The 60,948-nt window shown below is 39.4% G+C and overlaps 2 protein-coding genes across 4 annotated transcripts in view; one reads left to right on the forward strand and one right to left on the reverse strand.

Moving 5' to 3' along the window:
* Positions 1-18,534, reverse strand: part of LOC149029970 (ascorbate transporter, chloroplastic-like) — a 64,910-nt gene extending 46,376 nt beyond the window's left edge. The window contains exons 1-6 of one of the 2 annotated variants that reach the window (XM_089142285.1): positions 18,098-18,533; positions 16,238-16,857; positions 15,913-16,020; positions 14,689-14,844; positions 11,699-11,914; positions 10,888-11,097 (exon numbers count right to left, since the gene is read on the reverse strand). In XM_089142285.1, coding sequence (XP_088998411.1) covers positions 10,888-11,097; positions 11,699-11,914; positions 14,689-14,844; positions 15,913-16,020; positions 16,238-16,857; positions 18,098-18,152 — 1,365 coding nt within the window. In that variant the 5' untranslated portion in view covers positions 18,153-18,533. Of the gene's footprint in view, positions 1-10,887; positions 11,098-11,698; positions 11,915-14,688; positions 14,845-15,912; positions 16,021-16,237; positions 16,858-18,097 lie in introns of both variants that reach the window. The other variant, XM_089142286.1, reaches the window with a different exon arrangement.
* A 6,806-nt stretch (positions 18,535-25,340) lies between these two features.
* On the forward strand, positions 25,341-60,066 carry LOC149029972 (mitogen-activated protein kinase kinase kinase YODA-like). 2 transcript variants are annotated; one of them, XM_089142287.1, is made up of 13 exons: positions 25,341-25,797; positions 40,512-41,313; positions 41,403-42,134; positions 42,209-42,296; positions 42,486-42,548; positions 49,778-49,938; positions 50,056-50,131; positions 50,376-50,435; positions 50,520-50,627; positions 50,755-50,991; positions 52,150-52,238; positions 58,547-59,058; positions 59,146-60,066. In XM_089142287.1, the coding sequence occupies exons 2-13, from the start codon at positions 40,763-40,765 to the stop codon at positions 59,154-59,156; spliced, it is 2,688 nt and encodes an 895-aa protein (XP_088998413.1). In that variant the 5' UTR covers positions 25,341-25,797; positions 40,512-40,762; the 3' UTR covers positions 59,157-60,066. The 2 variants fall into 2 exon arrangements, with proteins under 2 accessions (XP_088998413.1, XP_088998414.1); XM_089142288.1 differs by having other exon boundaries at positions 58,547-60,065.
* The last annotated feature ends 882 nt before the right edge of the window (positions 60,067-60,948 follow it).

A 60,948-nucleotide genomic window follows, 5' to 3' on the forward strand; every position in this document is an offset into this window, starting at 1 on the left:
ATGAGCCAAGCCCCGATCTTGAAGGATGGAGTTATACTCCACTTCATATCCATGTATCTCTTGATACCACGGAATGGATTTGATCTTCACGATGGCCGCCTCGTCTTCTCTGGATAAGGGAAGGCCCCGGTTACTTTCGGACGAAGAAGTAAACCTCCTCCGGGTGGTTGGGAAGTTAAGATCTGATGGAGGCGCTCGATAGAAAAAGTATCGTTCGCGCCATCTTTTGTGGTTAGAAGGGCAAGTTCCTTTGACAAGGATGCTGCCCCTCCAATCAAGTTCAGCCTTATTGCGTTTGGAAAGAAAGACCCATCCGGGAGGATGGGAGATAGAAAGAACATGAAAATGTACAAAAAGAGAAAGAGATGGCGTAATGCCAAGCTCAAAACACAAACCCAAGAAGCCGACGATGAGACGCCAGCTATTGGGGAGGAGCATTCCGGGACAAATGTTCCAGTGATTCAAAGCTGCGGAGAATAAAGGATTAAAAAAGGAAAGCGAACCCCGCTTTCCGGTGCATCTATGTACAGAGAAAATTCACCCGAAAGGGATGAATCAACCCTCTCATCGGGGTGGGGAGCCCTAACTTGATAGGAGGAAGGAAGGTCAAAATCTTGGACAATTTGAAAGAAGGGTTTCTCCATTGTAAATGGAAGGAACAGAGCCAGGTCCACCATTGGACCCGGAGGTTTGAGGCTGCCTAGAAGACTCGACAATCTTGGAAGATCCGGACTCGAGAAGGACGGGGAGAAGTTTCGGTTTTTCTTTCAAAACCTTTTTGAGAAACTTCAGCGAACTCTGCGAGGAGGGACGGTTAGGGTTTTGTTATCACTATCCGATTGTTCGGGAGCGGGGAGAAGCAAAAGCATCATTGCTATCACCAACATGGGGTACTAAAGAAGCCCTATCGTCCGCCATTACTCGTTTGAGTAAACTACAAAAAGAAAAGACCGGTAAACTTACCGATTCGGTGAGACGGAAGCTTGAGAGCGGGAAGGCGCGAAGCGGACAACAAAGGTTCAAATTCCAGACGGGAAGAATGAAACCTACGAAGACAACGAACCGCTTTTAAAACTCCCGCACGAGTGTTCGGGAATTTGAACGATCGAGATTGATTCAAAATCAACGATCAAGATTGAAAGACGTTTTGAAAGTTTGAACTCACGAATCCGAAATAGGCGTTCGGAAACCGTCGCTTGGATGACGTGAGCCACGACAGATCAACTGCAACGAAGATACGTGGCCTTACACTCACAACGCTCGAGGAAAAGTGACCACCGCATTAAATGTGATATGACATTTAATGAAGCACGCAGAGATCATCACACGACGACGAACCCAGTTAAAAACCAAGCCCTCGGGATCGACCGAACGCTTGGTCTCGGGGGCTCGTGATATGGAGAGTTTATGATCAGACCGGGTTCATACCTGGTCCGACCCTCGACCCCGGTCGAGACGGAGAAAACCGAATCGCTCCCGAGTGAACCGGTCCGGAAGATGGCTTCTGTGAAGAAGAAAGCTTATTCGGCTGCAAGCGTGCCCTAATCTTACTTATGGATTAGGGTAATCACCCTGATGATGACAGAGACTCAAACCGACGGCTGCGGATAATCATCATCAAAGGGATAACTATCGCATAACCTAACGGTTATCTCAGGAGTCCTCTACTAGCCCAAACTAGTAGAAGTCTATCGCTCAACGGATCTCACTGATGAAATCCAACGACTACCCGAAGAAGGCTCGAGTGCATCCAACGAAGGAGATTCGAAGGTACACTCTATATAAACCTCACTACCATACAAGGTGAGGGACGGATCAATCGATCAAAAAGAATACTATACGAGACTCGGGTTCGGATACATGCGATAGATCTAAACTATCGGCGTTCGCTATCTAGATCACCTTTCCCGTTTCTTCATTCATTAGCTCGTGCTTCTAGCGAGCCGTTTGTGATTAAGTTCATCAATCGACTTAGCCTTCGGAGGTGGACTCCCGACCCCAGCGGTCGGGCCACATCTGACGCTTTCGTTTTGCAGGACATCACGTGGAGATCCAAGGGCTGAGCAGATTTTGGACGCATCAAGTTCAAACTAATATAAAACTCTAATTACTTTCTACACATCATCTATGTGCAGAATAATAGATAGAAAGGGCTGGCAAAGTTTTATGTATGTAGCAGAAATAATGATCATGAATAAGCCATGCCTGACTTCAAGATATGTCAGAACACAACAACAGCAAAAATTGACCAAGAAGGAACACAGAAGCAAAAGACTTTCACATATTTTGGCCATTTGCCTATACATTCCTACACAAAATGATCAAGAAAATATGCAACCAAGTGGGAGATTACAAGGACATCATATGAAGCCAATAACAAGCACACACTAAAGACAGCGTACCCAGAGCACAAAGCTCTGGTCACTGCAGGGCCTGGCAGTCTTAGCCCTGCTTTCACAAAGAAGTTGTTTCCAGAGTTGAACCCATGACCACTAGTTCACGATGTAGCAACCTTATCATTGGAGCAACAGACTCTACCAAGAAAAGAACATTCTTTCCAAAAGCTTCAGTTATTATGGTTGATATACCAAATATTGGAAAACCAATAGGAGATCCGACATATTGGAGACTAAAGTCAACAACTCAAAAAACCAACATAGCAGACTAGCAGGTTCAGATCCACAAACCATGCTGACAGCCTAACCACTAGCCATAAAGATACCAATCCAGTAACGCTGGTGGTTCCAGGCAATCTTTCAGTTTGAGTAACCTTAACAGAAGCCTTTTGAGGGTACAGATTCCCGTCAGAGTCAGAGAAGATGATCATGGGGAAGTTTAACAATGAAACCTGTTGACCACTCTTAGTCCAACCTGAGATGGATAACCATGCTCCTGCACAGAGATTAACCCAGATACGATTAAGGGTTCATACATGTTATGGGAAAACCATAAGCAATCCACAGGTCCCTGAATGCACGTGTCCCCAATTTGACTGGATGAATGGTCTACTGTTTCATACAGCCATCCATCAACTAAAGCTTATAAATACCAGGTAACCCCACTCCACAAAGGGTCCTAAAATTTAATAACTTTGTCAAGTTACTTCTGCACTTAAGAGAATGAAACTTGTTGTCCCTTTTCTGCCTTCACATCAGAGGCTTTGCCCCCAGCGACATCTGGGACCTCTGACGTGTTTATCCTTTCACACTCCCAGTGAGCGCAATGATCCAAATTGAGGTCTACCGGCAACCAGTTCATGTTGAACTAAGTGGACAGGTCAACCAGCCCAGGCTTGAGCTACGGGCGTACCAGGTTGGAATCTTGCAACAACAATGGTGTACCAAACAAGACCAGCGCTAGTCTTATTCACAAATTATCAGCCCTAATAGCAATTAATTTCCAAAGAGAACATAACTGGTGGTCTTGAAGCCAAAAAAAACCTCAACGTATAACCGGTTACAGCTATCAGTATGTCTCTGCTGGAGCTCAATGGCTATACATATGCTGCATCAAGTCTCCAAATGTAGAAAGATTAGAATTTAGCCTAAACATAATATATGAAATCTCTGGGCACCTTGCTTTGAAGTATGTAAATGCAACACCTGAATATTAAGTCAAGGTGACTAATAATATGCATAAGAAAGTCAAAACTTATTTCCATTTTACTATGCCTTCTGAAGTAGTTCACATTTCTCATAAGTTTAAGACATAAAAGTATCATTAAAGTACATAATATGTTGGTTGGTTCGGTTTATTTGTGGGTTGGTTTAATTATATGTTGTGGTTCAAGTTATTATTATTCAGTTGGTTAGTGAGGGTAATTATGTAACTTTGTATATTTCACATTATTATAAATAGGATGCTTAGGGGTCACATTGATAACCTAAGGATTCAATTATTTCCACATGGCATCAGAGCCAAGTTAAATTAGAATCAAAAAACCAAGGTTTTTTTTTCTTTCTTTTTCCTTCTTTCTTTCTTCCGCCGTTCTCATCCTCGATTTTCTTTTCTTTTCTCTTCTTTCTTCCACCTCGGCTTTCTATTTCTTTCTATTTCCGCCATAGCCAGCCTTTTCTCCTCTCCTTCTCCTTTGTTTCGTCTTCCTCTTGTGTTCTACAACACCAAGAAAAAACTCTATTTTTTTCTGCTTCTCTTTCTTCTTTTTTTTCTTTTTTTTCTTCCACCTATCTCTTTCTCGATTTTTTTTTCCCTTCTTTCTTCTTCCGCCTCTGCTCTCTTTCTGGCTGTGTCTCTGCCATTAACAGCTTCTTCCTCCTCTCCTTTCTCCTTTGTTTCTCCTTTATTTCTGCTATTTTCTTCTCTACTGCAATGCAGAAATTTTTTTTGGAGTTTTACACCTCCTGTGATGTTTCAGATTCTTCTAACAGCAGGTTTTATGCAGTATTGATCAGAAACTTACTGCAACATTGAATCCAAAAAATACCACTGCTCAGAGAAATCTCTTTTGACCTCTTACACCTTCCTGGGATATTTCAGAACCAGTTTGCAGCCTGCAGAACAGCAAGTTTTATCAGATTTTTTCTCCAACAGATTTGATCAGCCCTTCCATCAGGTTTGCTCAGAATTTTCAGAAGGTTTGATCAGAATTTTTCAAAAGGTTTGATCAGATTTTCAGCAGGTTTGATCAAAATTGTTTTTGGTGGTGTTCTTGGTGAGTGGACTGAAGATATGAATACACTGGATGTTTTGATGGTGTTCCAACAAGTCATGAAAATTATTCCATCACTCTCTGTTAGGTTTGATGGACCCAATTACTTGATCTGGTCTCGTTCTGCCTATTTGACAATTACTAGAAGAGGTCTAGTTTGGGGTGTAAGTTCGGCCCTGGCGGCCCGACCCGCCCTAAGCCCCGCCCGAGCCCGAATAGGGCTTGGGCTAAAGATTTTGGCCCTAAGGGCGGGTTAGGGCCAAAATATTCCGGCCCTAGACTAGGGCCAAGGGCGGGCCTGGAATTACTCTCTGGCCCGCCCAGCCCATCCCGGCCCGGCCCTGATTTTGGCCCTAATCTTGGCCCTGATTTTGGCCCTGATTCTGGCCCTGATTTTGACCTTGATCATGGCCCTGATTTTGGCTCTGATTTTGGCCTTGATTCTAACCCTGATCTTGGCCCTGATTCTAACCCTAATTCTGGCCCTAATCTTGGCCTCGATCTAGGCCTTGATCTAAGCTCATGATTTTGGCGCTGATTTGAGTCTGGACCCTCCACCCATATGGATAGGAAATAATCATAATCCACATGAGTGAATATTTGACACGTGTCAAATTTTAAAAATATGATCATGTTTTGCAAAAATTAATAAAAATAAATTATATCTTCATTACCAATGTAGTAAGCATCCACCTGATTTTGGCCCGATCTTGACTCTAATTTTGGCTCTAGTCTTAATGTTAATTTGACCCTGATCATGTATTAGATTTTTACCCTAATCTTCACATTAACATTGATATAACTGTAAGTCTCGACTTTAACCTTCAATCATTTTGATCATATTAGACTATGAGTTCACTTTTTATATTATTTTTAAGATAATTTTTATTTTTCGAACTAAATCATTTTTAGTTCCAAAAAATCATTGATTTTTTTTTGGGCTAAGGCGAGATTAATATAAGTATATAGAGAATTAATATATAACAAATCTACACCCCAACTTATCATCATGAATATTGACATCTTTCTTTTGCCTCCAATGTGATATTTTAGGGGGGAAGGAAGAAAAAAATATATATATATATATGAGAGAATTTTAGAGATCAATATAGAATTATGGAGTATGAATTTATTTATGTTTAAAGCAACACTATCAACTTATTGACTATTTTATCATTTTGTATGAGCTTGAATCATCTTATATTTCTATAAATTTTATTTTTAATTTACTTATGATACTTTTATTATTATTATTATTTTTTTATATATATATATATATATATATATATATTTTATTTTATTTTATTTTATTTTTTTTAGAATTTACATTTGATATTTTAGGTCCAACGATTGGACCAATTAAGGCGAGGGCCAAGATAGGGTCAATCAGGGCCAAACACAAGGCTAATCAGGGTCAAGGCAATTAGGGCCAGGGACAGGGCCAATCAAGGCTAATCAGGGCTAGGGACAAAGCCAATCAGGACTAATCAGGGTCAGGGCCAATCAGGGCTAATCAGGGTCAGGGCCAAGGCTAATTAGGGCCAATTAGGGCCAATCAGGGGCAATTAGGGCCAACCCATCCCGACCCGGCCCAATTAAAGCCAATTAGGGCCAATTAGGGCGGGAATGGGCTTGGCTTGGCCCTGTAAGGCTTAGGGCTAAGGACAATAATCCTTGGCCCTGAACTAGGGTCAGGGCGGGAATGGGCTTGGATTAGAACATATAGGGCTGGGCTTGGGATTGCAAAAGCCCGGCCCAGCCCGGCCCAATTGCAGCCCTAGGTCTAGTCAATCATATTATGGGCACTACAACCAAACCTTTGACTGTTAGCATTCTTCCGAATAAGTGGATTTCACACGACTCTCTTATCATGTCATTCCTCTTGAATTTCATGCATCCAAATCTAGCCATGGGATATTTATTGTTGGCTACAGTAGCCCAAATTTGGAAGGTTACTAAAGAGTATGGCCAACTAGGGAATGATGCGCAGATCTATGAGCTACGAAAGAAACTTCATGAGACCACACAGAAAAAGCTGACAGTTGCCCAGTACTATGCTGCATTACGCTCTCTCTAGCAAGAGTTAGACCATTACGGTGATGACCAACCGACTAATCCTGATGATGTGGTTGCCTACAAGAAATATGTTGACAAAATTCGGGTGTATGACTTTTTGGCTGGCTTAAATGTGGATTATGATCAGATTCGAGTACAAGTTTTGAGTCGCTTTCCCTTTCCTACATTGGAACAATCCTATGCACTTGTTCACTGTGAGGAGAGTCGTCGTCTAGGTATGTTACATAATCTGATAGTGGAAAAATCTGCTCTTCAGAGTGTGAGTATGGTATCCCAAACAGAATCAGTCAAAGATGAGGTTAAGTGTGAGCATTGCCACAAGCCTTATCATACCAAAGCCACATGCTAGAAATTACATGGGAAACCTATAGATTTTGAACAAAAAAGGGCTCAAAAGAAGGGTAAACCCAAGGCTCATTATTCATAAACTGTTTCTACCACACCTACTTCAAATATCGGTTTTTCCCAAGAAGAGTTGCTTGCTCTAAGGAGCATTCTACAGTCACCTACCACTGCCATTGCCTCTTCTGATGCCTCGTCAACTGCACATTCGAATTCCTACCTTGCTACTTCAAGTACCGTATTTAACCGGCTTCTATGCTTCTTTAGTTTCTGCTCCATGGATTATTGATATTGGAGCGACAGACCATATGACAGGTTCTGCTTCTCTTTTCTTGAATTATTTACCTACCTAAGAGAAAGATAAGGTTCGTATAACTGATGGTTTTTACTCTTCCATTGCTGGAAAGGGAACCATACAACATTCACCGTCCCTTTCTTTGTCCTCAATTTTGCATGTTCCATCTTTTTCTACTAACCTTCTTTCCATTAGTAGTCTTACCAATAACTTGAATTGTACAGTAACATTTTTTCCCTCCTATTGTGTCTTTCAGGATCTGGTAACGGGGAAGGAAATTGGACGTGGTAAACTAGACAATGGCCTCTACTTGTTGGAATTGAATGGAGCCTCTTCTTCTGCTATGCTTGTTACTCCTCATCAGGTCAATTTGTCAATTCTCCACCAGTGGCATCGTAGGCTAGGCCATCCCCCTATAGGAACTCTGAGAAAACTTTTCCCCGATTTAGTCTCATCTTGTCATAGGGAATCTTTTTGTGAAGCTTGTGTTTTTGCTAAACAGATTTGTTCAAGTTATTTGCCTTCTAATAATAATATAAGTTTTATTCCTTTTATGTTAATTCATAGTGATGTGGGGGGGCCTTGTCGCCGTATATCTATTACTGCCATCGGTTTTTTTGTTACTTTTATTGATTGTCATTCTCGCTCCACATGGATTTATCTTCTAAAACAAAAAAAAATGACATTTTTTTTATGTTTTCAAGATTTTCATAAAATGGTTAAAACTCAATTCAATGCCACTGTGAAGGTCCTTCACAGTGACAACGGAACTGAGTATAATGAAAAAGAATTTTAGAGATACCTCTCTGATTCTGGCGTAATACATCAGACTAGTTGTGTTGCTACTGCGGCCCAAAATGGAGTGGCCGAACAGAAGAATAGGCATCTTTTAGAGATTGCTCATTCTCTTCTAATTGCCATGAATGTCCCCGACCAGTATTGGAGTGACGCAGTTCTCACTGCATCATACCTTATAAATAGGATGCCTAGTAGAATCCTTGACTTCAAATGCCCCAGTGAGATCCTTAAAGGGACATCTTCCTTTATAGTTCCTCCAAGTATATTTGGTTATGTGTGTTATGCCAGAAATTCAACCCACAAGAATAAGTTGGAACCTCGTGGCCTCTGCTGCATTTTTTTGGGGTATTCTGCTACTCGAAAGGGTTACAAATGTTACCATCCTCCTTTGAGGAAGACAATAATGTCCATTGATGTCATCTTTAATGAATTTACTCCTTATTATACACCTCTCCAAGGGGAGACTCCAAGAGCAGAGGTGTTTTTTCCCACTTTGGATGTTCCTATCACATATAAAGACCTACCAACCCTAATTCAACCCCAGTTAGAGGTTCCTAAATAGGGGGAGCATTCAGACAACATACATGTAGACACCCAGTCCTCCCTTTCCCCATCTGAACCTTATGAGTATCCTATCCAGGGGGAGACCACTCCTGTAAGGCACATTATTGAGGTTTTTCAAAGGCATATTGACCAAAGCAAGGATGTGCAAACTTGTTAGAGGAAGAAAACCAGTCGGCAACAATAGGTAGAGAAGGTTGACATGTTACCACTCCAATCTCCTAATCCAGATTCAGGTCCTGTAAGTATCCCTCAGGTATCTTCTTCAAACCTCCCTATTGCTGTTAGAAAAGGAATCAGATCGTGTACTCAGCATCCTATAGCTAAATATGTTTCCTATGATTCTTTGTCTAACTCCTACCAAGCTTTCATATCTTCTTTATCTACTGCATCTGTTCCAAAGACTTGGCAGGAAGCCTATGCTAATAAAAATTGGAAGGCAGCAATAGTAGAGGAAATGCAGGCTATGAAGAAGAATGGTACTTGGGAGTTGGTCACTATTCCTCCAGGGAAACAACCGGTAGGTTGTAAGTGGGTGTTCGTGGTAAAATAGAACATGGATGGTTCAATCAACCGATTGAAGGCTAGATTGGTTGCAAAAGGGTTCACTCAGACTTATGGGATTGATTATTAAGAGACCTTTGCTCCTGTTGCAAAATTGAATATAGTTAGGGTCTTGTTATCAGTAGCTGTGAATCAAGATTGGGATTTACATCAATTAGATGTAAAGAATGCATTTTTGCATGGAGAATTGAAAGAAGAGGTCTACATGGAAATCCCACATGGATTCTCTGACAACAAAACAAAAAGGAAGGTTTTTCGATTGAAGCGGTCAATTTATAGGTTGAAGCAATCTCCCCGGTGTTGGTTTGGACGCCTCCAAAAAGCTATGACATCAATAGGTTACAAGCAAAGTAATGCTGACCATACTCTCTTTGTGAAAAGGTCAGGAACTCACATCACGCTTCTTATAGTCTATGTAGATGACATTGTCATCACTAGGAATGATGGGGCAGAAATACAAAAGCTGAAGAGCTTCCTCAACAAGGAATTTGAGGTTAAAGATCTAGGGAAACTCAAGTATTTCCTGGGAATTGAGGTCGCTAGATCAGAAAAAGGCATCTATTTGTCCCAACGCAAATATATCCTTGACTTACTTTCGGAAGTGGGAATGTTGGGATGTAAAGCCATGGATACCCCAATTGAAGCAGGCATTAAGCTTAAAGAGAAAGTGGGAGTACCAGCAGATAAAGGGAGATATCAAAGGTTGGTTGGAAAACTAATTTATTTGTCTCACACCAGACCTAACATTGCTTTCTCAGTAAGCCTGGTGAGCCAATCTATGCATGTCCCATACTCGACTAATATGAATGCTATTATTAAAATACTTCAGTATTTAAAATCCACACCAGGATAATTTGAAAGGGAATACTTTTGTCACCCTCAAATAATTTGAAAGTGGAAGCTTATACAGATGTTGATTGGGCTAGTTCCCTTGACAGAAAATCAATATCAGGATACTATACATTTGTTGGGGACAATCTAGGAACCTGGAGAAGCAAAAAGCAAAATATGGTGTCATTGTCTAATACAGAGGCCGAGTATAGATCCATGGTTCGAGGAGTATGTGAACTTTTATGGCTGAAGGATCTATTAGAAGATATTGGGTTTCCTGTTACAAGTTTCATGATGTTATATTGTGACAACAAGGTTGCCATAAGTACAGCCAATAATCCAATGCAACATGATCATACAAAACATATAGAGATAGATAGATTTTTTGTCAAAGGAAAATTGGAACAAGGGCTGATATGCATGCCTTTTGTGAGATCTGGAGATCAAGTAGCTGACATCTTTACTAAAGGACTTAAGGAATGAGATTTCTACCCTATTTTGAGCAAGTTGGGCATGATTAACATATATGCGTCAACTTGAGGGGGAGTGTTGGTTGGTTTGGTTTATTTGTGGGTTGGTTTAATTATAAGTTGTGGTTCAAGTTATTATTATTCAGTTGGTTAGTGAGGGTAATTATGTAACTTTGTATATTCTACATTATTATAAATAGGATGCTTAGGGGTCACAATGATAACCTAAGGATTCAATTATTTCCATATAATATCTCCAAAATATAGACAAGTTCAAATACCTGATTATAATATGTTGGCATCCACGTAAGAAGAATAAAAGTTCCCCAATTATGACAAAAATGGGATATTATAAGAGCCCAAACAGGTCCTTTTGACAAAATTAATTTCCATGGAATAACAGAAACAGGCTTCTTCAAGGCACTTCCTCCCAAGATAAGCCTCTTTTCATCGGCAGAAAGCTGTGGATCATCTTTTGGTGAGCTGTGTGCCTACGAACAAAGAAAAAGGAAGATAAATTTCAGAGCAAAATTCCATGATATTAAGGTTCTATGTTTCATTCTAAAGGCTGTTTTGACCCTTGATGAAACTGAGAGTTTCCAGGTTTCAACCAAACCCTGGTATTTTCTGGTAAAGACATGTCATGGTCTGGTCAAAACTTGGTAATTCTTCTGAAACTACCAAAATTTGAGAAATATAGTTGAAACCAGGTCGTAACTGGCTACCAGTACCGGTTCAATATCAACTCAAGTTTCCATCTCAGTTATGTAAAAATCGGTATCAAGAACGATGCATGAAATAACATTTGGAGCATCAGTGTGAAAGGAAATGCATACTCTTTTGTTTTTTAATTAAAAAAAGTCTAGCTGCATACTGTATTATTAACAAAAAAATGCATGGGCATGTTAAAGAGATTAAGATTTTCTAAGATAAAAAGATGAGAAGTGGCTAGATATTTCTGTCTGCTGAAGAATGGGAATGCATGGTATATAACAGATTAACTTTAGGGCAAAACCAAGCATTTCTTATCCCAATTCACGATCAGGTTTAGGAAAACAAAATCTAAATTGACAAAAATGATAACAGACTCACCTTATTCAGCCATAATGCAAACCATATACTCCCTAGTGAACCAAATGAGAAAAACACAGACGGCCAACCAAATTTGTGGATAAGAATAGGAGAGAAGGCCAGGCCCGTGACAGAACCAAGGTACATGCCACTGTATACAAGTGCAAGAGATCTGCTTCTCTCAGAGACTGGAACCCATTTTGAGATTATATTATTCATAGCTGGCATAGCAACACCCTGGAGAAATATTATTTGATTAATAAACCCACTTCTTAGCAAAGAAATTAAGGTCCAGTATTTAACACAGAAAAAGCAGAACATTTGAGCACTCAACCTGGAAGCATCATACATAATTAGACGGAAACGATGTATCATGACAATAATTGAAAGGAATAAGAAACCTAGTGCTAGAGAGATATCAGCTTTAAGCATGTATGTATCTGTATAATGATGAATGAATTAACTACAGAGGTCTTTAGATGCCCCTCTATGGAGAATTGATTTAATATGGATCAAAGGAACTAGAAGAGCTACAAGCAGACCTAAAATAACTTTGGAAGTGGTGAAAAAGCATATACATGGCTTAGGCCTCGTATCTAGTATGGCCTCAAATGGAACTGATTGGAAAGCAAGGATCCATGTAGCCAACCCAATTTAGTTGGGATAAGGGTTGTTCTTGTTGTTTGTTGAATTAACTATGCATACACTAGGGAAGTCTTATGGTGTTTGTTTGTTTTTTAGTAATATAGTTTACTGATAAAATAGGAGAGGACATAATCAGATTTTTTAACATGTTCGAATTAGGTTATTAGGCTATTAAGCTAAGCTGGATGCCAAAAAGAAAAAAATATGATGTATAGTTGGAACAAATGAAAGAAGCAGCGGTGCAGAACTTGTTCCCACGAAGTGCCATGTGTTTTGCATCTAGTCAACACATTCCATTTGCCAACACAATCATTAGTAGATGGGTGGATTACAAACATGGAAGACGAAGAGCAGGTAAATGTGAAGAAAAGCAAAAGTTGCAGCTGCAATGAGGAGTTTGGCAACAGCAAAGAAGTCAACATCTATTGCAGTCAAGTTTGAGTGCCTGATGATCAATTAACACTCCCTCAATGTCAATTGCAGGTCACTGACCATCAACCCAATATTTTCATCTGTTTATAGAGGCTTTTTATATGTAATTGACACTTTCTACATTCATCATAGTTGGCATGGCCTCTGGTATAGATTTAGTGGCTCAATTCCTCTTACCTGATTGGGACCACTCAACTTGAATTTAACTGACTTTCTAGTTTTATCTTTGAATGAACCAGTCTTATGACTCAGGGGCTTGCACAGACCTGAGGGAATAGTCAGACTGAAGGCCTGGATACCCATGTTAGTAAGAAAAAAGACACTCGTCACACTCTGGTCAATGCAAACAAGAGGTGTTGACGTTGTCAAGGTCTCATTCAACAATGAGCAGAGGCCACTCAATGTCACTAGGCTACATGCAGCTTATCGCTCTGAAGTTTCCTCTAGCCATAAAAGAAGAAATGTGGTGTATAGAAAAGATGTAACTAACTCCACGCAAACGAAGAGGGAGCCTCCAAGAGATACCCTAGAGGACCACCTTCAACCAATTATTGAAGCTATCTTTTCTCAATAGGTACTATCAATTTATTAGAAAAGTAGGAATACGTGCACAAACTCAAAAGCAGCCAATCTCAGCCTTGAGATGAAAGCCCACCAGGACATTCCAACAAAAAAGATCAGATTAAAAGTACTAAAAGCCAGGAACCAACCACTAAGATCATTGAAGCGATCTTGCATTGCTTTGACAGGGACTCTTCAAGATTATGGAGACATCATTAAGGGTTGTGAAAAAGGAAGAGAAGAGCTATTTAAAAGGCATAAAAAAGTTAGTTTGCCCAAGAATATCGTTTTACAAATGTTGGGTAAAGCTAGTGAGTGGGAGAAAAGGACATGCAACACTGAAAGTAAGCAACCTCTTTGTTTGCATTGTCATGTATGTACGTGTGTTGGATTGTAGACTGGATGTCGATACAACATCACCGTCATAACCGTAAGAATATTGTAGGAATTTACATACAACATTTTGATTATATAATTGCAACCATCAACTGGTTGTTCCTTTGTAGTGGCTGCTACAAAAATTGGGGATGGTCTCCTTGAAGTGGGTGCCACTAAACTTTGTACCCAATCTAGAGTTGGGTTTGTAGCCCACATAGCCATATTAGGAAACCACATTATATTCTGTGTTGCAGTTTGTGATAGTTGTATGATTGTGTGTCAGCTCAACCTGTGAGCTCCCCCACACAAGGATACAGTGAGAAGATTTAAGAGACCTTCCACCACAGATTCACCCTCTCAATGGCAGTGTGAGTTCAACAGCTAGTTCTTTCTTCAATGGATGGGAACCAAGTAATCAGCATCGACCACTATGTTATACATAACTCGCACCTTTCACATAATTGTGGGTGGTAAGAAATAGATATACTGCAATATAGGGTTATGTAGAGATAATGTACAAAGTCTAGATATCCAATCATAACGGAAATACAATATGTCCTAGACTCCATATGGAGGAAGGAAGGGGCAGAGAGAAAGAGAGAGAGGCCTTTGAAACTTATAAATTGGATCATACAAGATTAAGATAGAATTTTGCCTTCTTTAAAGAACAAAAATAAATCAATACACGAAGATTATTGTCAAGGATATTGGATGAGCGCATCATGTCATCATCAAAATCTACAGTGTAAACGCCCTTTCAGAAATCAGAAGTTAGAGAGATGATAATGTAAAGATCATAACTATTCATCCAAAAAAAAATGTAAAGATCATAACTGTCCTCCATGGGTTAAAAGAATGCAAAACAAGAATATCCTACAAATACTTAAAAGCAAAAACGAAAAGAATTAGAAATGTGAAAGCAATTGATAGCCTTTTCCATAAATTAACATAGGTCTCAGAAGTCAGAACCAAATTAAATAATGAAGGAAGCTAACCTCACCAATCCCCATAAAGGCACGCACGAGAAGCAGGAAAGGAAGCCCTAGTCTTGCAGCTATAGGTGTTAGAACTGTTGCCAAAGACCACCATACCACCCCAAAACCTAGCACCAGCTTACCACCAATCTTGTCTGCCCATATTCCTCCAACAATCTATTCAGCATTCAGAAGGAAAATGCAGTTAGAGAATAATACCCATTACATAATTCAGATGTTCAGAGAATAAAGCTATCTTGTACAAATAATAATCATAGATAATGACATGAACATGGAGGTGAGAACTAGTATCAACAATAAAGTAATGTCTTAGCTAATGTTTTCATGGGCAGCTTGAAACATCCAGACCAACCAGTGGGCCCAAATGATCCATTTGTAGGTCATAATTTTCATGACATCATAACCATAGACTGCTCAACAGATTTGGTTCAAACGGCTTTACTATTAAATCAGTCAGACCACTTTTTGTGCTGCTGTTACAGTATACAAGTTTTTTTTTTTTTTTTTTTTTTTTATTTTTTGAGAATGCTTACTGAGGTGCATTGCACATTGGTTGAACCGAAGACCTTTAAAAAACCGAACAAATATAACTCTATGAGCTATTGACTAAATCTTTTAATATATTTATTCAATTTTTATCTTCGTATTCATACTGTTGAGAGTGGTCACACTAGTTGACTGTCAATCGCCAAAAAGATTGTATGTCCAGCATGCAGTTACACATTCTACATAATCTGTCCACGACTACTTCTCATAGCATCCCAAACAAGAAACCTTTCGGAAAATCACAATAAATTTACGTCGGACCAGTGGACCACATAAAACAAGAACATGGGTGGATTCCATGCTGGGACTTATCTTTTATGTTAGTAACTGTTTCACTTAAAAGCCTGAACTGTTAGAGAATGACAATGTAAATTAATACATCAACAGTCTGCCACACATATGTTACCTTGAACCTATCCACATAGCACATACATGTGCCCATACGACATCAAGGTCAAAGAAGTGTGGAAAACTCTGTTATCTGCCCTTCCCAGGAAATGAACACTCTATCTACTTGCTTTGATACCATATTCATTTTCATTTCACCTAATAGTTCAAATTGTTCAACATTTCTTTTCACTCTTCTTTCACACTCACTAGTGGGTGTAGAACTCACTTTTAAACTTCTTAAATTTCAAACCCAGATATTATAGTAAAGGCACCAATATCCATGCAAACCTGAGTAAGCAGATAGCCCCAGAAAAAAGAAGACTGAATTAGACCAACTGTTGCAGAATTCCAATTGAACTCCTGTGACATTGGAAGTATGGCAATGCTCATGTTGACCTGCATGGTTTCATATTACTCAGCTACTATATATCGTTGATGCTTCATTTTCTAAACTGTAAGTGTAATATAGTGCCACACTCATCAACCAGAAGGGAGGTAATTCTTATTAATAAAACAGTGCACAGGAAGCAACTTATATGAGCAAGTTCAAGAACTATAGATTTTAGGAAGGCCTAAATATTGCTACAAACTACAAAGGAAGATAAGCACTTACACGATCCATGTTGCAGAGGAGAAATGCAGAAAAACAAAGCAGTACGATTACCCAACGTCTAGGAAATTGCTCCCACCAAGATATATTTCGTACACACCCTTCCACCGAAACAGCTTCTTCATCTGGTATTTCCGACTGGCTCAATGAGTCCAGTTTTGCCCCTGCTATGTCATATTGCTCTGATTTGTAACTAGCAGCTGTCCTAGTTGCTTTGTGACACTCAGAATGTTGGAAATACACATTAGAAACACCAAATTTATGCTGCTTTCCAGGCTGAATTGAACTGCAAATAGAGGAATCTGAAGAAACATAACATCTATGTCTTCCTTGATTTCTTTGCTTAAGATTTAACACATTATAATTTTCTGTAAATGATGGGTACAAATGAAGATGCCCCACTTCACCATGGGCTCCTGTCTTTGGTTTTCTGGTGTTCTTGTCCAAAGGACCACTAAGATGACTAACTGGACTACACAAGTTTTTAGGCATGTATGAATAGGAACCTCTTAGAGCAGGTGACCTTCGATTGTAAATGTTTCTCCATGCATATCTCATTCCATAAACAGCCTGTTCGTCTCTCCTTTGATGTGTACCTGCCTGCTCTGTTTGATACGCTTTTCCTGCAGTGATTAGTGAGTCAGTAGCAATGGGATCCATCAGAAGCTTCATAGTGCAGAAACAAAACCATTGTGTGGTACACCAGTTCAGACACAATGAAGGCAAAAACAAATGGTGGAGTGATAACTGTATAGTCCACACCATAAGAGGAAACTGCCTGACCATTATTGACTAAAGTGAGGCATAAACTATGCTCCACTAACTATGAAAAAAAGGAAATCACATAACAGTGGATGGCAGGTTTTTTTCGTTTTTCTCTGGGAGGTGTTTTAAAACCCTCAATTGTATCATAACTTTACCTAACAGCCGATATAATTTCTTTAATTTTTATAACCGGTCCCCCTTTCATTTAGAAATTAAAAACACCATATTGGCCTTATGTCTTAACTGGGGTACTTGACAGGATGGCCCATTGATTTGAAGAAAGGATAAACAAAGCATGCCTGTGGGTTGCTCCATCCAATAGTTCGAGATTTTGGGGTAGATATTTGCATGGGTATTAGAGTGGGTTCTCCAGTCCTATTGCAGGTGATCATGGTCCATTCCAGGAAATGCCTACAGGGTCCAAATGCATAACACGGAGCTATATCTTTAAAACATACGGGATAGTGTAATCACAAAGCTCCATTATTCTGCTTCTTAAACAAAATAAGCCTTGCAACTGTGCCAAAAAAAACGAAATAAGCCTTGCAATTCATAAATGAACATAATGCGGAAAGCTCAATTCCTTGCCCCTTTTTGGCTGTGGCGGGAAGAGGTAGGCAACATCTATGCTTGAAATCTCAACCTAGTACGACATTGTGGATTAAAACTTACCTACCGCCACTAAAACACAAAGCTTCTGAAGCATTTTAGTCATGTTTGTTTGTTAATGACTAAAAATTATACAGTCTCTTCCACATAGCACTCTTCTCCCAGAGAATAAATCGCAGTCATTACACTACGATAAAGCTCCTTGCAACACAGGGAATGGCCATGGGCACGAGATCCAACAAAAGTAATCGCATGCAGGTAATAAATCAGTTCAAATTGATATAAACAACACGGAGCTGCGGCAACCTGTTGAGAAAGATCAAAAAAATACACCACCAAATCCATACATCCACAAATCCGAATCTAATTCAAGGAGGAAATAATTTAAAGAAAGAACACAATCGGAATAAACCAGTCAGGGGAAAATTAAAAATGTGTGGACAACTCAATCTCGAAGTAGATTATCTGAAATAGGGTAGAAATTGATACCTGAACCAATAAAGTAACCGAAATTACGGCTCGAAGTAACCACACCGAGTGCCATTGATCCGCGACTAAACGACCATTTAAGAAGTGGGAAAGGTATATTCAGTTTACAAAGTTATATATACACCATATTTCATCAAAATCAAGCTTCTACATCAACCATCTGCAGCTGCTACTGTTAGAAAGAAGATCGAGAAAGAAAGGATTTCTTGCGAATTTTTCATGTAAATGATGAGCTTCTCCCGAAGCGGGAAAGAAATCCAACACTGGTTTTCAGAATGCAGAGTCTGAAGGAGGGTCGACCTTTTAACACGTGTCGTTTCATCTTCGTCATGAAGACGTAAAAAAATTTGAGTGCAGCAGAACCTTAAATCAGATTTCAGAACAGTAAAAAAAGGAGGATTGCGATTGTTTCGTCGTATATTTAAATGCCATAATCGTCACGACAAAATCGAGCTCTCCGTCGTTGAAGTCACGTGTGCTGCGTAGTGCTTACTCCGCCAACCTGAAATGTCCCATCTGTCGATTTTCACCTCGAAGGTATCGGTTTATATTTTGTCCACGTAAAAATCAGAACACAATTTGTCTTCTTTGGGACCTTGTTTGCGTTCGGCGCCATTAATACGCTTAACCATTAAACGATACAATTTGAGCCATTCGATCGATCTGGTCAAGATCAAAAATCTTCATCGAAAATCAACAGTCAAAATCTCATTAAGATTGAAATTTTGACTAAAATCCTAATTCTTGCCAATGGAGGGTAGTAGGATGGTTAGGAACCCTTCGGGACATGGGTTCCCCGCCGGCATATCCTCATTAAAAGCGCGTAAAAAAAAATCCTAATTCTCTGGAGTAGTAGGATGGCTAGGAACTTGACTTCACACTGAAGAAATCGTGGGTTCAACTCTTCACGCCGTATATGTAATATCCTCATTCCCAATTTTCTTATATATAAAAGCGCCTTATACCCGAAAAAAAAATCATAATTCGATTTGAATTATCAATGCAAAGTTGGTTGAGTGGTAAGATCCATACTTTTTCGTTTGAGAATGGATTCGACTCCTGCGGAAAGGCATTTTCAGTATTAAAAAAAGTGCCAATTCCCAAAATGAAAAAAAAAATCCTCAAATTGTGGAAACCGGCACTTAACGGTATCAAAATTCCTTCTCTTTATTTGAACCATTTGAGGGGTGAGGACTGGGGACACTAAATTAATAAAAATAATAATGAATTTTTTTTCATTCTATGCACTGTTTTTGTTTTTTTTTTTTTTGGGGAGAATCATTATGTGCACCTAAGTTAGCTAAATTTTCTGTCTGCCCACTTAAGTGACAAAAAATTATCTTAAAAAAAAGTGACAAAAATTACATGATATCAATAATAGCCCTTTTGAGAAATTACAAGTTTTAACACGATTATTTTTCAAATTTAAAATGTTTTAATACAAGAATACCCTCGTCCATTGTCCCTTCTTCACTCTTGTCATCTCTCTTCTTACGAGTGGAAGGAGAGATTGACAGAGCTGAGAAGATTTAGAGATTCCATTTATGGCCAGAAGACCAAGACCCTTGGGCCCTAGGGTTTTGTGAAAGAGTGATGGTTGTACTAGGAGACCCAGCTATATTCTATTTAGATATATTTATAAATAGATTGTAACTCATATTTTATGATATCATTGAATTCAGTTTTCTATGCGATCACATGGTATCAGTTATGCTGTTTGGCTAACGCCATCTTGATCCTAGTTTTTAGGCTTTTTGTTTCTCTTTCGAGTCTTGTGCTTTCTTGACTCTGTTTTTGAGGTTTTCCTTCTGCAACCTTCATTTTTGAGGTTTTCTTTCTCTGCATAATGGCGATGAATTTGTCTACTCCTGTGTTGGTTACCTTCAATACCAATTCTCAACTTTTACCTTTGTTGCAACATCATATCCTATTAGGTTATGTTGATGGATAGTTTTCTCGTCCAACCTCACCTGCTCTGCTTGGATCTGAAGGTTTTGAAGGATCAACTAGTTCTAATGGTGTTTCTTCTACTGATGCTTAGGATCGGCAAAATCAATTGATCCTTGGATGGATTGTGTCTTCTCTTTCTAAAACAGCCTTACCTCATGTAATTTCAGCAAGGACTTCGCAAAAAGCTTGGCAATTGCTTGGTAAGGTTTTCTCCTCTGTATCCAAATCTCGTATTTTACATCTAAAGAATTGTTTGTTTTGTCTTCAACAGGGATCTTCTGTTGTCAGTGATTTTCTCCTTTTAGTTCAGATCTATTGCCGACACTCTTGCCACCGTCGACAGTCCAGTGCCGGATGAGGACCTTGTCTTGGCAACCTTACAAGGTCTTGGTGAGGAGTATCACGATTTTTCGACCTCTGTTGAACTTCGAGCAAATCCAGTTAGTTTTAAGGACCTTGTTGGTCTTTTGTTAACGCATGAATTGAATCTTGCTTTCAATTCAACTTCTTTCTGCTCTTACTACAAATCTTGCAACTCGTGGAGGATCTAATCATTTCTCTCACTCTAGATCTGGCTATTCTGGTCGTGCTCATACTTGGAATCGCACCAATTTTGGAGGTGCCATGAGTTCTTCAAGTCACGGCCGATCCTATTTTCGTGGTCGTGGTCGTAATTTAGGTTATTATACTGATAGAAATTCTAGATCTCAGAATAACAAAGTTGTGTCTCATTTTGATGGTGGCTTTGGTATAAATTTTTCTACTAATCGCAATAATGAAAATTCACAGTCCTATTATTTTGCTTCTCGTTCCTTCAAGGAGGAACCTCGTCTTATGTGCCAACATTTGTGAAACTAAAGGTCATAAATCACCCAACTGTCCACGTCGATTCAATCATGCCTTCATCGGTAATCTTTTCTCCTATTCTGCACTTGGAACGTTTGCTTTGTCCTCTAAAAAGTCTATCTGATTACTGGATAGAGGATCTAATTGTCATCTATCTGCAGATATTTCTAACTTGGCTCTTTGTGAGCCTTATACTGGTTTCGAATTTATCACAGTAGATAATGGTCAACGGATTTTAGCTACTCATATTGGCAACTCATATGCTTCCTTATTTGGAAAGTGTTTTGTTCACATTAGAATAGGTTTCCATTATAGATCTCGAGATAGAATCGAGCTTTTCAAGCTCAATCGACGAAGAAGAAGAAGAGGAGGAAGACAATAGCATGAGATCTGAGACATGGAGATTGAATTGTTGAAGAATTTATGCAACAACTTCCACTAAAAACTGGAAGGTGAAAATTAGAATGGATTGGTGATTCTATGTTCCAGGGAAAAACTAGACTTTAGGTGGATTTTACCCTATATTTCAATCCCAAGCTTCTTCTTTGGAACCCCTAATTCAATGTCTCTGCCTGTGGGAAAATTTGCGATGCTTTTGATATGTTTTCACGGCTCAAAAATTCAAGTCTATGCCGTCTCAATAGTAACTAGAGGGAGAAATCCTTCTCACGTCCAAACTTCAAATCAATCATTTTAGGTTTATAATTTCTAAAAACCTTCTCTGTTTCAAATCTAGAAGTTCAATTTAGTATATATAAATCTCTCTCCCTGCTCTCAGATTCTGATGGAATTGAAGTAGAAGATGAAAAGCTGAAGGAGAAAAATGTAAAAAGGAGAGTGTGGATTAGGAGAAAATGTACAGTTTGCCATTTGTTCATGCTGTAAATCTAATAGATCTGAAACCAATTTCTTGTAGCTTTCCTCATTTGATAAAGAAAACCTACATTGATTGGACTCGAAACCTGGTTCCGAAGAAGTTGGTAATGCAACTTACAGTGACTTAATTATGCAACTCTGGGGAAGACAATCGTTGCTATCACATTAGATCAAACGTGAATTTCAACTGGCTTTTTTTTTAATTATTATTATTTATTATTATTTTTTTTAAGATTTCGTAAAATAAATAAATAAATAAATAAGAAAACTTATATTTCTCTTTACCCGAGGCAAACTGGTCATTTCAATTTCAAAGTTATAGAAACTTATAATGGATAACTGGTAATTTTTTAAAAGGGCAACTGTGGACAACATGTAATTCTGCCACTTAAGTGGGCTAACAAGAGTTTGGATCCAACTTAAGTGGGCAGCATGAAGAAAAGTTCAACAATAATCATGTACGCACTGAATCATCAATATTGCAGTCTAAAGGAGCTTGGATCATCTCCTTTTTGGAGGAGCACTATGTGCTTTCCAAACGTTTTTTACCACACATTTTATATGAGGTCCATGTAGGACCCACTGAGGCTACCACTCTTATATTATTTTATTAGTTTCAGACATGAGTTCCACACAAAATGTGTGGTAAAAAATGTCAGGAAAGCAAATAGTACGTGTTCAACTGGATGCCTAGGATCACAGGCAAATTTAAAAATAATGCCAGCCACTAACCCTATGTCAATGCAATTGCCAATGTAATAAAACCCAAACGATATATTGGTTTGGATGTAATTCTAGAGTATGTATGGTTGCAAGGAGGACAAAGGAAAGTAAAATGAAGTGAAAGAAATTTGTTTTCCCTTTTATGTTATATGTTATTTGGTCACTTACGGAGTAAAATTAATTTAAATTTACCTAGTTGTTTGGCTGTAAAAAAAATTTAAGTCTTGATTATGACATTCGATGATAAAATGTTCCTAGTGCAACGTATTGCACTGAAAACATCACATGCCTTGTCAATATATCACACTTTGTGTTTATACTAATTCTACATTGTAAACCTCCACATTTATGTCCATCTGCTCATACCACACGAACACATGGATACTCACCCTCTCTGCTCGTTTGGCTAAATAGACCCCAAGCTTCACCGGGTAAAATTATGTTGCACCATGCTAGAGATCAACACATTCCATGTAGTGACATCTCTCATACACATTTCATCAAACAAGTTTGTGCGTTGTCTAGGTCATCCAACTTGGCATATATATCGAGTATGTATTGGAACTAGATCAAATAGTCCAACCTAAAACGATTGAACCCTCCTAACTTATTTTTTTTTGGTCAAAAAATAGAAATTCATTGCTAGATACTGAACTCCAAACTAATCTTTAAAACTTCTAAAACTATGCTCTGACTAAGCCAATCTATTGCTAAGATATTTCCCTAAAACGCTAAAATAGTTGTTTGACAATTTAAAAGACACATGCACTTTTTGCACTCCCAAAACTTTAGCAAGAAGCAGCCTATCGCGAATCACCTCAACTGATGTCACATTGTAGAAGTGCTAGTGATTCCCTTGCATTGTTCTACCACAAAACCTCCTGCCTATCGAATCCTATAGTAGGCATCCCCTCCCTCGCTGAATCTATTTCTTTGTTCCACGAGCCATCTGCATATAAAGAGAAGCCATCTTGATCCGCATCAAGATTTGCATTCACAAATAGGGACGAGGATGAGTAAGCAATATTAGGGCCATCTTCCCTTTGTTGCAAGATTTCTGCATGAATGACATAAAAAGTGTTAAGAGTGTAAGTAATTGATGGATTTTAGTCCTCTATATAGTGCTGCATTTTGGGTTTTCCAAATGCACCAAGCGAGTGAGCTCCAAATTTGATCTAAATTCCTCATTGTCATACCTTTTGAAATTATTATAATAAAACTTATCCAATCATGTAGCTAGGTACCATGGGCACCCATGGTATTTATATAGAGAGGGGAAAGTCTCCAACATTCCATTGCATGATTGCATAAGAAAAATGTGTGAATAGCGTCCTCCTTCGGATGTCCATAGATCAAGCAAATGGGGACTTGGGCTGCTCCTTGATGAAACAAGGAGGACCCAATTGCCATAGCTTCATATGAGGTTTTCCAAAAGAAATGTTTAATCTTAGGTAGGGTATGGATATTCCAAATTTCATTCCAACAACCAAAAGGAGTAGAGGAGGATGATGTATTACCTTGTGAATCAGCCAAAGAGAAACACTGATAATATGTTGATTTAACTATAAATTTACCCTTTTTTGATTTGCACAAATCCAAGAGTCCTCAGTCTACGGTGAGAGGATGGGTAAGGTTTGATTGGCTTCCACGTCCCAAGAAGTAAACAATATTTGTAATAAAGTTGTCCTCCATTGTAATGAATTCCAATCAAAAAGTTCATGAACTAGTCTAGGGCCATTAATTTGTGGGGGGCTAGAAATGCACCTACAAGGTAGTGATGGGATCCATTAGTCTTGATACATATTAGTTTGTAGCCCATTTTCCACTTGCCTAAGAATTCCCTGTTTCATTACGTATCTATCGGCTAGCACACTTCTCCAACCCCAATAACAATTTGAAGGGACCTCTACTTCAAGTAAATGTCTACCCTGAGATACTTTGCAGACATCACCTGGGCCCAAAGGGAATTAGGGTGATTTAGAATTCTCCAATTTTGTTTTGCAAGTAAAGCTTTGTTGAAGTAGTGGATATGCTTAAAACCCATGCCTCCCTCACTCTTGCTCTTACATAGAGTTTCTCATTTAACCCAATGTATTCCCCAACCTTGGTCATTTTTCCACTAGAATTGTGTTATCCATTGATTCATTAGACTACATAATTCATTAGGAATCAAGAAACATGACATAACATGTACTAGTAATGTAAAAGCTACAACCTTAATAAGTTCTTTCTCGATACCCATGGTATAAGTGATGTCATTTCTTAGTCCCTAGGGAGTTTTGGAGCTAAAAAACACAATTGATTTCTTCGGATTAATGTGTAGTCCTGAGACCAATTAATAGTCTTGGAGGAGGGTATTAATGGAATATGCATTTTGGATAGTGGCAGAAGGAAACAACACATAGTTATCAGTAAAAAGTAGATGATTTACTTCTAGCTTTGATGTATCAATTTAATATTGGGGAGTCTAGAGATGTCTCGAGGAGTAAAAGTCTCCTAACAGAGAATAAAAATATAGGGGCTAAAAATATCATATTAAACCCTTTTAACCAAAATACTAGCCAAAATGCTTTTATGATGCATAGTCATGGGTATGGATGTTTTTGTAAATATATTGGGAAGCGGTCTAACCTCAACTACATTCTCAGGAGATTACTTTATAACTATTTAAATATAACATGAAACTTCACTCCTACGTTAAAAAGAATCAAACTCTTAACCTTATACTATGAAGCTTTGGTGTTTTAAGATGAACTAATCCCTTAAAATTCCTTTATAAGTTTAAAAGAAAGGAAAAAAAAAAAAGAAAAAAAGGAAAATCATTGATATAGATAGTCTGCTATTGTGATAATGAGCAATTAGGCAATCAACCGTGTCTGCATGATGAGACTTCCATGTTCCATCCTCCATTTCGAAGAAATAGCGTCAGACTAGGACATTATACAGGAATTGCGTAGATAATAAGTTATGATGTTTCATTACCATAGTTTAATCGCGTAATAATATAGGGGATTTTTGAAAAATCCACTATTATTTTTTTCTTAGAACACTAAAATTTAATTAACCGGATCTCTCAGACTCAACAGCTCCACAGTTCAATCTTTCCCCTCCCGTCATTTCGTAACTGGATGCTTCTTCGTCTCTCTCCAACCTCCCTGTCTCCCGAAACTGTCCTTTGAAATTCTCTGAATCCTCTGTCATCAGTTTTAATTTACTCGTACTGAGGTTTATAGGGTTTCGTTTTCCTCTTCTGGGTTAGAATCAAAGCCAGAAGTTAACGGATTTTGGGTTGCTGTCTACTTGAGGTTAGTGGAGTAAAACATTTGTAATTGCAGTTAAATGTTTTTTCTTCCGTTAAGGGTTGAATTCGTAGATTTATTTAGTTGGGATGCTTGAATTGCAGTCTGGTGGTTGGTTCCCCTGTTTAACAATCGCATCCTTGCAAAAATGTCTTTAGTATGTCTGGAATGATTCAATTGAGATTATTCTGAGCTTTGGGTAGATTTTGTGATCTTCACGAGACTTCTCTGGTTTCGATAGTAGTGTAGTAGACAATGGAACTAGAGAGATCTCAGAGATGGACTGACAATCGCGTTTCATTTTCGTTGGAGATGGGCTTTGAAGTTTTAGCATGGTGTGCTGGCATTTCAAAGTAGTAGATCATCCCATAGTCTAGTCCTTTGATGGTTTCAGGAAGGTTTTGAATAGGAAACTATATCTTTGTCGTCCACAATTTTATCTGAGTTTTTGATAACTGTTCTCTTGAGGTATGTACCTTCTGATCCTTGTCCTCTAATTCTGGAAAATGATATGCTGTATCCGTTGGCATACGATATTCATCTCAGTGCAAGAATGGCCGTCCAACAACAATAACAACAACACTTCGGCTAGGTGGATACTGGAAAGGACAAAATATTAAAGTAATTGAAGAAGAAAAGAGCACAACCACATTAACAATCACCCAGCTATATTCTGAATAGATGGGGTTAGTTACCCAGATCCTTGGCATCCAATCAGCTCTTTTGGAGCTCATGGTTGATTCACGGCCAAACTTTGCATATCTTCCCTTACTACTACTGCCAGGTTCATCTTAGGCTTGCCCATTGTATTTCTAAATCATTCAACCCAAATCAAATCACTCCTCTAAATTGGTGCATACCAGGGCTTTCTTGAACATGAGCACAGTAGCACACCACCTCAAATGACTTTAGAGCTTATCCTCTATCATGCAACTCCTTAGTCAGCACTAATATGGTCATTCCTAACTTTAGCCATCCTAGTTTTATTGCACATGTATTCCAACACTCTCATTTATGCTACAACTTGATTGTTATGTGACACTTCTTAGCAACCCAGCATTTGTAGCCAGTTGAACTATTGTCCTATGTAATTTCCTTTTAGGATTTAGAGGAATACATTGATGATTGATCACAAAACTCCGTACGCATTCTCCATAACATGCATCACATTTTAATTCTCTATGTAACATCATTCTTATGTCGCCTTCTATTTTTATTACAGACCCTAATATGAAATATCTAAACTTGTTACTCTGTACTCTCTCTCTGTCTCTCTCTTTCTCCAGTTTGTTAACTATCTTTTTGCAAGTTACACACCATATATTTTGTCCTTGACTCCTTGTTCTACTTGTCTTAGACCTCTTGATTTCAAGGATTATCACACCTAATAATCCGTCCTTGTTCTACTTATCTTAAGCCTAACAAATAAGGGCTTGAAGATGATAGTTCTAATTGAGAAATTCAGTACCTTGACTTCCCAAGGATCCCACATTAGTTACCATGTAGTTGTTCATATCTTTGATTATATCCATACAATTACTTGTCACCCTCATACTATGTATTATTATATTAATTATTTAATTTAAGAAGTTATTTGGAGTTGTCACCTAGAGAATAATTGGATTTGTTTGTGAAGTATGAGAGATATAGGAGAAGTTGTAGGAGTTCTAACTACTTGCTTGCTCATTTAATAGGTTAACATGAATTATGTTAGAAGTTATTGATTAAGGAGTCCATACCACTGTTTATGTGGATAGTAATGTGACCAAAATTCATGAGTAATGTTCACGTGAATGACATTTAACTTCTTAATGATGTTTTTCATTTTATGCCCTTAAATGGATGTTAGGATATGGAAGGAAATAAGAATTTCTTTAGGACGATAAGGTAGGAACACGACCAAAAAGTAGGATAAAATAAGGAATAAATGATAGGGTACTAAAAGAAACTTAGAAGAAAAATAAAAATAAAAAAAGGAACATAATATAAGGTGTTGGGCTTGTCTTCAACCTTCAAACAGGAACAAGGGCAGTAATGAGGTTACTGCAGGATCAATATCTCACTCAAAAGCAATCCAATCAGTCTGAAAATTTAATTTTCAGTTTCTGGGTAAAAGGCCCCTTTAAAAAAGAGTTGGGGGGGGTTAAAAGTATAAAGAATGGGGGGGGGGGGGGGGGGGGGGGTTTTTTTTTTGGGGGGGGGGGGGGGGGGTTAGGGGGGGGGGGAAAAAAAAAAAAAAAAATATGTTGGGGGGGGGGTTCGGGTTCCTCCTGTCTTTTTTTGTTTTTTTTTTTTTTTGTGTTGTGGGTTTTTTTTTTTTTTTTTGGATGAATAATTAATCAATTAAAAGACGAGACAAATACAAAGAAAGATCCATGGGCAAAGGATCAAGGGGGAGAATGGATTTGGGTGTTGAGGCCCTAGGCAACAACAATGAGTCTGTTCCTTGGGGAGTCAACAACCGGGGGGGAGGGAAAAGCAGAAATTTTAGAGGATACATCAAAATAAATAGCATTCCAAATAGCATCAATGGATTGGGATTTAGAAGTCCAGCGCCGAAGGTTTCGCTCCCACCACAGATGGTGGACTGAAGCCCCTAAAAACAAGCCTGCCTATTCGGTCACAAATAGAGGTACCTGAGAAGTTACTCAAAACCCAAGACCAGTCCCTAATAAACCCAAATGATCGACGACAGCGGGGCCAAATGAAGTTAAGGGCTTTTCTCCAAAGAGCACTGGAGAAAGGGCAAGAAAAAAACAAATGTTCGATGTCCTCAGAGCTATTCCAGCAAAGAATGCAATTTAGGTTCACAGGGATGTGGTGGGAAGCAAGGAATGACTGGGTTGGTAAGGCAGTGTTTAGGGCTCTCCAAAGGGTAAGAGAGGGGCGAGGAATATGACCTTTGAACCAAACCAATGGGGGCCATAGGGGGGGAGGGGAGGGGGAACGAAACAAATTCCAAGCAGACTGAGTGGTGAATATTTTGGAAGAAGAGGGGATCCGAATAACTCTATCGTGGGGAAGGGAAAGGATAGGGGGGAGAGGGTTCCAAACTTGCGTGAGACAATGGTGAGGGGGAAGGACCGAGGAACCACTAGAGATAAAATGTGAAAGGCGGGTATTTTTGGGAATGCGAGTCTCATAGACCGTGCGGGGAGAAAAGAGATTGAGAAGAATACCCATCGGATGCCAAGGATCTAGCCAGAAAGAAGTAGAGGAACCAGAGGAGATCTGGATGGTGATGGCAGGGAGAGCATGAGGTCTGAGGAGAAGCAATTTCCTCTATGACCAGGAAGGATTAGGAGGAATAGGGGCAGTCCAGAAAGAGTCAGATTTGAGAAGATAAGATTGAACCCATTTAACCCAGATAGAGTCATGGTTAGTGACAATTTTCCAAATGAGTTTGAGCAACGCAGCAGAATTGACTTCTTGGATTCTGCGGATTCCAAGACCCCCTTCAGATTTGGGTCTACAAATGTTGGCCCAGCTGATGGGGCGAAGGAAACGCATAGATTCCTGGCCTTTCCATAGGAAAGCACAGAAGAGAGATTCCATTGCACACGAGATGGCTTTGGGGATCGGGAAAATGCCACACCAATAGAGGTAGGAAGATTGGAGCACAGATCGAATGAGTTCAACCCTACAGGCAAACGAGAGTAGTCGGCTTTTCCAGAGTTGGAGGCATTTACGGATATGATCCAACATGGGCAAGCAATGATGGCGGGAGAGCCTACCCGGGATAAGAGGGAGACCAAGGTAAATCACAGGGAAGGAGCCAGCCTTAAACCCCGAAAGATTAAGGAGATTTGAACGCAGAGGCTCAGACACACCTGAAAGGAAGAGGGATGATTTATCGAGGTTGACCTTAAGGCCGGAGATAGATTCAAAGAAGGAGAGAGCGGAGATGATGGAAGATATGGAAGAAATGTCAGCTTTAGCGAAGATCATGAGATCATCAGCAAAAGCAAGATGGGTGAGATTGATAGCTTTACACTTTGGGATGGGAGAAATAAGAAGTTGATCAGTCTTGGCTTGGAGAATACGGGAGAGCACCTCTAGAGCCAAAGAGAAAAGGAAGGGAGAAAGGGGACAACCTTGCCGAATTCCAACCCGAGAGGGAAAGAATTCGGCCGGCGAGCCATTGGTTAGAACAGAGAATCTTGGAGTAGAGATGCAGACCTCAATCCAATGGATGAAGGAAGGAGGGAAACCCATAGCGGAAAGAACATCACTGATAAAGTCCCAGCGGATAGAATCAAAAGCTTTGTGGAGGTCAACTTTGAGGAGGGCCGCAGGGGAATGAGAGGATCTTTCGAACCCCCTAACAACCTCGGCACAAAGGAGAATATTAGCCGCGATACTACGACCTAAGATAAAAGCTGATTGGTTGGGACTAAACAGGGTTGGCATGATCTTCTTGAGCCTATTCGGTAGGATTTTGGATATGAATTTGTAGAGAAGATTACAAAGGGAGATGGGGCGAAAATCAGAAACAGAAGAGGCTCCAGCTTTTTTGGGGATAAGACAGAGGAAAGTTTGGTTGATGGAAGAGAGCTGAGAGGGATTGAGAAAGAAACTGCGGACAGCTCTAATAAGGTCGACCTCAATGAGATCCCAAGCACAAGAGAAGAATCCCATACTAAATCCATCAGGGCCCGGGGCACGGTTTGATTTGTGGGAACGGATGGCCAGAGTAATCTCATCATGGGAAGGAATTGAGAAAAGAGAGGGAAGAGAGAGGGGATCAACAAATTTATTGATAAGACCAGGGGGGAGAGGAGGGCGGAGCGGGAGAGAAGAAGGAGCGAGAAGATTAGAGAAATAAGACACAACCTCGGCTTTGATTCCTGAGGGGTCAAAGATCCAAGAACCATTACTAGAAAGGAGGGCAGGAATGGAGTTGTAATTATTTCGGGCTTTAAGAGAGCGATGGAAGAAAGCAATATTAGAGTCTCCAAGTTGGAGCTAATTAATTCTAGCCTTTTGCCGGAGGAAACTTTCTTCAAGGGAAGCAAGAGACGATAATTCAGAAGAGAGAACCCGCTCATTCTCCGCTAGCAGAGGATTGAGAGGGTCAATCTGGAGAAGGGATTGAGTACTTAGGAGATTTGAATGGCAAGTAGAAACCCTAGAGGAGATATCTCCGAAAGTAGAGGAGTTCCAACTACGGAGCGCTTCCTTAGTGTTCCTAAGACGACGGGCAAAAGCTATTAGGGGAAGAGAGTGACAGTGGACAGGCTTCTCCCAGGCTTCCTTGACAGTGGGGAGAAAGGACTGGTTGGAGGTCCACATATCAAAGAATTTGAAAGGTTTAGGACCAAAAGAGGAGGAGGGGAGAAGACGGACAAGGCAGGGAGAGTGATCAGAAAGGCAAGCTGGAGAGAAAGAGGCATGGGAGTCCGGGAAGGATGAGAGCCAGTGATGGTTAACAAGAAAGCGATCAAGTTTAGATGCAATTCTATGTTCACCAATACGCCGATTATGCCAAGAGAGAGAGTGGCCCGACCAACGAAGATCAGTGAGACTAGACGAGTTGAGATATCTTGATCTCAACTCGACCTTGATTTGTCTCAATAATCCTTCCCCCTTTGTTGGTTTTGGTGTTTTGGTCAGAAACTTGGTCGGTTCTTTACCTAGGTTACATTAAGATACTGTTTAGCTCATATACAACAAAGATCTATTGATTTTGAAGAAAATCTTGAAGCAAGGTGAGCTTTCTTCCCAAACTTCATATATTTATTTTTTTCTCTCAAAAACTATGTTCTACATTGATGGAGGTGGTGCTGGTAGAGCAGAAGTTGGAAGAGCTGCTTAGTCATTGATTTTACTTTTGTACTCTCATGGTGTAACTTATAAGAACACCGATGTTGTAATGTGAAGTTATGAATAATTGAACATGTTTGATGTATTTATTTTGACTTTAAACCTTTATATTTTCGTTTATATCAAGTAATGGTTGTGTGAATCTTTTTTTTAGGTTTGCATGTTTGCTCCCTCAACATATCAGCTTCAAAGTTTGGGTCGTGTTGGATTCTACTAGGAGTTCAATTAGAGTTTGTATTGGAGTAAAATTAGAGTTTGCATTCATGTAAAATTCTATTCCTTGTAATAGTGTACTTTCCACTTAATTATAAATAGAGGGCTTGAGATCATTGATCAATAAGCCATTCCACCCAAAATCGTGTTTTTCAACATGGCATCAGAGCCTAAGTCCGATTAGGGAGGAGAAAGAAGAAAAAGAGAAAAAAGATCCGATGCGTCACTGAAACCGTAACCTTCCGCCTTCTTTTACTTCTGGTTTTCTTCTGCTCTGAAACTCTGCAACTGCTTCGTTACCAAAACCGAAACCGTAACCTTTCGCCTTCTTCTTCTTCTGGTTTTCTTCTTCTCTGAGTTTCTGAAACTAGACTCCTATCTCCATCGCAGTTTTGATTTTCGAAACGATATTCTGAATTTCTGAAACCAGACTCCAAGCAGTTCTGATTGCCGAAACGATATTCTGAAACTCTGAACCCAGACTCCCATCTCCATCGCAAACTCCATCGCAGTTCTGATTTCTGAAACCAGACTCCATCTCCATCTCCATCGCAAACTCCATCGCAGTTCTGATTTCTGAAACTAGACTCCATCTCCATCTCCATCGCAAACTCCATCGCAGTTTTGGTTTCGTAACGATAGCTTTACAGCCTCTTACATCTTCTTCTATCTTCTTCTTCTGAGTTTTGAAACGATACCTCCTTAAAAACATACTCAACCCTTGAACCAAATCAGACCAGGGGTCTACTTGTAAATTCTTATAGATGGTCTTTTTTTGAGAATTCATAGTTTTACAAGGACTTATATGAAATTATTCATCTTTACAGGGGCCTATCTGTAATTATTCATATTTTGAAGGGACTTTATGTAATGTTGCATATTTCTAAGGGCCTATTTGTAATTATTAATGTTTTAGGGGTTTTTATGTAATTATCCATATTTTCAGGGGCTTTTATGCGATTTTGCATATTTTGGAAAGAAAGAAAAAAATGGTGTTCCTTATATGCACTTTTTGAATCGTGGTTTGGCTATTGCATTCTGCGACATTTCAGTTATTTTTGAAAGGGTGAAGACTGAAGAACTGCAGACAATTTTTTCAATATGGCAACTACCGATGGTACTACTGCTCCTATTGGCTTCGAATATTATCTATCCCACTCTTCATCCTCTTTCGGTAAGATTTGATGGCACAAATTATTTGATCTGGTCTCGATCTGCTTACCTGACTATTGCTGGAAGAGGACTAGTTGGACACATTACGGGCACCACTATCAAACCTACTACCGCATGTGTTTTACAGGATAAATGGATATCAAATGATTCTCTTATTATGTCATTCCTTTTGAATTCTATGCATCCAAATATTGCCCGGAGTTACCTATTACTTGATACTGCAGCTTAAATCTGGAAGGCTACTATTGAAACCTATGGACAGTTGGAGAATGATGCACAGGTTTATGAGCTACGAAAGAAGCTTCGTGAGACTACCCAAAAGGAACTGACTTTGGCCCAATATTATGCTGAGTTGTAATCTCTTTGGCAGGAGCTGGATCATTATGGGGATTATCATTCCATTAACCCAGATGATGTGACTACTTATAGGAAGCACATTGATAAGATTCGGGTATATAACTTCTTGGCAGGTTTGAATGTGGAGTACGATTAGATCAGAGTGCAAGTCTTAAGTCGTTCGCTCTTTCCTACACTAAAACAGTCTTATGCTTTTGTTCAGTGTGAGGAAAGTCGTCGATTAGCCATGCTTCATACTTTTATTATAGAGAAATCAGCCTTACAGTTTGTTCGCACTAAATCTGATCCAGTTAAGGAGATTGTCAAGTGTGAGCACTGTCACAAACCATATCATACAAAGGCAAATTGTTGGAAACTGCATGGGAAGCCTGCTGATTTTGAGCAAAAATGAGCACAAAGAAAGGGAAAACCAAAGGCTAATCTTTTTGAGACAGTTTCCACCACACCCTCTGCAAATGTTGGATTTTCACGGAGGAGTTCGCTACTCTGCGATGTATTCTGCAGTCTTCTACTGCCGGTACAGCCTTGACCACTGCTTCCTCTACTACCCATACCAACTCCTACCTTGCTACTTCAGGTAAAACTTTTACAGGCTTTCAAGTTTCTTCAGTTTCTACTCCTTGGATCATTGATACAGGAGCCACAGATCATATGACAGGTTTATCCTCCTTTTTCTTACAATATTCCCCAATTTCTGGAAAGGATAAAGTTTGAACTGCTGATGGCTCCTATTCTTCCATCGTTGGAAAAGGGACCATTCAGCATTCTCTATCATTTTCTTTGTCTAAAGTTTTACATGTTCCCGCTTTCTCTACTAACTTGCTCTCTATCAGTAGTCTTACACATGACTCAAATTGTAAAGTGACTTTTTCCCCATTTTACTGTCTTCTAGGATCTGGTCATGTGGAAGGAGATTGGATGTGGTAAACTAGACAATGGACTTTATTTTCTCGAGCCGATTGGAGAATCTGCGTCTGCTTTAACTACATCTTCTAATCCGGTCCATTCGGTAATATCGGACCTTCATCAGTGGCACCGTAGGCTAGGTCACCCCCCTTTAGAAACTCTTAAGAAAATATTTCCTGATTTGGTTTCTTCTTGTAACAAGGATAATTTTTTTTTGTGAAGTTGCGAAGCAGACTCGTTCTACTTATTTACCTTCTCTTCATAATAGAACAACTATTCCTTTTATGCTAATTCATACTGATGTGTGGGGTCCCTGCTGACGTGTCTATTTACGGCCATAGGTACTTTATTACTTTTATTGGTTGTCACTCTCGTTTTACATGGATTTATCTTTTAAAACAAAAAAAAAATGAGGTTTTCCGATGTTTTCATGATTTTCATAATATGATTAAAACTCAGTTCAATGCCACTGTGAAGATCTTTCGCAGTGACAATGGCGCAAAGTATATTGATGGTGAATTTCAAAGATATCTCTCTGACTCTGACATAATACATCAGATCAGTTGCGTTGATTCGGTTGCCCAAAATGGGGTTGCCGAAAGGAAGAATCGGCATCTCTTAGAGATAGCCCGTTCCATTATGATTGCTATGAATGTACCTGACCAATACTGGAGTGATGTTATACTCACTGCTTCTTACCTCATGAATAGGATGCTCAATAGGATACTTGGTTTTAAATGTCCTAATAAGATTCTTTAGGGAACCTCTTCTTTTGTTATTCCCCTAGGGGTATTGAAGTGATTAACGTTGAAGAGGATGGGCAGATTTTGTTGTTTAGGAGAAGGTGGAGTAAGGGCCATTTTGGCAATTAGGTTGTTGAGGCTTTAATTGCAAATAAGGAAAGAAGGATCCCTTTGACCTGCCAACTAACACAACCAATGGTGGGTTAGTTTAGTGGTTAAAAGCCTAACCTCCCATGGGGAGGTCCTGGGTTCGCACCCATCCGGCGGCGCCATGTTATTTGGCGCAGAGGTTTCTTTTGGGGGGGGGGGGATGCGAACTTGTCACCTTAAACGATGGCCTCCCCACTCCCCTTTGATCCCCTGGCTCCCCCCTTGAACCCTCCGATAAGCCTCTGAACCCCTCCTGCTTCCCTGACGCATTTCCTTCCATCTCTCCCGCTAAACCTTGGAATTTCCTCTTCACCTCCTCCACCTCTAACTCCATCATCAATGATTGCAACCTTTCTTTCATCCCCACTGCTCCCTTGTCGGCTGCCCCTACTCCTCACTGCCTGCCTCTTGCTACCGAGTAGAGTATCCTTCTTTGGCAATCAACCATTGTTGGACAGTTTCTTGGCCCTCCTCTCCCTGCTAGTATTGTAAAAACCTCTTTTTCCATGCAATGGAAAGGAAGACAATCTTTAGACTTTTTCGTTCTCGACTCTGGCTTCTTTCTCTTCAATTTCCATTCCTTTGACTGCAAAGCCTGTGCTCTTGAGGGTTCCCCTTGGTTCGTTGATAAATCCCCTATTTTCTCCGGCCATGGTATCCTTCAATGCCCCTCCACAGGGTTGACTTCAGCACAATTCCCCTTTGGATAAATCTCCCTGGTCTCCCTCTAGATTTCTGGAATATAGAAAGCCTCGGCCGTATCGGATCTGCCGTTGGAAGACCTCTCCGCTTTGATCATAAAACTTTGAACTTCAAAAGGCTCTCCTATGCCCGAATTTATGTTGAAGTGTCTGCTGCTCATCCTCTCCCATCCTCCATCTCCAATGTTGATGATAATGGGCTCAACTATAGTCAAGTCATTGTCTATGACTGGGTTCCATCCAGATGCATCTCTTGTCGGCGATTTGGCCATGAGACTGGCTCTTGTTCTTCTGCTATCCTGAATGCTCCATCGACATCATTTGTCAAAGAATTTATGTTGATTCCTGATAGCCTTATCATCGACAACTTAGAAAATGTTCAATTGAAGTCTCATGCAACACCGTTGCCGCTGACCTAGAAGAGGTTGTTGCTGCCATTGTTGTTCAACACCAAGAAGGCACTGTCGTTGCCACTGCTGCTCAAGACCTAGAAGTAGCTGCTGCTGCCGTTGCTGCTTAAGACCCTTTACCCCCTACTGATTTTAGGGAAAATATCTCCGCTCCAATTAGAGAATTTTCTCATATTAAGCTCTTTGAAATTTCTGCTCCATCTTCAACAATAGAAACTTCAGCTACCGCCATTGTCGTTCAGGCTGCTCCTTCATCATCAACATTAGCGCCTTCTGATTCTCGTTTGCTGCCTGAAGCCAATACTTACCGGAGATGTAGAAGTAGACCAAAACTTGCACATACAGTGACAATTCCTTGCTTAGCTTCCCAGGTTGAGAAGTCCTTTGAGGACTTCTGTCAGTACACTGCAGTCAAAGCCTTTGCTTCCCCTGTCAAAGTTTGGATTACTGTTCCTTCCACAACTACTGAAGGATCTCCTTCCTTTATACGGTCTCTACAGGAGTCATGGCATCTCACCCTTGGCCCTCAAGCATCGCCCTTCCTCTTTCATGAAATCCTCACCTTTGAGATCTCTGCTACCCCCTCACCGCCTATTCACTCTCCCATTTTGGTTAACGTTATAGGGAAACTAACCACCGCCACTTCAATTTCCTCTCTCTCCCACGATCATCTTAACTTTCCCATTTTACCCTCCCCTAAGTGTTCCATATTGGGCCCTATGGCCCATGGGCCTAATCTTATTAACCCCTACTCCTCACCTCACTCTCCCCCCACCCTGTTTGGGACCTCTTTGCCCATTTCTCTAATCCCCGCCTCCCTCTGCCTCTCAACCTTCCTCCTCCAGCCCCTCTTTCCTGTCATCAGCCACTGCTCGCTTTGCCAAACCTTTGGCTTGTGATTTAAACCCTTCAGAGCATGCTTTTGATTCTCCTCTCTCGCCCCCCCTGTGCATGATCTTGATCATGCCGAGTGTAGAAGGAGTAATCATCCTATTAAAGGGCACAACCCATTCGGTGATGACTTCTTGGTTGATCTCAAGTCCTCCAAGAGAAAGAAGAAAAAGAAAAAATCCACAAAATAGTTTCTTTTTTGGCCTCTGTTTGACCCATTTTTCTTTGGGTCCTGCCCCAGTTTGCATTGTTTGTGCTCTTTAGCTTTGCTAAATTTCTGCCTTGATGTATGTGTGATTGTTCCGTTCTTTTAATGCATTTATTTTATTCATCCAAAAAAAAAAAAACCACAGTCAGCAATAATTAGTTCCTACTTTCGGTGAGAGTTGTTACCCTTTTGGATTCCAATCAGTCTGTAATTTTAGGGTTATGTTGGTTCTTGGAAATTTGGTTATACACTATAATCCGCCAAAGTTGATGCCAGGGAAGACAAATAAAGTAAATAAGTAATGCAAATGGATTTAAATTATAGTTGCTGGTTCAGATTAAGTTGCAGACTTTGTTCTCATGACAGAAGAAGTTTTAGGGAGCAAGGTCTAAGGATTTCAGTCACCTAGGGCAGGGAAACTCTACCCCAAGTGCTGGACCAAATCCAATGGTACCATTGGGATTGATTAGTTCATTCTCAGTGTAGTAAGGATGGCAGTAGTGATGGAAGAAATTATAAACAGAATAATTGTAAGAGTGAAGAAGAAAGTTGGAAGAAGGAAGACTTTTGGGGTGGAACTATAAGATGGAGATAGACTAGGTGAAGAATAATGATGAATACTAACCTGGTCCCTGGGATAGAAGAACAGGAAAAGAGAGAGATAGAACTTGAGGAAAGAGCATCTCAATTGAACTTAGCCATTGGTTCTAGCAAGCAAACTGCAGCATTTGACAAAACTTGAATTTTATTAATCCTATTCATCCTCCCTTTGACAACTGGTTGCAAAAACACTGGTGGTATTAAAATTGTATTCGGCAAAGAAACTTATAAATAGATGTAAAAATGAAGCTGACTGAATCTCCTTATGGGCAGCACCATATTCTGATATGATAAATTGCAAATTACGAAACAACAACAATAAGCCTTGTCCCAACTAAATGGGGTTGGCTACATGGATTCTTGCCTTCCAATTAGTTCTGTACAAGGCCATGCTAGATACTAGGCCTAAGCTATGCATATCCTTTCTCACCACTTCTCTTAAGATTATCTTAGGTCTACCCTTAGCTCTTCTAGTTCCTTCAATCGGGATTATATCACTTCTCCGTACAGGGGCATTTATAGGTCTCCATTGAACGTGGCCGTGCCACCTCAAACGACTTTCTCATAGCTTTTCACTTATGAGAGCAACTCCAAACCATCTCTAATATGATCATTCCTTATCTTATCCATCCTAGTTTTGCCACTCATCCATCTTAGCATCCTTATTTCTGCCACACTGAGTTTATCTATATGATTCTTTTTAACAACCCAACATTCTGCCCCGTACATCATAGCTGGTCGAACAACGGTCTTATAAAATTTTCCTTTAAGCTTTAATGGAATACGCTGATCACACAAGACCCCGGACGCACCTCTCCACTTCATCCACCCTATTTTAATTCTTTGGGAAACATCATCCTCTAAATCACCCCTTTTACTTATGATTGAACCTAGGTACCTAAAACAATCACTCTGAGGAATCTCCCTATCATCAAGTATCACCACCTCATCGTCTACCCGATCATGACTAAAGTTACAAACGAGATATTTTGTCTTCGTTCTACTTAGTTTAAAGCCTTTTGAATCCAAGCTACTCTCCACAATTCTAATTTGGTATTAATCCCCACTCGAGTCTCATTAATCAATACAATATCATTAGTAAAAAGCATACACCAAGGGACCTCATCTCGAATGTCTTTGGTTAATTCATCAATTACAAGTGCAAATAGATATGGCCTTAAAGTTGATCCTTGATGTAGCCCAACTGTAATTGGGAATATATTACTCTGTCCCCCCATTGTTCTTACACTTGTCACCAAACCATCTTACATATGGACCTTAACTATATCTACATATTTACTTGCAACGCTTCTTTTCTGTAGTACTTGCCAAATTAACGCTCTAGGGACTTTATCATAAGCTTTTTCTAGGTCAATAAATACCATATGAAGGTCTTTCTTACATTCTCTATAGCTTTCCATAAGTCTCCTAATCAGGTAAATAGCCTTCGTTGTAGATCTTCCCGGCATAAACCCAGACTGGTTCTCCGTAATTGTAATTAAGTGTCTCAAATTGGTTTCAATTATTCTCTCCCATAATTTTATAGTATGGCTCATCAATTTAATTCCCTTATAGTTATTACAATTTTGAATATCTCCTTTATTTTTGTAAATTGGAACCACGATGCTTCTCCTCCATTTATCTGGCATTTTCCCTGTGCTCATAATCTTATTAAACAACTTAGTCAACCAAACTAGTCCATGGGTTCCTAAGCTCTTCCATACTTCTATTGGGATTTCATCAGGACCTTGTGTCTTGCCGAGTTTCATCCTCCTTAGTGCTTCTTTTACTTTGGATATCGAAATTCTACGTATATAAGTTTGAAAATTGGTGCCTTGGTGAAAGGTGTGATCTTCCGAATCATATGTGCTTGAAGTATGCTCATTTAGTAGAGTAGAGAAATAGATTTCCCATCTTTTATGAATGTCCTCATCACATACTAATACTTTACCATCTCCATTTTTAATACATCTAACACGGTCAAGATCTCTACTCTTCCTATCCCTCATCTTAGCTATCTTATAAATAGATTTTTCCCCTTCCTTCGTGCCCAACTTAATGTATAATTCTTCATACTTCTTTTCCCTTGCTTTTTCCGCAATTTTCTTAGCTTCATTTCTATCCGACCTATACCTTTGAAGATCCTCAACATCCTTAGTTCTTTACCATATCTTAAAACTAGCTTTCTTATTTCTAATGGCAGTTTGAACCTCACTATCCCACCACCAAGTCTCTCTATAAGAATGAAGCTTTCCTTTTGATTCACCTAGGACATCTTTAGCCACCTTCTTGATATACATAGCCATCTCATTCCACATTGCATTAGTATCCCCCTTAAAATCCCACTGTCCTTGTTTGACTACTTCATTAACGAGACAACTAATAAAAAAAAAATCCTCAAATTTACCTCTCTATTCCTGTAACCACATCTCATAGTTTTGACACAGATTGTCTTTTTGCTTGCATGGTTTAAAATAGTATAAGCAGCTATTCAGTGTATGAAATCTTACTTTTCATCAAGTTAATATTGATTCTTTCTTTGTAGGTTCATATTTTCACCTGTTCTTTCTCAGCTGGACTCACAGAGTTGCTTGCTTCAAGTCTAACTTGGTTGGTGCTGCTGTCAAAAGTTCTTTTTTGATGAGAAGGTCTTCAGATGTTTGGACCTTCTGATTCTTCAAGGTTTCATATCTGATCTGGTGGTGCATCATTTATTAATGAAGTTGCAATTTCTATCGGTTGAGTGTTAAACTGAAAGAACTGGCATTATTTCTGTAATTAGCTTTAACCTAAATTATGCCTCCATTGTGGGGAAAGTCTTCATCCAAAGAAGCTAAGAATAAAATAAACAAGGAAAGTTTTATTGATACATTACACCGAAAATTTAAGAATCTGTCTGAAGAAAAATTTAATATTAGATCAAGTGGGTCTCGTAGACGTAGCAGTGATACAGTGTCAGAAAAAGGATCTCAATTCCATGCTGCATCAAGATCACCATCCCCCTTTTCAATAGTTTCACGATGTCAAAGTTTTTCTGAACTGCCTCAAGCACAACCACTTCCTCTTCCAGCATTGCACCTTGCAAGCATTGGACGGGTAGATTCTGAGATCAGTATAACCACAAAAACAAAATCAAAGAGAGGCGCTAAGCCATCTTGTTTTCCACTCCAAAAACCTGGTTGCATCCCTCATATGACATATGCAACAGATGTCCACGGAGATTTGGCATCTGCATCTATTTCTAGTTATAGTTCAATTGAGAGTGATGATCCAGTGGACTTGAATCATCTTATCCCACAGACAATTGACTATGAAAGTGGGTCCAGAACAGCAAACAGTCCATCCAGGTGAGCTTGCATATGAAGTGATGTTGATTACATTTTACACACTGAATGTTTTCGTAAATCCTGAATATTATTGTATTGATTTGTTGAAGCATAATGCACATGGAACATCCCCCTACCATCACTCCAAAGAACTCAAGAGAGGTCCTGCATCCAACTCATCCGACGTTCAACAATCAAATACTCCCTATGTCACCTAAACAGGGACCCTCAAAAAATTATGCACTACAGAGTCCTTTGCATGGTGCTTTTGGAAGTGCTCCAGACAGCTCTATGTCAAGCCCGTCAAGAAGTCCAATGAGAGCATTTGGCACCGATCAGATTACTAACTCTGCCTTCTGGGCAGGAAAGCCTTATCCTGAAGTCCCATTACTTGGATCTGGTCATTGCTCAAGTTTAGGTTCAGGTCAGAATTCTGGACATAATTCGATGGGAGGAGATATGTCAGGCCAGTTATTTTGGCAGCACAGCAAGGGAAGCCCAGAGTGTTCTCCAATACCAAGCCCCAGAATGACGAGTCCTGGTCCTAGCTCCAGAATAAATAGTGGTGCTGTCACTCCTTTGCATCCACGGGCTGGAGGAGCAGCTACAGAAACGTCAGCTGGCTGGCAGGAGGATGGGAAACAAGGCCACCGGCTGCCGCTTCCTCCTATATCTATTCCTACTTCTTCCCCTTTTCCTACCTCAAGCACACCTTCGACAGTGTCCTCATTCCCACAAAGTCCTGGAAAGGCAGATAATCCAATAAGTCCTGGATCCCGTTGGAAGAAGGGAAAGCTACTAGGCAGAGGCGCTTTTGGACATGTTTATGAAGGTTTTAACAGGTATGTATCTACTGAGGTTGAATGCTTGCAAGAACAGACACATCATTGAAACATTTCTGTTATTGTTATTTCAGGGAAAGTGGTGACATGTGTGCTATGAAGGAGATTATACTATTTTCAGATGATGCAAAGTCAAAGGAAAGTGCGAAGCAGTTTGGGCAAGTAAGGGTGGTTATTTCTTTGAAAATTACTTTTATTGGATTTTCCCTCTTTTGAATTTGACAGAGGTTCCTGTCGGAACTCTGGATTCTGAATTTTGCGATTCTACCTCAATATTACTTTCCTGTGTATTTTAGCTTAAAAAAATAAAAAATAAATAAAAAACTCACTTTTTAAGGTTCTATATCGTAGGAAATTGCTCTACTGAGTCGCTTGCGGCATCCAAATATTGTGCAATATTATGGTTCTGAGATGGTAAGGATTCTGTCAGTTCTGGATTGTTCAAAATGCCTCGTTGTAGTTTACTGGTTCTGTTTTATTATTAATTCTGTGTACGTCTAAATTCTATATAGTAAATTTGGTTGCTGATACTTTGTATGTAGGATGTTGCTCTCTTAATACTATTATCATCTAAACCTAGCTCTTGTTTTCACTATTTCCATAACTAATTAATACTTCTGAGAAGTTTTGGTTGTTGTCCTCTTTTTCCTTTTATATTCTTTTTTTTCTCCCTTTTTTTTCCTGGGGTTTGGGAGGTGCGGATTTGTTTTGAGATACATGCTGTTACTTAACTTATGCAGAAAGTTCAGATTTGGTTTTGGGAACTAGTGAACTACTCTTTGTAGGGTTTGAGGAAGTTAACAGTGATCATTTGTCAATTTTGTCTTAACAAGGTTTGTTTGATTTTAAACTGGGGTTCTGTCAAATTCCACCCGGAAATCGATAATGCCGATACTTGTAAGAAGTTTGGGAAGTTTATTTATTTTTGTTCTTAGTCATTTAGGGGTGGGCCTTGGCACAATGGTCAGTGGACCACAGTTGTAGCCTGAAGTCAATGCATCAAAACAGCCTCTCAGCATAAATTACTGGCATAAGTTGCGTAAGAAAATTGCTCCTCTCCCCCCCTCCCCAGCCCCCCGCCCCCCCAAAAAAAAACATTGGGTTCACCCTTTTTTCATAGTTCATTTTTTTAAGACCCTCCATTTCCTCCCCCTAAATTCTGTCAAGTTCCACCCAGAAATAATGGCTATATTTGTTCTCTATTCATTTTTATGTCTCTGGCTGGTCTCCGATACAAATAATATTGAGTAAATTGCACTGGAACCCCAAAATGGAGGCCTTAAAGCACTGACCACCCACTTTATGTTTAAAAAACATAGAGACCCCAAAATTAGATTTTCATTGGATATATTTATCCAATTTGTGACTGAAAATTGTTAAGACTCTGTTTATTTTAGGGAATTGAAATAAAATAAACAGTAATTTAACTGTTTTCAATGGAAAATTGGACAATTCCAATGAAAATCCAATTTTGGGGTCTTTGTGTTTTTTAAACATAAAGTGGGGTGCCAGTGCTTTAAGGCCTCCATTTTAGGGTGCTGGTGCAATTTGCTCAATGATATTTATTGCTGAGATAAAAGGCAACCAATATGAAGAGTATAGTACAACAATAAGAGGTTGAACTTGGGACCCATGTAGAGGACTTCTCAGTAAGGTAACGAACCAGCTACTAAATTTTCTATTAACCACACCTGTTGCTAGTTTATCACTCAAATGGATAAACTGATATCTTCCTTTAAGAAAAAGGAAGAATTCTGACCACTCATCAATCTGGATGTTTGTTCGATAGGATTACTAACAAGCCCTTGTTCCTCCTTTTTGAATAAATTTGGCCATCTTCAATGATGTTAGTTCTAAACTTGCGTCTGCTTCCCCATAAACCTTTCTTAGATTCCCCAAGGAACAGGCTTGTTGTTATTTGGGGTTTAGATTTTTCCCATATGTTACCGCCTTACTCCTGCTCTTGGGGTTTCCTTTCTTTCCTCACCCGTCCTCACCCCCTTCCCTTTGTTTGGGGCTTTGTAATCGATTATTTATTCACCCAAGAGGGTAAAAACTAAAAAGCACATTATTGCCAAGACTGGGGGCCTTGTGACAAACACATGCAATCACTGATGACAAGTGTAGAAATACAATGTTTGGCAAAATGGCTTATTGATCCATGATCTTAAGCCCTCTATTTATAATTAAGTGGAAAGTAGACTCTTACAAGGAATAGAATTTTACATGAATGCAAACTCTAATTTAACTCCTATACAAACTCTTATTAGACTCCTAATAGAATCCAACACTCCCCCTCAAGTTGAGGCATAGATATTAGTCATGCCCAACTTGCCTACAATAGGAAGGAAATCTCTTTCTTTCAAACCCTTAGTGAAAACATCTGCTACTTGGTCTTCAGATCTTACAAAAGGCATGCAGATAAGCCCTTGTTCCAACTTTCCTTTGACAAAAAACCTGTCAATTTCAATGTGCTTAGTTCGATCATGTTGCACTGGATTATTAGCAATAGTAATAGCAGACTTGTTGTCACAATATAACATCATAGGGTTTGGAACTTGGACTCCAATATCTTGCAGCAAGCCTTTCAACCATAGTAGCTCACAAACTTCACGAACCATAGCTCTATATTCAATTTCGGTACTAGATAAAGCTACCACATTCTGTTTCTTACTTCTCTAAGTAACTAGATTACCTCCAACAAAGGTACAGTAACCTGAAATTGACTTCTTGTCTGGAGATTCAGCCCAGTCTGCATCAGTGTATGCTTCTACTTTTAGATTATCGGTGGGTGATAGAAGTATTCCTTTTCCAGGAGTTCCCTTCAAATACTGTAGTATTCAGGTAACAGCCTTCATATGAGCTAAATATGGATCATGCATAAATTGGCTCACTATCCCTACAGCATAAGCGACGTTTAGCCTGGTGTGGGACAAGTAAATAAGCTTCTTTACCAGCCTTTGGTATCTTCCTTTGTCCATTGGTTCTCCCTTTTTTTCTTTAAGTTTAGCTCCAGCTTCAATAGGGGTATCAACTGCTTTACACCCCAACATTCCCACTTCTGATAATAGATCTAGGACATACTTTCTTTGGGATAGGAATATACCTTTATTTGATCGAGCCACCTCAATCCCTAAGAAATATTGTAACTTCCCTAGATCTTTAATTTCAAATTCTCTGCCAAGAAAGTCTTTCAGCTTTTGAATTTCTTCACCATCATTCCTTGTGATGACAATATCGTCTACATAAACAATGAGAAGTGTGATGTTAGTACTTGAATTCTTGACAAATAGTGTATGATCAGTATTGCTTTGCTTGTACCCAATAGAAGTCATTGCTTTCAGAAGGTGTCCAAACCAACATCTAGGAGACTGTTTTAACCCATATATTGACCTCTTCAACCGACAGACTTTCCTTGCAGTATTGTCATCGGAAAAACCATGTGGGATTTCCATATAGACCTCTTCTGCTAACTCCCCATGTAAGAAGGCATTCTTTACGTCTAGTTGGTGCAAGTTCCAGTGTTTGTTCACAGCTACAGACAACAGAACTCTGACAGTATTTAGTTTCGCAACAGGGGCAAAGGTCTCCTGATAATCAATCCCATAGATCTGGGTAAACCCCTTTGCAACTAGTCTAGCTTTCAACTTGTTGACTGATCCATCCATATTTTGTTTAACCACAAATACCCATTTGCAGCCCACTGGTTTTTTTCTTGGATGAAGTGTAATCAGCTCCCAAGTGTCATTTTTCTTCATTGCTTGCATTTCCTCTACCATAGCTTCCTTCCATCTCTTATCAGCATAGGCTTCCTGCCAACTTTTAGGAACAGATACAGATGACAGAGAGGATATAAAAGCACAGTAGGAGTCAGACAAAGAGTTATAAGAAACATATTTAGCTAAGGGATGTTGAGTACAAGATCTGACCCCTTTTTAACAGCAATAGGAAGATTGGAAGAAGATACCTCAGTAGAATTTGATTCTGGAGCAGGAGGTTGAAGTGGTAATGTATCACCTTTCTCCACCTGCTTTAGCCGGTTATATTTCTTCCTCTGATAAGTCTGCAACTTCTTATTCTGGTCAATCTGGTTTTGAAAGACCCCAACAGTGTGTCTCACAGGAGTGGTCTCCCCCTGGCTAGGTTCTTCACATGGTTCAAAAATCGAAGGGGGAGGATTAGAGTCCTCAGGTATACTGGCCGAAGTCTCCCCCTGGTCAGGAAACTCTTCTGGGACTCTTAAGTTGTGTTGGTGTGTGATAGGAAGATCTAGAGTCGGAAATAACACATCTCCTCTAGGACTCTCCCCCTGGAGAGGTGTATAGTAAGGGCAAGACTCATTAAAAATTACATCTATGGATACAATGGTTTTCCTGGAAGGAGGATGATAACATTTGTACCCTTTCTGAGTAGCAGAATACCCTAAACATATGCAGCGTAGGCCGCGGGGAGCCAGCTTACTCTGGTGGGCTGTGATTCTAGTATAACACACACATCCAAAAACCTTTGGGGGAATAACAAAAGAAGAGGCTCTCTGAAGAATCTCATTAGGACATTTAAAACCAAGTATCCTACTGGGCATCCTATTCATAAGGTAAGTAGCAATGAGAATAGCGTCACTCTAGTATTGGTCAAGGACATTCATAGAAATCATAATGGAACGGGCTATCTCTAAGAGATGTCGATTCTTCATTTCGGCAACCCTATTTTGGGCAGCCGTGTCAACGCAACTGGTCTGATGTATTATGCCAGAATCAGAAAGATATCTTTGAAATTCACCATCAATATACTCTGTGCCATTGTCACTGCGAAGGATCTTCATAGTGGCATTGAACTGAGTTTTAATCATATTATGAAAGTCACGAAAACATCGGAAAACCTCGTCTTTTTGTTTTAAAAGATAAATGCATGTAGAACGAGAGTGACAATCAATAAAAGTAACAAAGTACCTATGGCCAGTAATAGACACACGTCGGCAGGGACCCCACACATCAGTATAAATTAGCATAAAAGGAATAGGTTTTCTATTATGAAGAGAAGGTAAATAAGTAGAACGAGTCTGTTTTGCAAAAATGCAGGTTTGACAAAAAAAATTATTTTCATTATAAGAAGAAACCAAATCAGGAAATATTTTCTTAAGAGTTCCTAAAGGGGGGTGACCTAGCCTACGGTGCCACTGATGAAGGTCTGATATTACTGAATGGACTGGATTAGAAGATGTAGTCAAAGAAGACGTAGATTCTCCAATCGGCTCGAGCAAATAAAGTCCATTGTCTAGTTTACCACGTCCAATCTCCTTCCCCGTGATCAGATCCTGAAAGACACAGTAAGATGGGAAAAAAGTCACTTTACAATTCAAGTCATGTGTAAGACTACTGATAGAGAGCAAGTTAGTAGAGAAAGAGGGAACATGTAAAACTTTAGACAAAGAAAGTGATGGAGAATGCTGAATGGTCCCTTTTTCAGCAATGGAAGAATAGGAGCCATCAACAATTCGAACTTTATCATTTTCAGAAGTTGGAGAATATTGTAAGAAAGAGGAGGATAAACCTGTCATATGATCTGTAGCTCCTGTATCAATGATCCAAGGATTAGAAATTGAAGAAGCTTGAAAGCTTGTAAAGGTTTTACCTGAAGTAGCAAGGTAGGTGTTGGTATGGGTAGTAGAGGAAGCAGTGGTCAAGGCTGTACCATCAATAGTTGCCAAGTAGACAAAATTATCTGCAGTTCTTCAGTCTTCACCCTTTCGAAGTAACAGAAATGTCGCAGAATGCAATAGCCAAACAACCCATATCGATCTACCCCTTTTTTTTTTTTTCTTCCAGTAATGACAAATATGTCCTTGAAAAATCTGAATTTGCAAATAAATCTTAGAACTTATACAAATTTACATATAAGTCCCTGCAATGCAAATTTACCAAAATAACCCTCAAATATCTATATTATTTGGGCTAATCGAATTACCTCAGATGAAGAATCGATTCTCAATCGCAGGCTTAAGAAGAACAACCCCAGTCGAAGAACCTTAATAGCAGAACCCCAATCAAAGAACCTCAATCGCAGGTTTCAGATGAATAACCAGGCTTCAGAACCGCAGGCTTCAGATGAAGAATCAGAGAGAAAAAAATTGCAGGAGCAGCGGCTGTTGCAGGAGCTGAAGCTGTTGCAGTTGCAGAAGCAGCGGAAGTTGCTGATTTCTTCTTCTCTTCTTCTTTCCTCTGTTTTCTGTTCTTATTTGTCAAATCGAGACGGAACTGAATCGTCGTCTTCTTCTTTATTCTTTTTTCTTCTTTTCTGTTTCAGTTGGAGACCAAGATGGTACTGAAAAACTGCCAGTAGTAGAACTAAAGATTGGCGATGGGTTTGAAAAAAGAAGAAGAAGAAGAAGGTAGGTCGCTTCCCTAATTGAACGATAGGTTACAAAATTTCTGTGATAGTTGCAGAAAATTCCTGCGACTATTGCAGAAAAATTCTGCGCAGAAAATTCTGCAACAATTGGAGAAAATCTGCGATGGGTTTTGCAGAGAGAAAAAAAGAAAAGAAAAAAAAGAAGATCCTAATCGAGGCTGGATTTCGATGCTCTTTGACACTCTGCAACAGCGAGAGAGAGAGAGGCCAGGAGGTAGGTTTTCTTTTTTTCTTTTCTCTCACTTCCCTAATCGTATTTAGGCTCTGATGCCATGTAGAAATACAAATGTTTGGCAGAATGGCTTATTGATCCATGATCTTGAGCCCGCTATTTATAATTAAGTGGAAAGTAGACTATTACAAGGAATAGAATTTTACATGAATGCAAACTCTAATTTAACTCCTATACAAACTCTTATTAGACTCCTAACAGAATCCAACAACAAGTCACCCTCAACCACCCCTTCAGCTATCCTTGTGAAAGAGCAAACATGTAGCCTTTGATATTCCTCTAATTCCACAAGCAACAGAGTCACTAATGGCATCGACAGGCGACCTATGTTCAACTCCTTTTATCTGTTTGGGGCACTCACCATGGATTTAATTGGCCTTCCACTTAAAAACATGAACAACTTGGTCCTGTGACTGGGGAGCTTGCATAGACTAGGGGAATTGGCAGGCCGAAGGCCCGGATATCCTCATCCTCATTAGAAAAATAGAAAACAAAGAAATAGGGCTCACTAATGGCAATGGATCCAGAATGCAAGATACGTCCATCCCAATATCCCATCCTGGAGTCAAATTTGGAATGTGGTAGTGAGTGTGTTTTTGCTGTATTTCATTCTCTTCTGGTTGATGTAAGTTACAGTGGAACATAAGAAACTTGAGGCCGTGTCCAAATGTGTATATAGTTGGATTCCTTTGTCAGTCCATTGGGGTTGAATGTTCAATTCGTCGTATCTTTTCGCTTATTATATATTGCACTTTTGAAACAGGGGCTGCATATGTGGTTGCCTGCCTGATGTCAACTAGGGTGCTGTGTCCAAAGTCGTGACCTATTTCTATCTTTTTCTAACGTATTACTTGGATTCTTGGACCTTTCCTTTGTTAGAACAGTTGTTGATCAGACTTTTCTGTTTTATTATTTTATAGCTGACTGTTGTCTGTATGGATTCCTTTCTTTTTATTTTTGTTTTTGCTTTTGATAAATGATCTTCAAACTTTTTCTTGAGCAGGTAGATGACAAACTGTACATATACTTAGAGTATATGTCAGGTGGCTCCATCTATAAGCTGCTTCAAGAATATGGGCAGTTTGGTGAACTGGCAATTCGAAGTTATACTCAGCAAATTCTTTCAGGCCTTGCATATTTGCATGCTACGAATACAGTCCATAGGTTGGTATGGTTGCCACTTTCTGTTGGTTTGGTTACAAAAGTCATGATTGTTACCTCATTCAGTGGCTACTGTTTTAAGTTGTCTGTCTTTATATGTCAACGATATCTTCTGTACAGGGATATTAAAGGTGCAAATATTCTTGTAGACCCCAGTGGACGTGTGAAGTTGGCAGATTTTGGGATGGCAAAGCATGTAATTTTTTTTTCTCCATTTTCTGTTTAGCTTTCATTCCATCAGTATCATTCCCAAACCTCAATATGCAGGCAAATCTAGCATTTGAAAGTTTGGAAGAAATCTGTTGAAGTTAGCAAAATATTTCTCCCAAGGGTTGGAATCATTCCTGATTACTGGATGAAATCTGAAACGTTTGTGTAATCTCAATGGTGACCAACCACTGGATGACAAGTATATCCTAATGTTTCTATCAAAATTTCAGATTACTGGGCAATCGTGCCCCTTGTCTTTCAAGGGAAGCCCTTACTGGATGGCACCTGAGGTCGGTATATTTTGCCTTTAATACCCATTTATGGTGGCTTAGAAAACCTTTGAGTAGCATCTCTCATTTGAATTGTCCATTCAGATAATAAATAATTCAAATGGTTGCAATCTTGCTGTTGATATCTGGAGTCTTGGATGTACAGTTCTTGAGATGGCTACAACCAAACCACCTTGGGGCCAGTATGAAGGGGTCAGTATTTTCATATATCTTGTATTTGCTCATAAATTAACCTAGTTTCAGTTGTTTCTTCTCTAACTGAAATACAAATTCACTTTGTTGGCTTCTTATACTGATATTTCTGTGTTCTCGTTTATAGGTTGTTGCCATGTTTAAGATTGGGAACAGTAAAGAGCTTCCAGCAATACCTGATAGTCTCTCAAATGAGGGGAAGGATTTTGTCAAGAAGTGTTTACAGCGCAATCCGGTATGTCGTCCTACAGCTGCTCAGCTTTTGGAGCATCCATTTGTAAAAACTGCTGCACCACTGGAGAGACTCATTTTGGCCTCTGAGCCTACAGAACGAGCTGGAATTACCGATGGAGTGAGAACTTTGGTATGGATATGCTTACCTTGTCTATTGCCTGGTACAGTTCTACACATGTTGTTGGCATGTTTGGGTCTTATGACATGGCATAGCCACCGGATGCGTCTCTTTAGTTTGTAAAATTTGCTTGTCTGTCCCATGGTTTGAGAACTTGCAAGATCTCAGCAAGATTTTGCGAGATGTTTCACATTTCAGCCAAGTCAGATGAGACTGGTGATGACAGAAAAAAAAAATACACAAAACTTGATTGAGTTCTCTGATACTTGGTCATATCTTGTATATTGCAGTCATATCTCTGATATCTTGATAATATTTACGTTACCTTGGTCATACCTTGAATATATCTTGCTCAAATCTTGGCAAAATCTTGGCAAAATCTTGGTAATATCTTGGGGAGATCTTGGTATATCTCAGAATTCTATTGCAATTTTATGCGTCCCGCTCAAATCTGGTTTTGATTTCAAGAAAAGAAAATTACCCCAACTTGCTTTTTTGAGGAAGCAAGTTGGGCATTGAGATCAAGATCTTGAACCATGGTGTGTCCGCTTTTTCTATTTGCATTTCCAACACATTTTTTCATTTTGTAATCAATTTTATTTGTAGTTACCAAATGGTTTTCAATTTATTTTTTTAATCAGAATTTGTTTATTGGTACCTTTTTTTTCCCAAAGGAGAAAATATGAGGGATGAAAAATTAATACCAAAAAGAGCCTAAGTAAACTAAATTGAAAAAAGATAGTGAGTAAATAAATATAGAAAACTTGAGTAATTAAATTAATTGTTGATTTATATTATCACGGTGCCTTTCCCTAACAGTTCTATCTTTTTGGTAAAACAGCTATAGTTTTGGTTTGAAGTTGATAAATATGATTGTGTAGCTTGACTTGAAGTGGTTAAATTAATGGCATTTTTTCAAGAATATCATTATGAGTAACGAATGGAAGAGCTATAGAAACTAGCTTCTTGTTTCTGGTTTGTTTCTTGTTGTATACCCAACCCACCCACCCCAAAAAAAAAGGCTTTTTTCTTTTTCCGGTGCTTAAATATATGGGTTGCTGATGTGATGAACTTTCTTTGTATGATGAGGTAACTAAAAATAAAGAACAAATTTATGTGGTTAAGTTTAAATGTTTTAACTTTTGATATTATCTTATGGTCATCTTTCAGGTTGTTGGACATGTGAGAAACCTTTCCTCCTTGGAGGCAGAAGAGCTAGCAGTGCATCAGTCCAGGGCTACCAAAGGTGGCCCACCTAGGTCATTTCTCTCTCTCTCTCTCTCTCTCTCTCTCTCTCTCTCTCTCTTAACCTCATTCTCACTTCCTTTCATTCATTTGCACATGTATATAACATCTGTGCACACACACGGAATGCCAATTGCAAATACAATGCCTGTTTCCTTCGAAATTAAAAAAAAAAAAGAACAAAGAAGAATTATGCTTTGGGGGACATTCATGGGGCTCCTAATTTTTCGAGTTAGCAGGGCAGGTGTTGTGGGTATTTTTCAGATACCATACCAACCCTCACCATATGTGATACCATTGGTGGGTACTCAGTTTAATTGGCCCAATGATCTCCACATTTGGCATGGTTAATTTCTCTAGTTGCCTTAATGAATGATGAGGTCATGAAAACCATGGGTGCCTCTAGGTAGGTGATTGGTCAGGTTCTCTAAATATTTGAATATCCTTTCTAAGGTTCTAGGAATACATTTATATTTTGTTCACTATTTCTATTGGCTGATGCCAAGTTTACTATACATTAAGTTATTCTATGTTTATCATTTATAATTGAATCAAAGGGTTTTAGTATGGATACAGAAGGATGTGAAATAGGGGCAGAGCCAGGATTCAACAATTGCGGGGGCGATTAATGAGAATCTGGATCACCTATCCGTCAGGCGAATGCTAACGCCTTTTCACTACACATATTGTGTGGGGCCCCATGTGAGATCCCCAGTGGGTTGGTCCCACCTCTGAATTATTTTTCATATTTTAACGTGGGGCTCACACATAAAAACAATAGGTAAATTTCTATTAGAATAAACAATTAAAAATTAAATTTTTGTTTTTCAATTTTAGGAGTAAGTTGTTTAGAAAAATCTTGAACCATTTTTACATTTTTTTCTCCAAATCACTACCATTGATTGAAAATTAGAAAAATTTGAACTCAACTAAACAACTCAACTTGTATTCCAATTTTATTAGAATAAACAATTAAAAATTAAATTTTTGTTTTTCAATTTTAGGAGTAAGTTGTTTAGAAAAATCTTGAACCATTTTTACATTTTTTTCTCCAAATCACTACCATTGATTGAAAATTAGAAAAATTTGAACTCAACTAAACAACTCAACTTGTATTCCAATTCCCAAAAAATTGTTTAACTATTAGCTAGTATCTGATTTAAAATTGAACCTAACTAAACAAATCACTAGACGCTAGTATAGACAATTTTGAACCAATTGTTTTTAAAAAAAAAAAGGTCTAAGAATTGTTCTCTAATAGTTTAGTTCGTGGTTTTCTAAAAAGAATAAGAATCAGATACTAGTGATTTGTTTAGTTGAGTTCAAAAAGTTCAATTACTTCAATACAATGTTAGAAAAAACAATTAGTTCAGTAATTAAATTGACAAAAACATTCAATTAGTTCATGGTTTTTAAAAAGAATAACAAAATAATTGAAAGAGAAAGAAAGAGAGAGAAGATACCTGATTTTGGAGAAGGTATGGGAATAAACTCCAACGTCTGCTAGCTTTTCCAATTTTTCCCTAAGCCATGTGTGAGGTGTGAGGAAAGAGGAGAGAAAAAGTAGGAAAGGAGAGGAGAGAATAAATAGGGAAAAATTTTAGGGATTATGAGTTAGTTTCCAATTGAGACTTAACTTTTCCTTCCTTAAAAATGGGGCTTTAATGGTAACCATTGGATAATTATTGAGAATGGCGTTTATCCTTGTTATCTATACCTTTAAAAATTATTTTCAATTTTTTTTTTTGGGGGGGGGGGGGGGTGCAAATAGTGGTATTTTACATGTGGAGTGAGAAAAATAAGGAAAATAACCAAAATTTTTAAAAAATGGGGGGGGGGGGGCATGGCCCCCGGCCCCTATGTGGCTTTGCCTCTGATGCGAAAGACAGAAGCATCAATGTTAACGTGTAGCTGGTTCTTGAAGAGTTGTATGGTTTTCTTTTGACAAATAGGAAGATATGTATAGTTTATTGCTGGCTTGGTGCTGCATGCTCCCCTCTTTAGAGGTGTGAAATTTCATATGCAATGTTGGTTAGGTATAAGGTATGAATATCATGCATCATATCCATGAGGTGATTAATGAGATGTATCACATCTTATTGGAGATATGTATTGCATGCCATAGATATGCATGGAGATAGACAATATACATATAGAAAACACTTTTGAAGTAAAAACCATAGTTATCACGACATTTGGGTGAGCAAGGTGTTCGAGGGCGGAAAAATTAAGGCAACAAGGTGACCTCTGGATGTCTAGGCTCTACCAAAGTGCCTGGATGCATAGTGGCACCTATGGTAAAAACCAGTATTGATAAGGAATATTGCTGTTTGTTTCCTTGATTCAACCAAAGGACAGTTTGTTTATTTGATTTGATTAATTTTTAGCAAGGAATCAAAGCCCTTAAGCATGGAATTTGAAAGAAGATGTCACAAAATTGTAGCTTGGGTGAAAACTTTTTAGTCAAAGGGCTGTTGATGCTTTTGGTTTTTGGAATCATGACTATGAAATCACATGTGCCCGTGGATGCTTATATTGTAATTGCATTGTATGGATTGATATAATCATACAATATGGTATGTATTGATACTTGAATTTCCCTTTTAACCTCTAAATCAAAATTTTCTGGAGTGTATGTATGTATAGATTTTTTTTTGGATGAATAAATAATATATCAAAGAAAAAGGAACATGTAGGAACGGTCTTATAGGAGGAAGACCGGAAAGAAAAGTTAAGACCCCAGGATACAACAATAAGTCTGTTCCTTGGGGTATCATCAATCAGGGGATGGGGAGAGGCAACAAGTCTAGAAGAAACATCAAAATATATGGCATTCCAAATCAAATCTTTCAAGCGTGAGTTGGAAGTCCATCTCCGAAGGTTCTGCTCCCACCAAAGATGATGGACAGAGGCACAAAACACGAGCTTACCAACCCAATCACAAATAGTAGAGCCTAGGAAGTTCCTCAGAATCCAAGACCACTCAGTGGCAAAGCCAAATGATGGTCTCGAACAGGGCCAAATGAAGGATAGGGCTTTTTCCCAGATATATCTGGAAAATGGGCAAGAAAAGAAAAGATGGTCAAGGTCCTCCGAACTATTCCAACAAAGGATGTAGTTTGGGCTAATAGGGATGTGGTGGCCAATAAAGAAGGATTGGGTGGGGAGGGCATGGTTGAGGGCCCTCCAAAGGGTGAGGAAGTGACGGGGAATGTGTCTTTTAGACCAAACCAGGGGAGGCTAGGGGGTTTAGGGTTATGGGCACGGAGGAGGTTCCAGGCTGAAGAGGTGGAAATGGTTTTGGTAGGGGAGGGAAGCCAAATGGTAGTGTCATTGGGGGAGCTCGAGATGGTGGGAAGGGAGTCCCAAACCATTGTGAGAATGGGGAGGGGAGCAAGGGACCAAGAACCATTGGAAATGAAGGCGGACAAGAGGGTGGCTTTGGGGATGCGGATATCATAGACTGCTTGGGGGCCAAAAGGGGAAAAGAGAATGCCCAACAGATGCCATGGGTCTAGCCAAAAGGAAGTAGAGGAGCCAGAGGAGACAGAAGTAGAGATAGCGGAGAGAGCACGGGGACGGAGCAAGAGAATTTTCCTCTAGATCCAAGAAGGGTTGGAGGGCATGTGGATTGTCTAGAGGGAGTCTGAACGGAGAAGGAAAAAGTAGACCCAGGGACCCAAATGGAGTCATGCTTAGAGGCAATTTTTCAGATAAGCTTGAGAAGGTAGGCCAAGTTAACATTAGAAATCCAGTGAATGCCAAGGCCACCTTCAGAAGTTGGGCGACAGATGGTCGACCAACAGATTAGGTGGATAAAGTGTGAAGCTTCACACCCTTTTTAGAGGAAAGTAGAGAACATGGACTCCATGGCATGGATGGTGGATTTTGGGATGGAGAAGATTCCACACCAATAGAGGTAGGAGGATTGAAGAACAGAGCAAATGAGCACCACTCTACCAGCAAAGTAGGGAAGCTTTCCTTTCCAAAGTTGAAGCTTCTTACGAATGTGGTCAAGCATAGGGAGACAATGATGGCGAGTGAGCCTACCAAGAATGAGGAGGCCGAGGTAGGTGACAGGAAAGGAACCTGGTTTAAACCCCGAGAGCTGAAGAAGAGAGGCTCACATCTAATTAGAGACACTCGAGAGGAAGATGGTGGATTTATCGAGGTTGACTTGGAGGCCAAAGACAGATTCGAATAGGGTAAGGGCCGAGAGAATGGAAGAAATGGACAAGTGATTAACTTTGGAGAAGATCATGAGATCATCAGCGAAAGCAAGGTGGGTGAGCTTTAGGGATTTACATTTGGGGATGGGAGAAATGAGGAGCTGGTCCGTATGTATAGGTTTTATTGTAGCATATCATATCATATCATGTTGTATTTTGTATTGGGTGATACAATGGGATACTGATTGTTACCAATTATTAATTTTTCTTCCCTTAAAGAAAGATAAGGAAATTTAACTCGTTGAATCGTATTGATGCTCTATGATACCGACACATATTGGTCGAGACGAGATGAGGCAGTTAGATAATTTAGATCATGACTAAAGGTGTTGTTGTAAGGGCTCTGTCATTGCAATTGATGTGAGAGTAACTCTTCTTCTTTTGTTTTTCTTCTTTCATTCACCTTTTGTTTTCAGTGTGTGTGTGGAGTTCTCTAGAACATGGTTCAGAATATGGGTTTCAAGGCTGATTTTGACTAGCCAGAAACTGAGATCTCAGAAAAAGCCTGGTACAGAACCAGGGAATCCCTCCCCCCATCTTCATCTGGACGTATGGATAAAGTAAGCAATGATCATACTAGAGTTGGTCTAGGAGTAGGTCTGATGCATGGTAAGGAACGAGAAAGTAATTTGAGGTTGCATGACCATTTTATATAAGGCCTTTGAATGCTCTAGTATGGAGAAGTGGTTTCGTATGTACTGCAAGAACTAAAAGAGCTAAATGCAGACCTCAAATTACCTTAGGAGAAGTGATTAGAAAAGACATGCAGGTTTCAGGCCTTCTATGTAGTATGACCTTGAATAAGCTGATTGGAAGGCAAGGATCCATGTTTGCCAACCCCATTTAATTGGATAAGGCTGCGTTGTTGTTGAACTTTCCTAAACCAACACCCTCTTGAAAAGGGTTCTGCATGAAGGTGTCAAAGCTTAGGTTCAGCCTCATCTGGTCTTGGAGGCACAATATTTTTGGAGAGTTCTCTTGATCACCAGTTTTGAGAGTTACCAGTTAAATGATTGGATAGGAGATTGTATACTTTAATGCATACACTAGGAGATGAACATGATTGCTCAAATCAGTTGGAATAGTCAATGATAATAAGTGAGGATGTATGACTACTCAATCAAAAGTTAGATCACTATCGAGTCACTCAACCAACAGTCAGTGAATTCTGCTGTATAGATAGTAGAATCCCTAATGGTCACTCATATGTAATATTGTAGAGTAACATGCCCATCTACGCTGATTACTTGAAAGTGCTTAGCCAGCTCAAGATATTACGTGGTGGCTCTTGTTTAGTGAGTGTAACTGTGCAGGTTGCAAATGTTGCAAGAATGTTTGGTATCCTGAGTTGGAAGCATGCGTGCGCCTTCTCTCATCCATCCAATGCAACATTTTCCAGGTAGTTATTTCATTGATTTCATTTGGACTCAATTGGTAGAACCTGTTAAATATTTCCTGGGAGATTCTGGGTTCTTATGGATAAGCATTTAATAAGAAGGAAATTTAGTAGGCATGCAGCTGGTTTAAAAATACTCAAGAGACCCTACATGATGAACTAATTGCACACCAACTTGGAGGTTCTGTGTTGGTGTTGCTTTCCTTTGTGTGCACATTTTTCTCATGCATTCAGTGGGAAATACTACTAAGCACTAGTGACTATAATACAATACAAATTGCATTTAACTCTAAATCTAGCTGTATTTGGGAACCTATCCTCTGGATGCATTGTGGTCTCCAAGAGAAATAATAATGGAGTGTAGGATATAATATGATGTTCACAGATATCACTTTTTCTCTCTTTGGTAGATTTTTGAATTAATCTATTTTAAGTGATTGGGATGGAATTGAGTGAAATGGTGTAACATAAGTTTAGCTGCTAGACCTGGTCATGTGTGTATATATGTGTTTATTTCCTCCTTTCAGGTGGGAAAGCAAACCCAGGTATTTGAGCTTAGCCTTGGTGAGTTTAGTTGTTTTCCATTTGATTTTGGTCGATATCACATATGCGTTGGTGCTTTTGTTAACCTTATAATATTTACTTTAGGCTCAGTCAAACTTTCATGTCTTTCAATGAGTATCCTTTTGATGTCCAGTGATCGGATTTTGAAGAACATATCATGTCCAACATCTCCCATTGGAAGCCCACTTCTCCATTCAAGATCCTCCCAACATGTGATTGGAAGATTGTCTCCTCCTGTATTTAGCCCCCTAGCCACTTCGGGTTCCTCCACACCGCTAACTGGAGGAAACGGCGCCATTCCATTTCATCGCTTGAAGCAGTCAGCATACTTGCACGAAGGTTTTGGAAGCATGCCAAGATCCCCAAAGAGTGTCTATGTCAATGGTTCTACGTATCACGACCCCAAGCCGGACCTTTCTCAAAGGACGCTACCCGGATCTCATGTATTCTGGGATCAAGTGTCATCTGAAAATGATTATCTTAGAAACCATTTTGTAAGGCGTGCCGATACAGATTCTAGGGAATTTTATGATGGTCAGTCTGTGTTGGCTGATAGAGTATCTCAGCAGCTATTGAGGGATCTCGCGACATCAAATCCATCTCTGGACCTTGGTCCTGGCTCTTTAATGTTACATCGCACCAATGGTATTTGACACTGAACCAGGCTCCTGAGCATTAGGATTTTTCTTGTGAGTCGGGATGTTGATATATAAGCATATTATTGGCACAGAGGGCTGATTTGAACAATGAAGACTTCGATAGAGAAGTCCTGGATAAGGTTGGATTCTTGGAAGCCAAAGTGGCTAACAGATGTTCCGCATTATGGCCTCCTTTCTGTTCCTTCGCATGGTAAAAAGTCTGCTATCCTAATTCATGTTCTGATGCTTGAGCTATCCGCACTCAATTTATTCACATGGCAACTGCTGAAACAGTCACTGCTTCAAGTTTTTAAATGATTATGCTAGTATCAAGCTCATTATGCTTTGTTGGTTAGTTTCTGTGGAGCTTGTGATGGATGAAATTTGCTCAAGCAACTTGACTAAACTGTAAGATGGATATCTGATTTTGGAGGGGAGATCGTTCACAGCCGAAAACTCTGTAGCTGCATACAATTAATAAGATCCTCAGTAGCGGAAAGAACTGTACATTGTAGATCACACAATGAAGAAGAGTAAGTTGGAGATACTAACATTTTGATTTCCATCCCCTCTTGAATTTTGATCTTTTTGTTTTTTGTCCAAAACTGATGTACAAAAGATGGAAACTGATGCTGGATCAATATTAACAATTGTAGGCTGTTCTACCAAATTTGTTCTATGTACATAACTGCATTATATGGAAGAAATTTATTCCCGATCCTCTTTTTGCTCCATTTACCTGTGTTGTGAATAAATCATTCTAACTCCGGTTCACACCGGTTTGACCGGAATCAACCAAGGGAATGAATCAATTAATGGGTCAACCCGAAGGTCATATAAGGTTCCAATCCTGGCCATCAAATCTGGAACACTCACTCGACGGTCTTCAATGGCCCGAGTCAATGGAAAAGACCTATAAATAGAGACATGACATGTGTAATTGGTAAGTCAATCTAATTCATCTGTTTGAACTTGCACTTCTCCCGCTTGAATACTTCTAGATTCATCAGAAGCTCCAAGAGGGCTCTGGAATCCCAATTTCTCAACCATCACTGACTTGATTGTCGGAGACGGAGTGCCGATCCAACTGATCGGCTCCGTTTCTGACAATCCTTCATCTGTCTTGCAGGAGAGTGAATTATAGTCAGATGAAACCAGATATGATAAGTTTGGTGGAAGATTCTCAGTTCACAGGTTCCTGCAAAATTTGCACCAACATTTGGTGCCGTCTATGGGAATAACTTTTATAAAAAAAGCTTTGGCTCAGTCACCTGAGCAAGGGGAGATAATGCCAGTGAATGAGACAACATAGACTAGCCAAAGAGAGTTGAGAAGAGTCAATCCAAAGAGAAAAATAAATGAAGCAACAACATTACCGCAAGCTCCGACAATGCTTACACGGTAAAAGCAAAAAGTCTTAAAAGATCATTCACCTCGTCTCCTTGAAGTCCGTAACAGACAAGAAAAACAACTGGCGGAAGCACCTGTTACAACTTCACAACCTGGATTTGATCCAAATCAAATCTTAGCTCAAATGGAGAACATGCAACGTCAGATTCTGGATACACATAATCTGATAAGGTCATATATTCGGCAAAACGGAAATCCAAGAATGACAAGAATTCCAACTTCAACAAATATCAGAACTCCTCTTTCCCGAGTTGACGCGGTCTCTAACAAAAATCCTCGGAGGCAAGAGTTGAGACAAAGTCAGGAAAAGTCAAATCTCAGAGAAGGCCATGGAGAAAGTGCAGATCCAGATTACAATCCACTTGAGCTTGAAGATCAAGTTTCTACTAGCAAAGATCAACCGAGCCAAAGCAGAAAGAGCAAAATTCCAGGAAGCCGCAGAGACCGGAAAGAAAGAGAAAAATCAGTAAGCAGTCATTCTGAAGTC

This window comes from Hakea prostrata, chromosome 1 (assembly GCF_041222555.1).
Source record: "Hakea prostrata isolate BN-2017 chromosome 1, UWA_Hpros_2, whole genome shotgun sequence".
Lineage (NCBI taxonomy): Eukaryota > Viridiplantae > Streptophyta > Magnoliopsida > Proteales > Proteaceae > Hakea > Hakea prostrata.

Excerpts from the sequence above, each read along its gene's own strand:
- LOC149029972 (XM_089142287.1), top strand. The coding sequence starts at position 40,763 with ATGCCTCCATTGTGGGGAAAGTCTTCATCCAAAGAAGCTAAGAATAAA. Across the intron at positions 50,132-50,375 it reads ATTTTGGGATGGCAAAGCAT|ATTACTGGGCAATCGTGCCC; the intron begins GTAATTTTTTTT and ends TCAAAATTTCAG. Across the intron at positions 50,436-50,519 it reads CTTACTGGATGGCACCTGAG|ATAATAAATAATTCAAATGG; the intron begins GTCGGTATATTT and ends TTGTCCATTCAG.